We start from the raw sequence: 71830 nt of genomic DNA on the forward strand, positions 1-71830 counted from the left end.
CATTGACTATGTACTTACTGAGACCATTAGAGTATAAGATAGATCTTGTCCCTTGTGTTATCCCTGTGTATATATCTGTCAAGGTGCAGTTGGGGTGAAGGAGTTGCACGATATATATCTGTCCTTGTTTAAAATAAATGTTATATTCACTTGTTAAAAGTTTATTGACAATCTCGTGACACTGTTCAGGAGCCATGGACACAAACCAAAAATAAAAGCTGGGATCTATCCAGCTGGATTCCATCCTGGGATCTGAACTTGTCCAATAGCTGGGCTGGTATAACACCAGCTGGGATCATACCATTTTGCTCCCTCTCACAAAGCCAATTTTGGATCTGTTTCACCACTCTTGGATCCTGAGGGATTATAGCTTTGTGACCAGCCTTGTCTAAAGCCTTGTTGAGATGCCTGGAAACCCCATCCACTGTTACCAAACCCTGGGACCCTCCAGAGCTATGTATCAGCTCAGTTCAGATGGTGCACTCCTGCATCTAAGGTGTATTCACACCTCCAACCAGCTCATTACTTAAGTATCCAGGACTTTTGAACTTGGAACTGTGTCAGCGTTCCTTCGACACCACTGAGTCAAGATCATAGAATCCCTACAGTGCAGAAGAAGACCATTTGGCCCATCAAGTCTGCACCAACTGCAATCCCAACCAGACCCTATCCCCGTAACCCCATGAATTTACCCTAGCTAGACCCCCCGACACTAAGGGGCAATTTAGCACGGCCAATCCATCTAACCAACACATCTTTGGAGTCTGGAAGGTAACCAGAGCACGCTGAAGAAACCCACGCAGACATGGGGAGAATGTGCAAACTCCACACACAGACAGGCAGTGACCCAAGCCGGGAATCGAACGCGGGTCCCTGGCACTGTGAGACAGCAGTGCTAACCACTGTGCCACAGATCCTGGAAGTTCTGCCCTAACAGCCATGTGGGTGCACCTACACTACAGGGACTCCAGTGGTCCGAGATGGCAGCCCACCGCCATCTTGTCAAGGGCAATAACAGATGGGCAATCAATTTACCAGAGGCACAATCCCATGACAGGATAATTTGAAAAACTCCATAAGAACAGATTTCTTGTTAGTTCTATATTTGAAAATCCTAGCTTGGAGAAATGACAGTGATTTGTAAAGGACGTGTACCTTCCTGTTGGTCAATGTGACCCTGGCATTGGACCAATCCATACACAACTGATCAGATGGTAAGTATTTTTATTAGTGACAACGGCAGCAGAAGTTTGGAAACCTTCTGTTGTGCAGTTGGCCTTTGGCAGTCACATTGTGAAATCGACGCAGGACAAACATTCCCTGTAACCCTCCGACCCCGACTATGCTTTGGGAAACCTTGGCCCCCCACCCGGTGAGTTGAACGCAATGTGAGAGGCTCGAGTGCTTGGCAGAACTGGGTCACCACACTCTTGGCAGATGCTAGTAAATGGCATGTCATTGTTTTGCGCAATTCAACCAGGTTATTGCTACATTAAGTGCAAAGGTGCATGCTGAGGGGGAGAAGAAACTGCTTACAATACGTGGCTTGGAAACCATCAATGTTGTTTATAATTAGCCTGTGAAAAGAGACCGAAATTTGAGTCTACAGAGGCCTCCAAAATTGCTGGGTGTGCACTGGCTAATTGACAAGGAGTCCTTTTTGTCTAGTTATCATTCTGCAATTAAATTCAGAGTTCTTCCTCCCGCATTAATTGCCACACTCAAAGTGAATTGTTGGTTTCCCGCGCTGAAGGAGTTGAACATTTTCACCAGTGATTGTCCCCAGGGAAACCCAGCTCACCAGAATGCAGTTCCCAGTTGCCAAGCTCCAGATGAGGCTGTGATGTACCTTAAGGATTCTCCTCAAGCAGATCATAGGATATGTGCCCCCGATGCGGGTATGCCGACTTTCAAAGCACACTCAGTGCCCAGATCAAGGTTCACAACATCGGGCACAGAGAGGCTACTCAGAGTCACCCGTTTCCCTTTCTTCGGGTGGCACAGTGGTGATCACTGCTGCCTCATAGCTCCAGGGAGCCTGGTTCAATTCCGATCTTGGATGACTGTCTGTATGGAGTTTGCACATTCTTCCCATGTCTGCATGGGTTTCCTTGAGTGTTCTGGTTTCTTCCCACAGTCCAAAGATGTGTAGGTTAGGTGGATTGGCCATGCTAAATTGCCCCTTAGTGTCTAAAGATGTGTAGGTTAGGTGGATTGGCCATGCTAAATTGCCCCTTAGTGTCTAAAGATGTGTAGGTTAGGTGGATTGGCCATGCTAAATTGTCCCTTAGTGTCCACTAATGTGCAGGTTAGGTGGATTGGTCATGCTAAATTGCCCCTTAGTGTCCTAAATCTCAGTAAAGACCCAAAGGTAGCCAGTTCAATGCCTGATGGACATTTAATTCCAGGGGCCTACCCCAAAGAAGGTAATGCGTGCCTCCACCAACGGGAAAGACTCACTTCACTATTCCAGAGGAGAGAATAGAAGGACATGCCGATATAGTGAGACAAGGTAGGGTGGGAATACCTTAGAATGGGACTAACGCACTAGTATAGACCTGATGGGGTGGAAGGACTTTTTCTGTGCAAAATTCTACGCAATATTCAACGCAAAATTACAAATCACTTTAAACTTTGTCTATGATATGACCACAAATCAGTTTACATTAACACTGAAATGAAGTTACTGTGAAAATCTCCTAGTCACCACACTCCGGCACCTGTTCAGGTACACTGAGGGAGAATTTAGCATGGCCAACGCACTTAACCAGCACGTCTTTTGGACTGTGGGAGGAAACTGGAGCACCTGGAGGAAACCCACGCAGACATGGGGAGAACATGCAGACTCCGCACTGACAGTGACCCAAGCCAGGAATCGAACCTGGGTCCCTGGCGCTGTGAGGCAGCAGTGCTAACCACTGTGCCACCGTGCCACTATTCCAAACCTGTGACTCTACCATCTAGAAGGACAGCAGGCAGATGGGAACACCACCCCTTGCAAGTTCCCCTCCAAGTCACACACCATCCTGACTTGGAAATATCCTGGCTGTTCCTTCACTGTCACTGGGTCAAAATCCTGGAACTCCCTCCCTAACAGCACTGTGGGTGCACCTACATCACATGGATTGCATGGATTCAAGAAGGCAGCTCACCACCGCTTTCTCAAGGGATAATGAGGGATGGGCAATAAATACTGGGCTGAGCCAGCGACACCCATATCCCATGAAAGAACAAGAAGTTCTGAAGTGCCTCCAGCCACAGGTGGAGATTACCAGCTGGGAATACATCCTGGCTATGTCCATAGCTGTCTCCTCCCCACAGCCCCAGCCCATCGCCCTGGCCTTATGGGGGTCTCCTGTCCTGTAGATGAACCCCCCTCCCCTCCCCGATACTGAGTGAGGTTTGGAGAATCCGGGACTTTCCCAACAAGAAGTGAAAGTTTGGTTTTTGCAGTCCCACCTTACCACACTGGATAATGGGAGATACTGGCTGTACACTAATGATTGGAACCCGTACTCAGATATATATAAATATAAACCCCAACAATCAGATTCCTCATACAATTCATTATTTGAAATGATTCTTCATAAACTCATCTCCTTGTGTTTTGTTGTGTAAAAATGCTGTGTATTTATTATCGAGTCCGTAATTAATCACTGTTCCAGCTCACTTTAATTAAACTTTATCCCTTGATAATATATTTTATCCCTTGTCTGCTTCTCCTGCCTGTCATGCTCTCTCTCTCTCTGAATCCAGCTCTCTTTCCCCTGCCTGTCACGCTCTCTCTCTCCTGCCTGTCACGCTCTCTCTCTCTCTGAATCCAGTTCTCTTTCCCCTGCCTGTCACACTCACTCTCTCTCTCTGAACCCAGCTCTCTTTCCCCGTGAATGAGGTTGTTTCCTGGGGAGGTTGAAAGTGTGACACCAGTCTGCAAGGCAGCTTTTCAGTCTTTGTTCATTTCAGAGGCCAACAGATCAGAGACAGACAGACAGACACACACACACACAGCCAGATAGACACAGAGACACAACCAGACAGACAGACTGGCACACAGCCAGATAGACACATACACAGCCAGCCAGCTATACTGCCACACATACAGAGACACACACACAAACACAAACACAAGGCAGAGGAACAGCCAGACTGGCGCAGAGCCAGACAGAGACACAAACAGACGTGTATCCAGGCAATTAGACAGAGGTAATCATTAGACCTGGACAATTTCATAGACTCACAGATAACACCATTCCCAGACACCCAACAGAGCCACACAGCCTTACAGGCACTGGCATATCCTCACACAACAGGACACACAAACAATAACACAGGACAAACTCACAGTAACACACACACACAGTATCACAGAATCTCTCACACACTGACACAGTAACACACACACAGTATCACAGAATCTCTCACACTCTGACACAGTAACACACACACAGTATCACAGAATCTCTCACACTCTGACACAGTAACACACACATAGTATCTCAGAATCTCTCACACTCTGACACAGTAACACACAGTCACAGACTGTTCAGAGTCAGTGACCTCTCCCGGCCGCCTCTCGTTCAATTACAAAACTTCAGCAAGTCTTACAAGTTCCGGCAAAGTTTCGCAAGTGTTTTTTTTTAAACCCTTCCTTCCCCAGCTCCGCAGACTCGGCACTCCGTGTGCTGTCCCAGCCCCGGGCTGTATCTGCCTCTGTGTCCTACCCCAGCCCCGGGCTGTATCTGCCTGTGTGTCCTACCCCAGCCCCAGGCTGTATCTGCCTCTGTCTTCCTGACTGGAGTCGCCTGTCTGAAACTGACCTGCGGGGAATATGCAATTTCCCATGTGGAAGATGGGGATTCCGGAAGTCTGGGGGATCTGGAAGCTGGTGATCCTCACACTGCTTTGTGCTGAAGGTGAGAGGGGTTTAGACTGAGGGCACAATGCCAGCCAGGCTTTACCCAGGTTTCTGAACTTGCTCATCATCCCCTGAGTGTGGGTAGTATCTAAGCCAGTGGTCCCAGGTTTGAATTCTATTCCATGTGGCCACCACACTGAATATAAACCTGCAAAAGCCCCCCAACAGAGCAGGGGGGAGGGGGGCTTCTGGTCGGATGGAGTGGCACCCCTCTAGCTGTGAGCAATAGGTAAAGATGTTGTTAACACATATATTTGTAGAGCATAGAGAAATAGCTTGAAGTTAAATAGATTGGATATAGTTAGGCATATTGATAACCCACCTTAGGGAAACAACTGTGAGTTTAGTCACAAACATAGGACATAAGGTTCGATGCTGCTAACACAGTAATAATTAGGGATAATAAAAAGACTGCCTGTAATGTAGAGATAACATCAGAGATGTGATGTGCAGTGAAGCATACACCACATCCTGCAGGAATGTAAGAGGCCCACGTTATAAAAAGCAAATGGTCTGCAAGATGTGTTGTTTATACAACTAAGCATAAAAGGGGGGGAAGGGGTCACTGAGATAGTCGGGACAGCAGTGATTAAGTTGGCAAAGGATTGATTACTACCAATCTGAACTGGACATGTAACAGTATTGGATAAGATGGATGAGTTTGCTAATGCACTCCTGTAATAACAGGAGACACTGTTAGATGAGGAGTAGAGGTGATAGGAACTTAAGACACCTTGGGCCAATAGGAAAATGTCAACACATAGATGGGACAGGGACCACCAATTAGGAGAGAACATCACATTGCAAAGCTATCACAATGCTTGTGAAAAGGTATAAAATGTGCTGTAAATCTATGTGAGGTGTGCCTATTTCGCTAGACACCCGGTCTTGCAAGAACGTCAAATAAAATCTTGCTCCTTCAGAACTTGACTTGACTAAATTGTTTAACTGTGAGCTGTGTTTCTCACATAGCTAAAAGTCAAGGGTCGAGGGTCAAAACATTGTCTCTATTCTCTCTCCACAGAGGCTGTCAGACCTGTTGAGATTTTGCAGCATTTTCTTATTCACACTGCCTGGGGGACAGTGATTAACACTGCCACCTCACAGTGCCCGGGACCTGGGTTCGATTCCCACCTGGAGTCACTGTCTGTGTGGAGTCTGCATGTTCTCCCCGTGTCTGCGTGGGTTTCCTCCGGGTGTTCCAGTTTCCCCCCACACTTCAAAGATGTGCAGGTTAGGTAGATTAGCCATGCAAAATTGTCCCTTAGTGTCCAAAGAAGTGCAGGTTAGTTGAATTGGCCATGGTAAGTGTATGGGGTTGTGGGGATAGGTGGGATTTTTGGCAGTGCAGACTTGATGGGCCAAATGGCCTCCTTCTGCTCTGTAGGGATTCTATGATTCAAAGTTATTCCTCCCTGACCTGTGATCTGTACCCAGACAAACTAAAAGGAGTGCAGAGACAGTAGGGTTGTCTCCAGTTGCTGACTAACGCAATTTCCCAGTATTAATAATTTAGAAATAGATGGAGAAATACCATTTTCTGACTGGTAGCGTTTATTCTGTAAAATGCACATGTAAATTAAATGTGTGAAATATTTGCGTGTGTACATATATAGAATCATAGAATTCTACGGTGCAGAAGGAAGCCATTGAGTCTGCACTGACAACAACCCCACCCAGACCCTATCCCCTTAATCCCATGTATTTATCCTGCTAATTCCCCTGATATTAAGGACAGGACTTTCCCCCTCGCTCACACCGAAATCAGAAAATCCCACTGGAGGTCAGCGGACCTTTCCGTGGTCCACCCCTCGCCCACTCTGATTCCCATGGTGGGCAGAACGGTAAATATTGCCCCTTAATGTCCAGAGATGTTAGGTTAGAGGGATTAGCCGTGGTGAATGTAAGGGATTGCGGGGTTTTGGGTTTGTGTGTAAGATACTCAGCCAGAGAGTCAGTGCAGACCCGATGGGCTGAATGGCCTCCTTCTGCACTGTGGGGATTCTATCCTATCACAATGGGGTTTTTTAACAAAATCACAGAAGTACGGTAGGAGGCCATTTGGTCCATCGTGTCTGCACTGGCTCTCTGAGAGAGCTGTATGACTTAGCGCGATATTCTCTTGCCTCTTCCCTAGAGCTTCAAGTTTTTAGGTGTCCAGATCACCAACAACCTGTCCTAGTCCCCCCGTGCCAACACTATAGTTAAAAAAGCCCACCAACCCCGTACTTTCTCAGGAGACTAAGGAAATTTGGCATGTCCGCTACGATTCTCACCAACTTTTACAGATGCACCATGGAAAGTATTCTTTCTGGTTGTTTCACAGCTTGGTATGGCAACAGCTCTGCCCAAGACTGCAAGGAACTACAAAGGTTGTGAATGTAGCCCAGTCCGTCACACAAACCACCTCCCATCCATTGCTCCATCAACACTTTCCACTGCCTCAGAAAAGCAGTCAGCATAATTAAGGCCCCCACACACCCTGGACATTCTCTCTTCCACTTTCTTCCATGGGGAAAAAGATACAAAAGTCTGAGGTCGCATACCAACTGACTCAAGAACAGCTTTTTCCCTGCTACTGTCAGACTTTTGAATGGACTTATCTCACATTAAGTTGATCTTTCTCTACACCCTAGCTATGACTGTAACACTACATTCTGCACTCTCTCCTTTCCTTCTCTAAGAACAGTATGCTTTGTTTGTATACCGCGCAAGAAACGATACTTTTCACTGTATACTAAATACACGTGACAATAATAAATCAAATCAAAATCATAACCCCATGCATTTATCCTGACTAGTACCTCTGACACTAAGGGAGAATTTAGCATGGCCAATCCAACTAACCCACACATGTTTGGGAGGAAACCGGAGTACACGGAGGAAACCCACACAGACACGGAGAGAATGTGCAGACTCCACACAGACAGTGACCCAAGCCAGGAATCGAACCCGGGTCCCTGGCACTGTGAGGCAGCAGTGATAACCACTGTGCCTTAATGATGCCTCTTTGTACCCAGAAAACTGTTGCTGTCCCTCTCAATCTGGTCATTCCTCTGGAATATATTTCCTTTCTCCCACTCCACCAGGCAGGTCCTTGAGCGTAACCGGTGCATGGTTGGCTTATCTGTCCGTTAGTGGTTCTGCCCAGTCTGGGCCAAGTCACTGGGCCTCACTGTCCTTTCCCAAAGCCATCGCTACATCCACATCACCCAAGAGAGCCAATATTCTGCCCTGACATCTTTTCCACACTGCCGAGCCTCTCCTTAACCTCTCACCTTGCCCCCGCCATGGAAATCCTGCCTCCAATAACAAGACATCTCCTTTCCAAACAGTTGTTATCACCTTCTGTCGCATGAACTATCACCTCACCTCCAACCTCCCTTTCCTCTTCAATATCCTCGACCAATGTTGTCTCCTGCAGTGAATTGTTGGAGACTCTTCAGTTAGGATTTCACCAGAATAAAGGGGGTCTAACTAGCCAGAGAAAGGAGATTCTTGACGCTGTAATGTTGCTGTTCACTCTTCATTCTTCCTGACCAGTTTGTAAGTACTGACACCACCTTCTTCTCGTGCCATCCACCCTTGGTCAATTTGCCCTGATTGGGTTTCCACTCTGCTCTATCTAATCACAGCCAGAACATTTCCAAAGATGTGTGGGTTAGGTGGATTGGCCAGACTCAATTTCCCTTCAGAGTCGGGGGGATTAGCAGGGGGAGGTTACGGGGATAGGGCCTGGGTGGAATTGTGGTCAGTGCAGGCTTAATGGGCTGAATGGCCTCCTTTGGAAGTCATAGAGGTTTACAGCATGGAAACAGGCCCTTCGGCCCAACTTGTCCAACCTGCCTTTTTTTAGCCACTAAGCTAGTCCCAATTGCCTGCATTTGGCCCATATCCCTCTTATACCCCTTTAACCCATGTAACTGTCTAAATGCTTTTTAAAAGACAAAATCTTACCCACCTCTACTACTGCCTCTGGCAGCTTGTTCCAGACATTTACTACCCTCTGTGTGCCCCTCTGGACACTTTTGTATCTCTCCCCTCTCACCCTAAACCTATGCCCTCTAGTTTTAGATTCCCCTACCTTTGGGAAAAGATGTTGACTGTCTAACTGATCTATGCCCATCATTATTTTATAGACCTCTATAAGATCACCCCTCAGTCTCCTACGCTCCAGAGAAAAAAATCCCAGTCTATCCAGCCTCTCCTTATAACTCAAACCATCAAGTCCTGGTAGCATCCTGGTAAATCTTTTCTGTACTCTTTCTAGTTTAATAATATCCTTTCTATAATAGGGTAACCAGAACTCCCACACTCTTACCTCTCAAGTCTCTCAGGAATCTAATCTTCCCTCTTTCTGATTTGCAAGGCTTCCACTTGCTGGTGACAGGTGCTTGTGTGATCACTGGACTCGTAATCCAGAGACCCAGGGTAATGCTCTGAGGATCCGGGTTCGAATCCCACCATAGCAGATGGTGAAATTTGAATGAGGTGGATTAGCCATGGTAAATGCATGGGGTTACAGGGGTAGGCAAAGGAGAGGGTGTGAGTGGGATGCTCTTTTGGAGAGTCAGTGCAGACTCGATGGGCCGGATGGCCTTTTTCTGTACTGTAGGGATTCTATGGTTATAAAATTCAATGATTCCACATCAAAGTGCTCCCGGGATGTTGGAGAATGACTGAAGACTTTTATTGCCACTCACCAGAGTGCAACTCAGAAGCATCCCTCACCCACTGGATATAGAAACATAGAAGATGGGAGTGCGAGGAGGCCATTTGGCCCATCGAGCCTGCTCTGCTATTCATCATGATCATGGCTGATCATCCAACTCATTGTTACAATCCTGCTGTTTCCCCATAACTTCCGATCCCATTCATCCCAAATCTATATCCAGCCACCTCTTGAATATATTCAATGTTTTGATGTTCTTGGCCTCAGTTGTAAAGTTGATGCTTTTTAACCCTATAAATCCCCTGTTAGAAGTGTGTACACTCTTTATCCCATGAATGCAAGATGTGGGAGAATTTAGTATGGTTAATGAATCCTAACCAGCACAGCTTTTGGACAGTGGGAGGAAACTGGAGTACCTGGAGGAAACCCACGCAGGTACGGGGAGAATGTGCAGACTCCACACAGGCACTGACCCAAGCCAGGAATCAAACTGTTCGGGTAACACTGAGGGAGAATTTAGCATCTTTCAGACTGTGGGAGGAAACCAGAGCACCCAGAGGAAACCCACGCAGGTACAGGGAGAACGTGCAGACTCCACACAGACAGTGACCCAAGCCGGGAATCGAACCCTGGTCCCTGGTGCTGTGAGGCAGCAGTACTAACCACTGTGCCACCGGGTTGGATCTATTTCTGGGTTCGATTAAGGAAATGTTCTCGCTGAAGTCTAGCAAATCATTTGGATGCCATGCACGGGGCTATGAAGAGAAACCTGGGGGCACTGCCCACTGAGAAATCTTGGAGTCTTTCAGTGAGACTGCAGGGTAATTTGAAACATTAGAGTTGAAGGAATTTAATAGGGGACTTTAGGCCAGAGAACAGGTTCAAATCCAGAACAAGTGTGAAAAGAGAGTGACCTCAATGCAAACTTCAAACAGGTAACACACTTTGTTGAAGAACAGATACTGAAAAATCATCGAAATAAGTAATTATTGCAACAGATACTTACACAGTGATTAGCACTGCTGTCTCACAGCGACAGGGACCTGTGTTCAATTCTGGGCTCAGGTCTCTTTCTGTGTGGAGTTTGCATGTTCCCCCCGTACCTTTGTGGGTTTCCTCTGGGTGCTCCAGTTTCCTCCCACAGTCCAAAGTTGTACAGGTTGGGTGGATTGGCCGTGCTAAATTGAGCCTTAGTGTCCAAAGATTTGCAGGTTCTGTGAACTCTTTGCCACAGAAGGCTGTGGAGGCCAGGTCATTGAGTTCCTTTCTGAGACAGAGATAGATAGATTCTTGATTAATAAGGGGATCAGGGGTTATGGGGAAAAGGCAGGAGAATGGGGACGAGAAAAATATCAGCCATGATTGAATGGCGGAACAGACTTGATGGGCCAAGTGGCCTAATTCTGCTTCTATGTTTTATGGCCTTGGGTTAGGTGGATTAGCCATGCTAAGTTGCCTTTTAGTATCCAAAGGTGTGTAGGTTAGATGGATTGGCTGTGTAGCATTGTCCCTTAGCGTCCCAAGATATGTGGGTGAGGGGGATTAGCAGGGTAAATGTGTGGGGTTATGGGGATAGGGTCTGAGTGGGATGCTGTATTACAGAGTCGGTGTAAACTCGATGGGCCAAATGGCCTCCTGCTGTAGTGTAATTAATCTATGATTCTGAAATATAATGACGGTCCTTTTTGTGCCTCAGGACAGGCCTTAGGCCTCGCATACCAACCCGGTGTGCTGTTTAAATATCAGTACAATGTGGATTTGTTATTGGAGAGTTTGTCCACTCCAGCGGCGTTGCCTGGAGCGGGATTCCAGATCGAAGCTGTCATTCAGCTCCGCGTGGTTTGGGAAAATAACAGCAACCAGCACGAACAGCTTATTCATTTGCAGGTAAGTGCGTTACTTTTTAGTTTTATTTTAACTCCTGCGGGGGTTGGGATCTGGGTGAAGGCAGATTGGGAGGCTGGAGTCTGTAAACCAGTTCGCTGTACGCTCCAAATTTCCCACATTGGCAACCGTGCCTTCAGTTGCCTTGGCCCTAAATTCTGCAATTTGCTCCCTCAGTCTCCCCACCTCACTCTTTTAATCCATCCCTCAAAGCCCACCATTCTGATTTAGCTTGTGGTCACCTGTCCCAATGTCACTGCACGTGGGTTAGTGCCAAACTTTTTTCAATTAATTTTTATAGATTCACAGAATCCCAGCAGAAGGAGGCCATTCGGCCCATTGCTCTCTGACAGAATATCTTAATTAGATCCTCTCCCCCACCCTATCCGTGCAACCTCACAACTTTACCACAGCCAATCTCTCTAACGTACACACCCCTAATATGAAGGGGCAATTTAGCATTTAACCTATACGTCTTTAGATATTAAGGAGCAGTTTAACATGGCCAATTCATCTAACCTATACATCTTTAGACACTAAGGGGCAATTTAGCATGGCCAATCCACCTAACTTATGCATCTTTAGACACTAAGGGGCAATTTAGCATGGCCAATCCACCTAACTTATGCATCTTTAGACACTAAGGGGCAATTTAGCATGGCCAATCCACTTAAGCTACATATCTATGGAGTGTGGGAGGAAACCGGAGGAAACCCACACGGACACAGGGAGGACGTGCAAACTCCAAGCAGACAGTCATCCGAGGTGGGAATCGAACCCAGGACGCTGGTGCTGTGACGGAGCAGTGCTAACCACTGTGCCATCATGCCAGCCCATACACTCCATAAGGCCATAAGATATAGGAGCAGAATTAGACCATTCGGCCCATTGAGTCTGCTCCGCCATTCAATCATGGCTGATATGATTCTCATTCCCATTCTCCTGCTTTCTCTCTGTAACCTTTGGTCCCTCACTCTTTTGCAGTTTTCGTAGACATTTAATAGCCTGATCATGATTTTAGTTACACCTCCTGACTTGAGTATGTTTCTAGCAAGTCCAAAAGCAGCTAAGTTATTCCTTGGGCGGTGTATTCCTTCCCCTCCGTGGTGTGGTGGAGCTGGGAGGCAGTGCGTGGCTCACTCACCGTGGGATCTTTTGGTTCCACGGTTATCAACAGAGCTTCCCGCTCAGAGACCCATGGCAGGGGTGCGCCATTGGCACGACCATGAGACACCCCCCTCTCCCCGGTGTAAACAGCAATAGGAGTTAGTCTTCTTTAGAATTTCCAACATCATAAACAACACAATCACGGTAATCAAAGGTAGTATTTTCTAACTCATTTGTTGACTGGGATAACACCAAGGCCATCATTTATTGCCCATCTCTAATTGCTGTCATGCAGATGGTGGCGAGCCACTTTCTGGAAGGCCGTGTGATGTGGGTAAACAGTGCCAAGTTAGGGAGGGAATTGGCCTAATTCCGCTCCTATATCTTACAGCCATATGGAGTGTGTGGGCTGGCACAGAGGTTAGCACTGCTGCCTCACAGCGCCAGGGACCCGGGTTTGATTCTGGGTCACTGTCTGTGTGGAGTTTGCACATTCTCCCTGTGTCTCTGTGGGTTTCCTCTGATTGCTCTGGTTTTTTTCCACAGTCCAAAGATGTGCAGGTTAGGGAGATTGGCCATGCTAAATTGCCCCTTAGTGTCGAAAGATGTGTAGGTTAGGTGGATTGGCCACGCTAAATTGCCCCTTAGTGTCCAAAGATATACAGGTTAGGTGGATTGGCCATGCTAAATTGTCCCTTAGTGTCCAAAGATGTGCAGGTTAGATGGATTGGCCATGCTAAATATGTGGGGTTGCAGGAATGAGGTGGGCCTGGGCAAGATGCCCTGTTGGAGAGTCAGTACAGACTCGATAGGCTGAATGGCCTCCTTCTGCACTGTAGGGATTCAGTGGTTCTGTGGAGTTCTGATAATTTGGAATGAAAGGGTGTCAGAAACAGATTCAATAATAATTTTCAGAAAGGGTTAGAGTGAGAAATGGAACTAGTTGATGTTACGAAGAGGCAGCAGGGACAAGTGGCCTTATAGGCTGTATAATTCTATGATCCATACCCATTCCGACCCTGTTTCAGAGGTAATTTGTTCTGTAATTTGAGACAAGCCTGAGAAGTACCTCTGGGTCTCTGGACAATTTAGCGAATTTGAGAAAGAACTGTGGGTTCTACCCTTGGATAAATAGTTAAAATGATAACCTAACACTGTGCATGCCTTGATCAACAGATACAAGATATCAAACTGTTGAATGTGTCAGAACGAACAGAGAGCCAAAACATCTTCAAGAACATTCACATTGAGGCTTTGTTGGGGCCTACAACATTGAAAAAGCCTGTGATCTTTCACTGGAATTCTGGAAAGGTAATTTCTTCCTGCTCTTTAGTTTGGAACAAACCTCTTGACAAGTGTCAGCCTGAGGCAGCGCTCAAACCTCCAGAGGTTGTCGAATGAAGGTCTACTCCAGTAAGTGAGCCTCCGATGTAGGCCGACAAATCAACGCAGCACTGGTGTACTATCTGAGGTACCATCTTCCAGCTAAGGCCTTAGGCCAAGGTCTAGCCTGCCGGTTACAGTGGATGTTAAACATTCCCCTGTACCTTCTGAAGTAGGGTTAGGCATTTCCCCTGGTGCTTTGGCCATTGTTGTTTTCTGAGCTAACACCATCATAGGAAGATCAACTTAACATCAAGTAGGTCCTTTCAAAAGTCTGATGGCAGCAGGGAAGAAGCTGTCCTTGAGAGGGTTGGTACGTGACCTCAGACTTTTGTATCTTTTTCCCGGCAGAAGAAAGTAGAAGGGAGAATGTCCGAGAGAAATTATGCCGGCTGCTTTTCCGAGGCAGCGGGAAGTGTAGACAGAGTCAATGGATGGGAGGCTGGTTTGAGTGATGGACTGGGCTTTGTTCATGACCCTTTGTAGTGAATTGTGGTCTTGGGCAGAGCAGGAGCCCATATCAAGCTGTGTTACAACCAGAAAAGATGCTTTCTATGATGCATCTGTAAAAGTTGGTGAGAGTCGTAGCGGACATGCCAAATTTCCTTAATCTCCTGAGAAAGTTGGTGGGCTTTCTTAACTATAGCATCGGCATGGAGGAACCAGGACAAGTTGTTGGTGATCTGAACATCTAAAAACTTGGAGCTCTCAATCATTTCTACTTCATCCCCATTGATGTAGACAGGGGCACGTCCTCCAATACACTTCCTTCAATCGATGATAGCGAATCCAAGATCCATAATCCCCAACCTTGATTTTTTGCCCCATTGCTGGCGGTTTAAAAAGGATCGCCAGTTTACTGTCACGTGTTTTCCACTATTGTTCAAAGCATGTCTGTCAGCTGATTCTTTGCTTAGTAGCAACTGACAGGTTGGATAGCCAGTATTCCCTGGAATTGAGATCAAGAAGGAATTATCATACAGTGGCGTGACGGGATAGACTCTGGGAGGATTTTTTTCTACCCCTGACTGGAGAGTCTGGAAAACCTGAATCACAGGGTGGGATCTTCTGGCCGCCGTCGCTCTAAAACCGGAAAATCCCATTCGAGGTCAATAGACCACAATTCCCGTGGTGGGCGGGACAAGAAAATTTTCCCCACAGTTTCCAAATAAGGTTGGCTGAGAGGCAGAGAAATTTCTTCACTCAAAGGTCGGGGTTTTCCAGTCCCGTCGAAAATCAATGAACGTTTGGCTGGGCTGCTGCAGGTGCCCCTCACCCCCCACCCCTGTCCCGCGGTGGGTTCCGCCCTGGCATGGCCGAAAATCCCGGCCAAAGGGTTGCAAATCTTTGGAATTCTCTAACCCAGGGAGCTAGGGGCAGTGGGCTGCTGTGTATACTCTCAGCTATGGTGGATGGAGTTTTGGATATTAATGGGTTTGGGATAGTTTGAGAGGTGGAGTTGAGATAAAAGATGATCTTATTGAATAAGGGGCGTGGGTTCAAAGGCCAAATTACCTGTTCCTGCTCCTATTTTGTGTTTATAAAAGCTAAACTGACTTAAATTAAGATAATTGTTATATTTGAGCATCTCCCAATTGTTTGGAAGTTGTGGCAGTATCTTATTTAAATTTAAACTGTAATATTATTGATAGTTTTATCCCAGTTTCTCTTCTAGACCTACGATTGTTGATTATTAATGGTGAAAGAGCATCTTTTCCATTGCTCCTGTCTGTTTGCAGTGGGTAAAATCCAGCACTTCTGAAATTCAGGGCCTTTCAGGCCTAACTTACTTCATTTTCTCTCAGATCGAGGCTCTGTACGGCTCCGCTGGAGAAACGGGGTTAATTCTAAACCTAAAACGAGGTCTGGTCAGTCTTTTCCAGCTGCAGGTGGATTCGGGGACCGTGGCTGAGGTAAGCCCAGCCTTTCACTTGAACAGGTTTTGGTCTCCTTCCCCATTCTCTCATCCGATGCCCTCTTCTTGTGAGACCTGGCAGTGCACAAAATGGCCGCCGCAGTCGCTGACATGGCAACGGTGATCGTGCTTTGACGGCTCTTTGCTGTGTGTGCGGCATTTTGAGGAAATCCTAGGGAAGAGCCTAAAGTCACAATGTAAATGTGATTCGCACTTCCAGTTTTCTTTATTTCTTTTGTGCCTCATGTCGACAAAAGGAGGATAATTTGAACCATAAACAGGCCTTCCTGGCCGGGTGGGGGTGGGGTGGGGTGGGGGATGGAGGGAGGGGGTTGGGGGTTTTGGGGGTGGGAAGGGAGGGGGGATTGAGGGTGGGGAGGGAGAGGGGGAGGGAGATGGGGGTTGGAGGGGAGGTTGGGGGTGGGGAGGGAGGGGGGATGGAGGGGTTGAGGGGTTGGAGGGTTGGCGGTGGGGGGAGGGGAATGGGGGGTGAGGGGTTGGGGGGATTGAGGGTGGGGAGGGAGAGGGGGAGGGAGATGGGGGTTGGAGGGGGGGTTGGGGGTGGGGAGGGGGAGGGAGACGAGGGTGGAGGGGGGTAGGGAGTGGGGGGGGGGGGTGTCGGTTACAGACGGGGCAGGCTGCCTTTGCCAGCTTTCTTTTCCCTCTTTTCCCCACTCCAGCCATCCGGATGAGGCACGGCCCATAAACTGATTGACCTCGGTGGCCATGGCAACTGGGTTCAGTGTCAGACAAGCCTGGGCTTCGGCTGCTTCATTTAGAATGTACTAGAACAGTTGGACTGTGTTTATATTAACTGCTGCCTCACAGCGCCAGGGACCCGGGTTAGATTCCGGCCTTGGGTGACTGCCGATGTGGAGTTTGCCCATTTCCCCCCTGTGCCTGTGTGTCTCCTAATTTATTTATTTATTTATTTATTTAGAGGATGTGGGCGTCGCTGACTGGGTCAGTATTTATTGCCCATCCCTAGTTGCCCTTGGAGGGTAGTTGAGAGTCAACCACATTGCTGTAGGCCAGACCGGGTAAGGACGGCAGATTTCCTTCCCTAAAGGGACATTAGTGGGTTTTTCTGACAATGGTCATCAGTAGATTCTTAATTCCAGATATTTTTTATTGAATTCAAATTCCACCATCTGCCGTGGCGGGATTCGAACCCGGGTCCTCCAGAACATTAGCTAAGTTTCTGGGTTAATAGTCCAGCAATAATACCACTAGGCCATCGCCTCCCCATAAATTGTCTAATGCTTGTAATCGAACACTTCCTGGGGGGGGAGATTGCAGGATTTCTGTCAGTGTTCACACTCAGGGGCCGTTCTCAAGTTGTCGGCCTTTTCCCAGGTTGTGAGTCGTTTGGCAGTTTTGCCAATTATCGCAGTTCAGCGTCGAGATGTCATTCTGTGAATGCACTGAGGCTTTGAGAACAGACTGCGAGCAACCTTTAAACTTCAGGTTTTTCTTTCCTGTTCGATTATTAAAAGCGGCTCCCGCTCAGAGCTGCCAGATGTTCTTCTGGGTTGAGTTAGGAGTTGCATATCAAGTAGCGTGTCACAAAGTGACTCCTGGGGTTGGAAATAAGAAAATGCTGGAACCGAGTCGATGTCTCGCAGGTTCAGGTGAAAGGTCATTAACCTGAGGCGGTTTCCCTTTGTGTGTGTCGGGGGAGGTTTGTCTGGAACTTGGGGTCTCCCATTTAAAATGGAGATGGGAAGATTTTTATGTCTCTCACAAGATCATCAGTCCATCCAGATACAGGAAAATGGGAGTTCAGGCCTGATCTTATCGAATGTTGGAGTAGGCCCGAGTGGGCCTCTTTCTGTTCCAGATTCTCGAGCTCTTGCATTAACTTTGGTTCTTTATTTCTTGATTTTGGTATTTTGCCTCTGTGCTGTCAGGGGCCGACCGATCGTTCATCGAATTCACCCTCTTTTTCAGGTTGACGTCTCTGGCAACTGCAGAGTCACCTACGAAACAGGCAATAGCCAGGTGACCAAAATCAAGGACCTCCTCAGCTGTGAGAGACCGGATTTTGGATTTGGCCCACCCAATCAGGTATGTTCATAGTATCGTAGGACAGAGTCATAGAATCCCTACAGTGCAGAAGGAGGCCATTCGGCCCTGCACTGACAACAATCCTACCCAGGGCCCTATCCCCGTAACCCCATGTATATACCCTGCTAATTCCCCTAAGGGACAATTTAGCATGGCTAATCCATTTAACCTGCACGTTTTTAAGTTTACTTATTAGTGTCACAAGGAAGCTTACATTAACACCGCAATGAAGTTGCTGTGAAAATCCCCTAGTCGCCACACTCCGGTGCCTGTTCGGCTACACGGAGGAAGAACTTAGCAAAGGCCAATGCACCCTAACCAGCAAGTCTTTCGGACTGTGGGAGGAAACCTCTGGAGGAAACTCACACAGACACGGAGAGAATATGCAGACTCCACACAGACAGTGACCCAAACTGGGAACCGAACCCTGGTCCCTGGCGCTGTGAGGCAGCAGTGCTAACCACTGGCACGTGGCGTTGGCATCAATGCCAATTTTGCATTGGCGCTAGGCACTGGCATCAGTGGCGCTGAATAAGACTGGGCAGAGACCAAAATGACCCCAGTGTTCACCCTTCTCGCTCTACCCCCTGAGACGCAGTTCGGATGTGTTGGACAGACCTACCCCTCATTTATAAACTCCTGGCGTCACTCCAAAGCAAAAGGTGCCCTCGCCCTTCGAATCTGAGAGCCCACCCCCCCCCGCCCCCGAATCGCATTCTCGATGAGCTGAGCGGGTGAGGCACCGCTGGGTGGCTGGTTCTTGTCCTCTCGCTGCCCCAACATTCGGGGTTCGACAAAGCGAAAAATGCAAGCAGGTTTGAACGTTTCCTGTTGCAGTGGGGGGGTTGGGGGTGGGGGCAGGGAGACCTGGGAAGTGGGACGTTACCGGTGGCTTTTGACGTGATCGGACGGGGTCACAGTTCCGGGAGGAGAATGCATCCCGTTTCCCAAGAGGCTGAGTGGCTTTATCACAAGGCTCCATTCTCAGCTGATACTTCAGAGGGGAAAGGTCATGGCTAAACCTCACCTCACGGTCATCCAGATGCGTAGCGATTATCGTTCTGGCACCGGGGATCGGGATTTAATCTCTGTATATTCCTGCAGTGTGTTGCTACTTATTTGCAACCATGGGGGAGCTTAGTTCCGCACTCTCTGCAGTTTATGTCCCGGATATCCACCACCTCCCCCCCCCCAACTCCGTTTGATTTTGATTTGATTTATTATTGTCACGTGTGTTGTTTAAAGTTTATTTATTTATTTATTAGAGTCGCAAATACATTAACACCGCAATGAAGTTACTGTGAAAATCCCCTAGTCGCCACAGTTGATACAGCGAAAAGTATTATTTCTTGCGCGCTACACAGACAAAGCATACCGTTCATAGAAAAGGAGAGGAGAGGGTGCAGAATGTAGTGTTACAGTTGTAGCTGGGGTGTAGAGAAAGATCAGTTTAATGTGAGGTAGGTCCATTCAAAAGTCTGATGGCAGCAGGTAAGAAGCTGTTCTCGAGTCGGCGACCTCAGACTTTTGTATCTTTTTCCCGAAGGTGGAAGAGAGAATGTGCAGGGTGTGTGGGGGTCCTTAATTATGCCGGTTGCTTTTCCGAGGCAGTGGGAAGTGTAGACGGAGTCAGTGGATGGGAGGCTGGTTTGCCTGATGGATTGGGCTACAGTCATGACCATTTAGTAGTCCCATTACCTCTCCTCTCTCCTCCAGCCGGGTGGGGCTGCTCTCACCTGCTTCCATTTAGTCATTATCCAGCCCATAATGAGGGTACCACCCATGTTGGCATCTCCTTCCCATGCCCACTCAATCCCCTCCCCCACCCCAACAGCTAACCTGGCCCCACCCCCCCCTTCCTATTTCACACTCACCCTCCGTGACATCATTTTCCACACACACACACACACACGCCTCATCACCTATCCCTGCCCCTCCTCCTATCCAGAGTGTTTCTCCGGTACCCCAATGCAGGCGTTTCCTTCACAGAACGCTGGGATGACCCAGCCTCTTTGATCCTTGCCATAACTCCATTCCCTAGCCACCCACTCCATCCCCCGGCACGGTGGCACCCTTGTTAGCACGGCTTCCTCATAGCGTCAGGGACCCGGGTTCGATTCCCGGCTTGGGTCACTGTCTGTGTGGAGTCTGCACGTTCTCCCCGTGTCTGCGTGGGTTTCCTCTGGGTGCTCCGGTTTCCTCCCACGGTCCAAAGACTGGTGGGATTAGGTGCGTTGGCCGTGCCCCTTAGAGTCAGGGGGGCTGGCTAGGGTAAATGCATGGGGTTATGGGGATAGGGCCTGGGTGGGATTGTGGTCGGTGCAGACTCGATGGGCTGAATGGCCTCCTTCTGCACTGTAGGGATTCTATGATTCTCTCTCTCGGAAACTATCCGAATCAGACTGCTCACAACCTCCTGTCTGAGATTGTTACTTCTCCAGCGTCCATCCTCTGCTGCAGGAACAGAACTGACCTGAACTGAGTTCAGGCTGTGGTCAAACCAGTGTATTTTATGGATAAATTTGCATTGACTGAAGTAGGGAGCAGAAGATATTCTGATGATTCCCAACACTTTTACAGTTAAAAGTTTATTTATGAGCGTCGCAAGTAGGCTTACATTAACACTGCAATGAAGTTACTGTGAAAATCCCCTAGTCACCACACTCCTGTTCACGGACACTGAGGGACAATTTCACACAATTAATGCACCTAACCAGCACGTCTTTCGGACTGTGGGAGGAAACCGGGGCACCCGGAGGAAACCCACGCAGACATGGGGAGAATGTGCAGACTCGACACAGACAGTGACCCAAGCCGGGAATTGAACCCGGCTCCCTGGCGCTGTGAGGCGGCAGTGCTAACCCACGGTGCCATACTATTTATTGGAGCACTGGAGTTCAATACAAACACAGGTCTCCGCTTTACCCTTCCACATCCTTTCCCTGTCTGGAAGCAGCTCCAACTCTTTTGAGTGTAACTTTCAATCAGATAAACTGAGGGACAAAGCGAGAAGGGCAGCCCCTTAAAAGGGAACGGCCCAAAGCAAATCTGAAGTGAAACTTAAAACATCAAAGCAGAATGTGATTAAATGGGTCAATAATCCACCCCCACCCCTGCGGTGCCCAACGAGCACGGAAGGCCTGGACTGTGCCCGTGGACACCGCGTGCCCCCTCGCCAAGGTTACCCGGCCGTGAATGTAGCCACGGTAGAGGGGCAGACGGTCAGATCAGATGTGCCCTTCTGTATCCTGCTGGCAAGACCAGTTCCTCAGCCCCAACTGAGGGAAAAAGCTTCAGTGAGGATGACCCGCTCTCAATTCCCTCTAAAAAACGGTTTAGTCTGAACGGGACCGTGCTTTCTAACAGTGTCTGAACGCGTCTGAACCCAGTTCCAGCTCATTGTCTAATGAATGAAGAGATTGTGGATGGGCTGAATGGCCTCCTGCACTGCAGGGATTCTACCATTCTCTCCGCAGACGCTGTCAAATTTTCTGCTCTTTGGTTTCAGAGCATCCGCAGTATTTTGCCTCCGTCTTCATGTTCGTGGCTGAATTGGGAGTCAAGGGTTAAGGCAAGCAGGAACATGGGTGTTGGAGCTAGGTTCAGGTCAGCGTTGATGTTAATATAGGGCGGATATTTAGGCTGGAGAGGTCTACACACCCCCTCCTGTTTCTTGTGTGCCTTAGCCAACTACGGTTGCCCAACGCAACCTAACTGCTCAATCCACAGGATGCCAAATCACCATCCTTAGGTGATGTGCTTTTCAGAAGCTTTTAGAAGTCCTTCAGTTTGCCGTTGGTTCAGCAGATGTTTGATTTTTAAAACAAAAATCTTGGCCTTTCATTCAAGGTTCTGGGAGTTCAGTGGCAGTCCACCTGTAAAGGTCTTTATTCTCTGGAGGATGGTCTTATCAAAGCAGCTGTTACTGAGGAGAGTCACGTGATCCGCCTCAACCTTCAATCAACAATCGGTGCCAAGATCCGTTCAAGGTTTTCCCGAGCGTTGCTTGCTCTCGTGTGTGTGTGTGTGTGTGTGTGTGTGGCTGTGGAACGGAGGGATGAGGTTTATTGTCAAAAAAAAAAGGGTGGGAACTGTGCGTGCTCCATCGTGGAAACGGTCCAGGCCTCATCTGCCCTTTGCGATAACGGCTCCGTTCAAAGATCAAGGGAGTTCTGCCGGCTTCCTGCCCAACGTTTATCCCACAGGACGAGAAAGGAAGGGTATCGAATCCTCTCCTCTGCGAGTGGCACCCGTACTGTGCACAAAATGGCTGCCAGTAACCTTTGAAAGCAGCCCCATTAGGCTGGAAAAGGCTTTTTTGACATGCTGAGGTCGGGATCGGTGCTATGTAAATGCACCTTCTGCCATTTTGCTGGGGTCTGGTTGTTCAGCCGCTTGCTCGTTCTGGGTGGCACAGCGGTTAGCACTGCTGCCTCACAGCGCCAGGGTCCTGGGTTCGATTCTCGGCCTCAGGTCACACTGTGTGGAGTCTGCACGTTCTCCCCGTGTCTGCGTGGGTTTGCTCCGAGTGCTCCAGTTTCCTCCCACAGTCCAAACTTGTGCGAATTAGGTGGATTGGCCATGCTAAATTGTCCCTTAGTGTCCAAAAAAGTGCGGATTAGGTGGATTGGCCATGCTAAATTGCCCTTAGTGTCCAAAGATGTGCGGATTAGGTGGATTGGCCATGCTAAATTGCCCCTTAGCGTCCAAAGATGTGCGGATTAGGTGGATTGGCCATGCTAAATTGCCCTTAGCGTCCAAAGATGTGCGGATTAGGTGGATTGGCCATGCTAAATTGTCCCTTAGTGTCCAAAGATGTGCAGGTTAGGTGGATTGGCCATGCTAAATTGCCCCTTAGTGTCCAAAGATGTATAGGTTAGGTGGATTGGCCATGGTGGGTGTTGGTGGGGGGAGGGGAGGTGTTTACAATGATAGGATGGGGGGGAGGTGGGCTTGAGTAGGATGCTCTTTCGGAGAGTGGGTGCAGAATTGATGGGCCAAATGGTTCTATCTGCGTTGTAGAGATTCTATGATTTTTATTATCTCTGTGCTGCTTGGCCCAATCGGCTGCGTGTATTGAGTGGGCCAAAGTTGCATTTACTGGAGGTCAGTCACCAAAGTGATTCTGTCCACCACAGACAGCATCTTCACCGCCTGTCCTCGGAAAACTGGCCCGCACAACTTTCCGGGAAAACTCTCCAGCAAGTGCTGCGTGACCTCGGGATCTATACACCCTTCCCTCTGACTGGGAGTCTGGTGAAGGAACCCTGCAAAGTGTGTACACCTGTAAGTATCCACACTGTGTTCTAACATCACCAATTTGCTGAGTAGATACAATACCCTGTTTGCTAACCTTCTGTTACAGAATGGGCCTGGATTAGCTGGTGAACCACAGTCTGTGTGAGACACTATTATTATCCACAATATCTGACAACATTGACATCAGCTTGTAAATATTGTTTTTTTTTGACATATTACAAAGGTGGCATAGTGGTTAGCACTGCTGCCTCACAGCGCCTGGGATCTGTGTTCAATTCCCGGCTTGGGTCACCGTCTGTGTGGAGTTTGCACATTCTCCCCGCGTCTGCATGGGTTTCCTCCCACACTCCAAAGATGTGTAGGTTAGGTGGATTGGCCATGCTAAATTGCCCCTTAGTGTCCAAAGATGTGCAGGTTCGGTGGATTGGCCATGCTAAATTGCCCCTTAGTGTCCAAAGATGTGTAGGTTAGGTGGATTGGCCATGCTAAATTGCCCCTTAGTATCCAAAGATGTGTAGGTTAGGTGGATTGGCCATGCTAAATTGCCCCTTAGTGTCCAAAGATGTGCAGGTTAGGTGGATTGGCCATGCTAAATTGCCCCTTAGTGTCCAAAGATGTGCAGGTTCGGTGGATTGGCCATGCTAAATTGCCCCTTAGTATCCAAAGATGTGTAGGTTAGGTGGATTGGCCATGCTAAATTGCCCCTTAGTGTCCAAAGATGTGCAGGTTAGGTGGATTGGCCATGTTAAATTGCCCCTTAGTGTCCAAAGATGTGTAGGTTAGGTGGATTGGCCATGCTAAATTGCCCCTTAGTGTCCAAAGATGTGTAGGTTAGGTGGATTGGCCATGCTAAATTGCCCCTTAGTGTCCAAAGATGTGCAGGTTAGGTGGATTGGCCATGCTAAATTGCCCCTTAGTGTTCAAAGATGTGCAGGTTAGGTGGATTGGCCACGCTAAATTGCCCCTTAGTGTCCAAAGATGCGTAGGTGGGTGGATTGGCCATGCTAAATTGCCTCTTAGTGTCCAAAGATGTGTGGGTTGGAGGATGAGCATGCTAAATAAATAAATGTATCAAATAAAACTTATCCTCCAGAGAAATGAGTAAATAAAAGATAAATTTAAACTCGGCTGGATTGAAATGAATTAGTCATTTATACTGGGATATTGCAGTTGCTGTTATGTTATAAATTGAAGTAGGTTCAGTTATTTGATTTTTCTGTATGCCAGCGAGGCTGCCTGGCAGCATTCTCACTACCTCTCAATGCACCAGAGTGCTCACAGCCAATAAACTCTGTTTTGCCGAGCAAAATAGGGGCAGTGGGCAGGGGGCGGAGGGGAGAGTCGGGGTGGGCAGTGCAGACTCGATGGGCCAAATGGCCCCTTTCCACACTGGAGGGATTCCATTCCGCTGCAGCTGAATGCATCAGGGGAATTAAGATTAAATCCATATATTACATCTCAAGTGATAAGACAATATCATTTGAACACTTAAGTGGAATTATCAGAAAGTTCTCTACTGGTGTGTGGCCAACAGTGCATCAGCTTCCCTTGCTGAGGATGAAGGTTTATGACTTAATAAGGAGTTAGGGTGGAGCAGAGAATGCAAACAGCCTTGGTCTCTCTGCACTCGCTGACCTTGAGGGGTTTTTTTCACCATTGTAATTGTGCCAACTCCCCGCTGTAATGTCAGAGCTAATCTTCGAATGAATTCAAAAGCTTACATCTTGAATTCTTTGCCCTGCTTTTGAGGTGAAGCCTTGATTAGACGTTTCAGTAGCAGTGAAGAAGTGTTGCAATGTCCCAAGCTGAACTAATACGTCGAAACCAGAAGTGGGAGGAAGCCACTCAGCCCTTTGAGTCTGTTCCACCGTTCGTCGTGATCATCAAATTCAATATCCCGATTTCCCCCCCCTTTCCCCTCCCAGATTTTTGATTTGATTTATTATTGTCATGTGTATTAGTACACAGTGAAAAGTATTGTTTCTTGCACGCTATACAGACAAAGCATACTGTTCATAGAGAAGGAAAGGAGAGAGAGCAGAATGTAGTGTCATAGCTAGGGTGCAGAGAAAGATCAACTTTATGCAAAGTAAGTCCATTCAAAAGTTTTGACGGCAGCGGGGAAGAAGCTGTACTTGAGTCGGTTGGTACGTGACCTCAGATTTTTGTATCTTTTTCCTGATGGAAGAAGGTGGAAGAGAGAATGTCCGGGGTACGTGGGGTCCTTAATCATGCCGACTGCTTTGCCAAGGCAGTGGGACATGTGGACAGATTCAATGGGTGGGAGGCTGGTTTGCGTGATGGATTGAGCTACACTCACGATCTTTTATAGTTCTTTGCTTTCTTGGGCAGAGCAGGAGCCCAGACCAAGCTGTGATACAACCAGAAAGAATACTTTCTATGATGCATCTGTAAAAGTTGGTGAGAGTCGTAGCTGACACGCCAAATTTCCTTAGTCTTCTGAGAAAGTAGAGGTGTTGGTGGGTTTTCTTAACTGTAGTGTCGGCATGGGGGGGACCAGGACGGTGGTGACCTGGACACCTAAAAACTTGATGTTCTGAACCCTTTCTACTTCATCCCTGTTGATGTAGACAGGGGTATGTTCTCTACACTTCTTGAAGTCGGTGACAATCTACTTCATTTTGTTGTTGTTGAGGGAGAGATTATTGTTGCCGCACCAGTTCACCAGATTCTCTATCTCATTCCTGTACTCTGTCTCATCACTGTTTGAGATCCGACCCAGTACAGTGGTGTTATCGGCAAACTTGATCAGTGAGTTGGAGGGAAATATGACCACACAGTCATAGGTGTATAAGGAGTATATCCTTTGATCTCTTTAGCAACAAGAGCTAGATTTAATTCCATCTTGGAGTCACATAACGTTTTAGCCTCAACTGTTCTCTTTGGGAGTGAATTCCACACATTTCCCACCCTCTGGGTGAAGAAATTTCTCCTCATCTCAGTTCCAAAAGGTTTACCCCTTATCCTCAAACTATGACTGCTGATTCTGAGTTCCCCTGCCATTGGGAACATTCTTTCTGAATCTACCCTGTCTAATCCTGTTGGAATTTTATAAGTTTCTTTGAGGATCCCCTCTAAATTCCAATGAACATAATCCTAACCAGCTTGGGGATCTTACCAGTGTGACGGAGCTGGTAAGATCCGGTGAGAGGCAAAAAAGCGGGTTCATGCTTGGTTTTTTTTGCCTCTCACAATGTTACTGGCAGCGTGAAGCCAATTTCAATATTCAAAACTTAATTTATACGCAACTAGTGAGCTCTGGGCCTTATCTCACTTGCCCTTCGCTGCTTGATGGATGAGGTTCTCACCGGTGAGGATCATGTATGGCCACCCAGCAATGGGAGACAGACATGACGGCCTTGCCAGTGGGAACAGAATCATGAAGCACCCCCCCCCCCCACCCCCAATGTGTTCGGGGGCAGGGCAGTGCCCCTGGCAGTGCCATGGGGGCAGGGCCTAATGGAGGGGGGAGCTCCATAGAGGGAAGGGGGGAACTCTGCATCATGGGGTTTGAGGGAAAATTGGCCGGGATGGGCAATAGATTGGGAGGGAATCAGGTGGGGCAGCGATCATGGGGGGGAAGGGGGAGGTATATTCCAGACAGCAATTGGCAACAGGTGGAGGGGGAGGGGAGGGAATGTCTAGGGGGTGACGGGCAATCTCCCGTTGCACTAGTGTACACTGCTGTCGACCAGTTGATTGTTCATTGTCTATTCAATGGGACAAAATGGAGCTTCTACAACCAAAAGTCCGGTCTACACGTAAAAAGTGCATGAAGATGGTGGTGTAGTGACTGACCTCATAATCCAGAGGCCCAGGCTAATGCTCCACGGACATGGGTTCAAATCCCACCATGGCAGCTGATGGAACTTGAATTCAGTTAATAAATCAAGCTGGGAATTGAACCCGGGTCCCTGGTGTTGTGAGGCAGCGACGTTAACCACTGTGCCACCGTACTGCCCTAAGGGATAGTATTATATTAGGAGAAGAGACTTGTAATGTTGCAAAAAGAATTGCATGCATGAGAAATATGGAAAAATATAGACTAAGCTACGTACGAATGTAAAGACAAATTGTAAGAGCTTTTAAAAGCATTTTAATAAAAGGAGGAGAGTAGCTAAAGAGAAGATTGGTCACTCAGTGGCAGAGGAAAGTAAAGAAGGTGAAAAGACCGAAATGTTGAACAGATATTTTGGGTCGAACTTCCCTGTCCCCGTCCCACCCACCATGGGAATTGTAACGGGCGGGACAGGACTATGCAAAGGTCCGTTGACCTCGGTGGGGTATTTTCCATTCTTGGGGCGTGCAAGGCCCTTTGTGTCTGAGTAAAATGTAGATTTCATAATAGAAATAAGAGGGGCGACAAAGGGGCTAATGAAGAGTAAAAATAAAAGTAATTAATATCAGCAGGGAAAATATATCGGGGAAGCCATAACGGTCTACGATCTGACAAATTCCTGGACCGTCATTGTCTTATCCTGGGACACTAAAAGAATAGCTGCAGACAGAGTGGATACAATGGAAATTGCCCTTTCTTAAGCTGCTACACACAAGGTAACAACACAAAATGAGGGTGCAGAAAGTTGGGGCTGTTGCCCAGCGATTATTTACTCGATGTAAAATATTGGGAGAGGTTTCAAATCAGCAATCCTATCAAGGACACTCAATGGCATGCAGTGCAAAAGCAAATTTGAAATGTTTTACAATTTTCACCTGAACCTTGTGATTACATCGTAGCCTTGAAGTTTATAATCAGTGCCTCATAGAATCCCTACAGTCCAGAAGGAGGCCATTCGGCCCATTGAGTCTGCACCAAAGGCAATCCCACCCAGTCCCTATCCCCTAATATTTACCCGGCTAATCCCCCTGACATTAATTTAGCACAGCCAATCAACCTAACCCACACATCTCTGGACTCTGGGAGGAAACTGGACCAAACATGTCAAACATGACCTGCCCTTCATGAACGTCTTAACCAATGGGATCATTTATATCCAGATGTCTCGCTATTTGTTCCTTGATGACGGATTCAAGCATTTTCTCAGAAGTTAAACTAACTGATCTATAGTTACTCACGTTTTGCCTACCTCATTTTTAAACAGTGGTGTCACATTTGCTGTTTTCCAACCTGCAGAAACCACCCCAGAGTCCAGCGAATTTTGGTAAATTACCATTAGTCCCTTTGCCATTTCCCCCGCCATCGGGGAGAACCTGCAGACCCGACACAGACAGTGACCCAAGCCGGGAATCGAACCCAGGTCCCTGGCACTGTGAGGCAGCAGTGCTAACCACTGTGCTGCCCCTTCAGTGAATGTGGTTGCCATCATGAATAGCCCTTGAGCCGAGTGTTTCGCTAGGATATTCCAGAGGGCAGTTAGCAATCAACCACATTGCTATGGATCTTGATTCGATTTGATTTGATTTATTATTGTCATGTGTGTCGCATACAGTGAGAAGTATTGTTTCTTGTGCACTATACAGACAAAGCATACTGTTCGTAGAGAAGGAAACGAGAGAGTGCAGAATGTAGTGTTACAGCCAAAGCTAGGGTGTAGACAGAAGGTGGCACGGTAGCACAGTGGTTAGCACTGCTGCTTCACAGTGCCAGTGACCTGGGTTCAATTCCCAGCTTGGGTCACTGTCTGTGTGGAGTTTGCACATTCTCCTCATTTCTGCGTGGGTTTCCTCCGGGTGCTCCGGTTTCCTCCCACAGTCCAAAGATGTGCGGGTTGGTTTGACTGGCCATGCTAAAATTGCCCCTTAGTGTCCTGAGATGCATAGGTTAGAGGGATTATTGGGTAAACGTATGTAGGGATATGGGGGTAGGGCCTGGGTGGGATTGTGGTCAATGCAGACTCAATGGGCCGAAGGGCCTCTTTCTGTACTGTAGGGTTTCTATGATTTCTATTAATGTGAGGTAGGTCCATTCAAAAGCCTGACGGCAGCAGGGAAGAAGCTGTTCTTGAGTCAGTTGGTACATGACCTCAGACTTTTGTATCTTTTTCCTGACGGAAGAAGGTGGAAAAGAGAATGTTCGGGGTGTTTGGGGTCTTTAATTTTGTTGGCTGCTTTTCCGAGGCAGCAGGAGGTGTAGACAGAGTCACTGGGTGGGAGGCTAGTTTGAGTGATGGACTGGGCTACATTCATGACCTTTTGTAGTTTCTTGCGGTCTTGGGCAGAGCAGGAGCCCATACCAAGCTGTGATACAACCAGAAAGAATGCTTTCTATGGTGCACCTGTAAAAGTTGGTGAGAGTCATTGCGGATATGCCGAATTTCCTTAGCTCTCTGAGAAAGTAGAGTAGAATTAAGTAAAGTAGGATCTGGAGTCACATGTAAGCCAGATCAGGTAAGGATGGCAGATTTCCTTAAAGGACATGTGTGAACCAGATGGATTTTTACAACAATGTTTCATGCCCACCATTTAATTCAAATTTCACTATCTGCCTTGGTGGGATTCGAACCCAGGTCCTCTGAGCATTACCCCCGGTCTCTGGATTACGAGTCCAGCGACAACCTCACTACACCACCACCGAGTAACATTCATGTGGGCAGTGAGATGTGGGTTTCTGCACCTGAATTATTGGCAGGTGAAATGCAGAATTGTCTCGGAAATGTACTTAACAAAGATTGATTCACAAATACAGCCAAATATACAAGGCAGCAAAGTGTAGCAGCAAAAGGAAAGAATTGGAGGCATTGTCAAATGGTTCTTTTCAGTTTGTTAAAGAAAGGAAGGCTTGTATTTATATCGTGACTGCTATACTGTGGGGATATTCTAAAGTGTTTAACCTTTACGTGTCGAGTTGTGTTGTATGGCATTTGGCAGCAGCCACTTTGCAAGTTCCCACAATCGCAATGCGATAATGAACAGATGTTGTGCTATTAACTGAAGGATAAATATTGCCCAGGGAAATCTCCCCGTCTCCTTCGAGTAGTGTCATGGGATCTTGTATATTTGCCTGCGATGGTAAACTGGGCTCAAAGTTTGGACTCACATCATAGAATCCCTACAGTGCAGAAGGAGGCCATTTGGCCCATTGAGTCTGTGCTCTGGCTGATTATCTTACCCAGGCCCTCTATCCCGCCTTATTCCTGTAACCCCACACATTTACCGTGGCTAATCCATCTAATCTGCACATCTTTGGACACTAAAGGGCTAGTCCACCTAAATTACACATCTTTGGACACTAAGGGGCAATTTAGCATGGCCAATCCACCAAATCCGCACATCTTTGGGGTGTGGGAGGAAACCGGAGGAAACCCACGCAGACACGGGGGGAGCATGCAAACTCTACACAGTTACCTGAGGCCAGAATTGAACCCGCCTCCCTGGCACTGTGAGGCAGCAGTGCTAACCATGGTGCCACCCCATCAGGAAGAGGGCATCTCCATGGGTGCAACAACGGGGAGTCAGCCTGGATTCGGGGCGTGAGTTCTTGACGGGGGTGGTGTCCTGAACACTCAGACTGGGGCAGGAGTGATGCAGAATGGTGCCTGTGTAACCGTGCCAAGTGCCACCACACAAATCTGACCTGGACGGTGGCGCTATGAGTCATCGAGGTTTACACATGGAAAAGGGCCCTTCGGCCCAACTTGTCCATACTGCCTCTTTCTTTAACCCCTAAGCTAGTCCCAATTGCCCGTGTTTGGCCCCTATCCTTCAGAAATCCAGCACTTTGAAGAGCAGGGAGGAGGTTATTCACACGGCCTTTGTCAAATGAGATAACAGCACTGTGAACAACAAGTGCGGGGGCTATCTTGCAGACTTGCCAAGTGGGAGTGTGGTTTCAGAACCTGGTCAGTTGCCTCTTTGCCCCTCCGTTTGGCTCAAAGCTCTGGGAAGCATTTAAATTCCAGTATTGTTTTGGACGCAGCTAAAGTCTCGATTAATATTTTGGTGAGAGCTTCTTTAACCTTTCACAGCCTTGAGGTGAATGTGGGCGAACGGGGAGAGTTCAAAGGTCAACCCTGGTCCTCACTGAAGGGTCAGACAGGGGTGAGGGGCCTTCTGCGCCCCCCCCCCCCCCCAGCCACGCCCGGTCCCCACGTCCCGAACCGGCCGATCGATGTTTTGCTCTTGGTGGGACCCGATGGCTGCAGGATGGCTGCCATGTTTCATCGCCATGGTGACGACAGCTCCACTTTGACAGTGGCCAAATTTCTGCAAGTGCGCCGTCTGACAAAAACCTTGAAGATTTGGTAAGGAGCATCAAAGTGCGAGGGAAAACAAAGAGCTAGCAGCTTTCGATAAGCAGCTTTCATTCGGAGAGTAGGCCTGAATGCAGGGCTATGAGGCCAAGGTCATTACTTCAACGGAACCGAATATATTAAATTCACCTCCATTGCAGTAGCTTTCAGGATTGCGATGTGTGTCTTGAGGTTCACTGTCAGAGATTAGTTGGTTTTACCCTGAAAACTGAGCCAGAAGCCTCAAATCAACGTGAGGAAAGTAATTAATAAGGGAAGTGTTCACAATGCGCAGCCAATCAGCATTGGGAAGGGGGCAGAGGGCTTCTGACATCCTGGATCTGTATCCTTCCTCATTGAGTGCCACAGAAATACCTTGAAAAATTAGATCGTCCCTTCTCTGAGGCTAATTTATGTTCTAAACGTGTAAAAGCGCTGGGAGTATGGTGTTTAGATAGACGGTTTAATGGCCAACTCATAGATTCATACAGTGCCACCCGGCCCATCGAGTGCACCAAACACAACCACTAAGATCCTATCCCCATAACCCCATGCATTTACCCTAGCTAGTCCCCTCGGCACTAAGCAATAACCCAGCATGGCCAAGCCACCTAACCCACACGTCTTTGGACTGTGGGAGGAAACCAGAGCATCCAAAGGAAACCCACGCAGATACCGGGAGAATGTGCAGACTCCGCACAGTTACCCAAGCCAGGAATCGAACCCGGCTCCCTGGCGCTGTGAGGCAGAAGTGCTAACCACCGTGCCGCCCACTCCCAATCGTATTTTCTATGTCTGAGCTGCTCCAAATCCCCGGCTTCCTCTGTTTTTATTTCCGGTTTCCAGCTTTTGCAGTTCTTGCCTCACGTGTAGTTGTCACAAAGGGAGCAAAGTGGGACATGAGCTAGAGCTACAGCTCTGTCAAATGTGACGTACGGGGTGTTGGGAGGGGGGAAACCTGAGGTGAATTTGTTTGCAGTGGACAGAGTTTGAGATTTCTAAAGGAATGAGTCAGGGGCAAAGACAGAATGGTGATATTGCGAGAGAGGGGCAGGGAGGGGGAACTGTCCGGTTCACCAACCATCTGGTCCCCCCACGCTGACACTATAGTTAAGAAAGCCCACCAACACCTCTACTTTCTCAGAAAACTAAGGAAATTTGGCACATTAGCTACGACTCGCACCAACTTTTACAGATGCACCATAGAAAGCATTCTTTCTGGTTGTATCACAGCTTGGTCTGGGCTCCTGCTCTGCCCAAGACTGCAAGAAACTACAGAAGGGTGGTGAACGTAGCCCCAATCCATCACACAAACCAGCCTCCCATCCATTAACTCTGTCTACACTTCCCGCTGCCTCAGCAAAGCAGCCAGCATAATTAAGGACCCCACGCGCCTTAGACATTCTCTCTTCCACCTTCTTCTGTCGGGAAAAAGGTACAAAAATCTGAGGTCACATATCAACCAACTCAAGAACAGCTTCTTCCCTGCTGCCGTCAGACTCCTAAATGAACCTTCCTCGCATTAAATTGATCTTTCTCTACACCCTAGCTATGACTGTAACACTACATTTTGCACTGTCTCCTTTCCTTCTCTATGACCGGTATGCTTTGTCTGTATAGTGCACAAGAAGCAATATTTTTCACTGTACATGTGACAATAATAAATCAAATCAAAATATAATCAAAAATGAAGATTGCGAATGATGGATGGAGACATAGCCTCTGAACTTCCTACGTTGCGTACATACAAACACTGCACCAAAAGTTATACCAATTTCTACATCAGTCTTGCCAGCGGGGGGCTTGTATCTAAGTTTTCCTACTGTTTAATTAGTGCACCTTGAAGAATACAAAACTGTGTTAAACCAACAGAGACTGGATCCTGCGGGAAGGAAGGAACTAAGAATATCTCTTTAATCCTCTATTATCTTGAAAGTCTTGGCTGAGGTTAAGTTCACAGAGGTTGACTGACATTATTGTTTTGTCCAAACCATTAGGAGAGCATCACTCATTGGAAGAAGGCGATGGCCTAGGGGTATCATCGCTAGACTTTTAATCCAGAAACTCAGCTAAAATTCTGGAGACCTGGGTTCGAATCCTGCCATGGCAAATGGTGGAATTCAAAATCAATTTTAAAAACCCTGGAATTAAGAATCTACTGATGACCGTGGAACCATTGTCGATTGTCGGAAAAACCCATCTGGGTTCACTAATGTCCTTTAGGGAAGGAAATCTGCCATCCTTACCTGATCTACATGTGACTCCAGAGAAATGTGGTTGACTGTGCATGGCACAGTGGTTAGCATCGCTGATTCACAGCGCCAGGGTCCTGAGTTCGATTCCTGGCTCGGGTCATTGTCTGTGTGGAGTTTGCACACTCTCCCTGTGTCTGCGTGGGTTTCCTCCGGGTGCTGCAGTTTCCTCCCAGAGTCCTAAGATGTTTAAGTTAGGTTGATTGGCCGTGCTAAATTGCCCCTTAGTGTCAGAGGGACTGGCTAGGGCAAATGCATGGGGTTATGGTGATAGGGCCTGGATGGGATTGTGGTAGGTGCAGACTGAATGGGCCAAATGGCCTCCTCCTGCTCTGTAGGATTCTACGATCCTATGACTCTCAACTGCTCTCGGGCAACTAGGGACGGGCAATAAATGCTGGCCAGCCAGAGACACCCATGTCCCACAAATGAATTTAAAAACATCTGACATGTTTGTAGCAATTGCCTTTTCCATCTGCGGATTATTCCTTCGTTAAGTTGAATTGTTGTTGGGCTCCGGTCAAAACCTACAATGAAAGCTGACTCTGTTTCTCTTCCAGGCAAGTGACTATTTGAAAAGCCTGACTGAAAAGGTAGACCTACGGGACTTTTCTGAAGTCTCCACCACACGGAGGTTCCTGGAGTTTGTTCAGCTGCTGAGAGAAGCGAAGAAGATCGATGTGCTGCGTTTGCTGGAGAAGTCAGCTAGCGATGAGACGTGAGTCAATGCCCCCCCCCGTGTCCCTTCCGTGATCTTAAATGTGCGCCTTGTCTAGGAATCGCTTTCTCCCTGGCAAGCGCGCACCCATCTCACACTTAGCAGAGCATAGAATTGGAAACCTTTCTTTTGTCAGTGTTTGAGTGTCAGACAGGCTGAACCATGGGGGATAGGCTGCAGTCCCTCCCAATCATTGATGTACGGTGTGCATGGCTGCAACTCAAACACTGATCCTCGTGATATCCGGCTCGTCACAGCCTGCCAACCTGCAAACGGCCCACTGGGGAGGCCATGGCCTAATGGTATTATCACCAGACTATTAACTCAGCTAATATCTGGGGACCCGGGTTCGAATCCCGTCACAGCAGATGGTGGAATTTGAATTCAATAAAAAATATCTGGAATTAAGAATCTACCGATGACCACGAAACCATTGTCGATTGTCAGAAAAACCCATCTGGTTCACTAATGTCCTTTAGGGAAGGAAATCTGCCGTCCTTACCCGGTCTGGCCTACACGTGACTCCAGAGCCACAGCAATGTGGTTGACTCAACTGCCCTCCAAGGGCAACTAGGGGTGGGCAATAAATGCTGGCCACGAGTGTCCCACGAATTTTTTTAAAAAAAGTATTCCTACTCTCTGTCTTTAGCCCCTGAACCAGTTCTCAAGCCATGTCAGTATATTTCCCAACAGAAGAAGGTGGAAGAGAGAATGTCCGGGATGTGTGGGGTCCTTGATTATGCTGGCTGCTTTTCCAAGGCAGTGGGAAGTGTAGACAGAGTCAATGGATGGGGGGCTGGTTTGCGTGATGGACGGGGCTATGTTCACAGCTGGGTGGCACAGTGGTCAGCACTGCTGCCTCATAGTGCCAGGGATCCGGATTCAATTCCTGTCCCGGGTCACTGTCAGTGTGGAGTTTGTACATTCTCCCCATGTCTGCGTGGGCTTCCTCCGCGTCTCCAGTTTCCTCTCACAGTCCAAAGATTTGCGGGCTATGTTGATTGGCTGTGCTAAGTTGCCCCATCGAGTCAGGGAATCAGCAGGGTAAATACGTGGAGTTACAGGGGATGGGGCCTGGGTGGGGTTGTTGCCAGGGCAGACTCGATGGGCCAAATGGCCTCCTTCTGCACTGTAGGGTTTCTATGATTCTGTGGTTTACGAGCCTTTGTAGTTTCTTGCAGTCTTGCTGAGAGCAGGAGCTGTACCGAGCTGTGAGACATCCACAGAGGATGCTACCTTCAGTTATTGATGAATTCAGGGTGAGCAGCTGGCTGTGAGTGGGTCGGTTTGCAAAATGTGATGGTGGAGCGTGGGGGGAAATGGGTGTGAGAAATTACCCCCTCTTCTCCGCCCCCCCCCCCACCCCATTTGACACTTTAAATATGTTGGGTACTATTCATTATTCTCTTTTGGAGATGATTACTTCTCTAATTTGCGATTGAAACCAGTTGCGGCTGCGATGGCGAATGGTTCTTCACTATCTGTGTCCTGTTCTAGCTCCTTCCTCATCGACTCTGCTACAGCTGCGCAGACAGAACCCTCACTGAGAGCTCTCGCTGAGTACCTGGATTTCAACAAGGAAGCCCAGACTCCTGAACTGCGGACATTCCTGTACGCCAGTGCCTTCACTTCCCGCCCGACCAAAGAGCTTTTACACGTGTTGCTGGTACGTCTGAATCACGCCTTACAGGATTAGGAACCCTGGTACAATGCCACCTCTTCACTGGCAATGCGCGCCTGAGCGCCAAAAACTCACCTTGTCTAATTATATCGGGTCAGTTTGTTGAAATTATCTTGCGCCGCTCTTGGCTCAGCAGGGCCCTGGGAACCCAGCACCCAGCAGCTGGTAAAAGGGCTGCTTTCTTGCCAGCAGATTTTCCTGGCTTGAGACACATTGGCTGGAATTTTCCCAGCACGCAGAACGGAATTCTCCGCTGGCTTCAGGCAGGATTTTAGGAGCCTCAGCTGAATGAGGTCATAAGATCCCGGTCACAAAGTTCTGAAAAGTCCAGATAATATTGAGGCACACTTCAGCTCCCGGCTTGGTTACAAAGTGTTCATAACTGGGTACATCACAGCAACACGGCGTTCGGCCTGACAGTTCCATGCCAGTGTTGACACTCCACACCAGTCTCCTCTTTGTCTAATCCTTTCATTCTTTTGGAGTCCAGACCCAACCTGTTTAATCTTTCCTCATATGGTGGTCCCTCCATACCCAGGATCATCCCAGTAAACCTCACATGTACAGCCACCAATGATGATGCATATTTCCCTTTAAATAAGGGGACCAAAACTGTGTACAATATTCTAAATGTGGCCTCACCAATACCTTGGACAGTTGGAGCCGTACCTCTTTACTTTTATACTCCATCCCTCTTTGAAATAAAGGCAGCATTCCATCTACTTTCCCTATTAATCTTCTGGACCTGTGTACCAGCCTTCTGGCTTTCGTGAACAAGGATCCCCCAGGTCCACGAGATGTTGGAAGATCTCAGCAAATTGGGCAGCATGTGTTGGAGAGAGAATACAGAGTTAGGGCTTCAAATCCATTCTGATTCTCTTTTTGGAGCATCAGATTTTCCAGCCCTTTCTGAAGGTGAACCCCTCTCCCCCGCGTGACACCGAGTTTCAGAATGGTGGCCCCCCGCTGCTGGAAATCGCGCCCCAGGGCGCGAGGGGACATCTCGCCCTCAGAGTGTGTAGTTCCCTCAATGAGCCAGGTGTTATTTAAACAGTGCTGGGAACATTAACCTGCTTGGTGTCGCTCCTTTGCAGGCTAAGCTCCGGGGTAAGATCGCAAGCAGAGAAATCCGAGACACCACCATTTCTGTGATCGGAGCAGTCATTGGCAAACTGTGCCAGAGGAACCTGTGTCAACTCCAGGTGAGTGGTTCCAGCGGTATTGGCAAACAATTGGGTGGCACAGTGGTTGGCACTGCTGCCTCACAGTGCCAGGGACCCGGGTTCGATTCCGCCTACGGTCTCAGGACAGGCTGCTAACTCTTCCGTATGTTTGACAGGAAGTCGAGGCTGCAAAGAGAGTGATCCTGTATGGGCTGAACACAGCCACAGAAGAGGCGGATATAAAGATGTACCTCCTCGCCCTAAAGAATGCACTTCTTCCCGAAACCATCCCACTCCTGTTAAAGTATACAGAGGGGCAAACCGACGCCATGGCAACCATCGCCGTGAACGTACTACAGCGATTTCCAAGTGCCCACATCACCCAGGAGGTAAAACCACACACACTGGGATCTTCCTTCACTTTTGAGCAATTAATAGACTCTGATCAGCCACCCGGCCTTCTGTTACCCGAGCCTGACCCTGTCCCTGCCTCCGCTGGACCCCTCGTCTACACCTCCCTAACCTCCAGCCCCAACTATCTGATTCGATTTATTATTGTCACACGTATTGGTACACAGTGAAAAGTATTGTCTCTTGCGCAAAGCATACCATTCATAGAGAAGGAAAGGAGAGAGTGCAGAGTGTGGTGTTACAGTCAAAGCCAGGGGTGTAGAGAAAGATCAACTTAATGCGAGGTAGGTCCATTCAAAAGTCTGATGACAGCAGCAGGGAAGAAGTTGTTCTTGAGTCAGTTGGTACATGACCTCAGACTTTTGTATCTTTTTCCTGAAGGTGGAAGAGAGAATGTCCGGGGTGCGGTGGGGTCCTCGATTATACTGGCTGCTTTTCCCGAGGCAGCGGGAAGTGTAGACAGAGTCAATGGATGGGGGGCTGGTTTGCCTGATGGATTGGGTTACATTCACAGCCTTTTGTAGTTTCCTGCGATCTTGGGCAGAGCAGGAGCCCAGACCAAGCTGTGATACAACCAGAAAGAATGCTTCCTATGGTCCATCTGTAAAAGTTGGTGAGAGTCGTAGCGGACATGCCAAATTTCCTTAGTCTTCTGAGAAAGTAGAGGCTTTGGTGGGGCTTTCCTAACTACAGTGTTGGCGTGGGGGTGGGGGGGGACCAGGACTGGTTGTTGGTGATCTGGACACCTTGGTGATTTCTACTTTGTCCCCATTGATGGGCATGTTCTCCACTACACTTCCTGAGCTCGATGACAATCTCCTTCGACATTGAGGGAGAGATTCTTCTTACCGCACCAGTTCACCAGATTCTCTATCTCGTTCCTGTACTCTGTCACTATTCCAGCCCTCTCGACACTGCCTTTCCTTCTCTACATAAACCTGAATTCACGGAAAACACTGCAGCCCATTCCCCGATTCAGACCAGGGTCTCCTGCGTTGTAACTTGTCTGTGACTTGAGACAGAAGACCAGTGATTCAAGCGTTCACTCCAGACAGTTGAGTGTATGTGAGCCGGGCTGATTGAGTTCCCTGTCTCGGGTAGGTCGGGGAAGAGGGAGAGAGAGAGATGCAGTGATGGAAATGCTGATGTATATCTCATAGCAGAGGCTGCCGAAAGGAGAAATCCTGTTCGCCAGCCCCATCCTGCGACTCCTGCAGGATGATAGGAATAAATAGCACTCCATTAACATGCTGACATCCTCTCAGTCCTGCTTCTCCCGTGATGTGGAGATGCTGGTGTTGGGGTGGGGTGGGCACAGTAAGAAGTCTCACAACACCAGGTTAGAGTCCAGGAGGTTTATTTGGAATCACGAGCTTTCGGAGCGCTGCTCCTTCAGCAGGTGAGATTCCACATAAACCTGTTGGACTTTAACCTGGTGTTGGGAGACTTCTGAGTGGATCTCCCGGGAAGAGTGAAGGTTTAGCGGGTGGGCGAGATACCAGAACTCACTGGGTTGTTCACATCACCCCCGAGCTCGCTGAACCACTCGGGCTCTCAGCTGAGCAAAACGGCTGTGTTAAAATTCCCACCCCTCTTTCCAAGTCTCTCTCTGACCTTGCTTCTCCGTAGGTCCGTAACTTTTCCATTCTGCAATCCGACGGGATTTCCCAACTCTCCCTGATTCCATCCACTAGTCACTGTGCCTCCATAGGATCCATACAGTGCAGAAGGAGGCCACTCAGCCCATCAGGTCTCTGGAATTCATTCCCTAAAGCTCTCCACCTCGCTCCCCTTCTATAAGCTGCCCCTCGAAACCTACCTGTTTTGACTAAGCTCTTGGTTACCTATCCAAGACCCATCCATCTTCAGCTGCTTCATCAATGACCTTCCCTCCATCAGAAGGTCAGAAGTGGAGATGTTCGCTAATAATTACACAATGTTCAGCACCGTTCGCAACTCCTCAGATACTGAAGCAGACCATGTCTATATTCAGAAAGACGTGGACAATATCTGGGCTTGGGCTGGCAAGTAACATTCGTGCCACACAAGTGCCCGGCAATGACCATCACCAACAAGAAGGGATCTAACCATCGCTCCTTGACAGTCAATGGCATTACCATCGCTGAAACCCCCCCCACTATCAACATCCTGGGGGTTACCATTGACCAGAAGCTGAACTGGACCAGCCGTATACAGTGGCTACCAGAGCAGAGACTGGGAACCCTGCAGCGAGTAACTCTCCTCCTGATACCCCAAAGCTTGTACACAAGGCACAGGTCAAGAATGTGACAGAATGCTCTCCAACTTGCCTGGATGGGTGCAGCTCCAACAACACTCCAGAAGCTTGACACCATCCAGAACAAACCACCATGGCTGAAAAATAGGTGACAGCCATTTTGTTTTGACATAAATTGATGAAAGACACTTCATTGTTTTGTAATTAGTTACAGCAAAGGCAACAGGAAGAAAAGAATAAGACATTCCGTGTCAAATCCCGCAGGTTAATTGAATATTTTGTTGCCCGATTGGGGCAGCACGGTGGCACAGTGGTTAGCACGGCTGCCTCACAGCGCCAGGGACCCGGGTTCGATTCCCGGCTTGGGTCACTGTCTGTGCAGAGTCTGTGCATTCTCTCCATGTCTGCATGGGTTTCCTCCGGATGCTCCGGTTTCCTCTCTCAATCCGAAAGACGTGCTGGGTCCATTGGCCGTGCTAAATTCTCCCTCAGTGTACCTGAACAGGTGCCGGAGTGCGGCAACTAGGGGATTTTCACAGTAACTTCATTGCAGTGTTAATGTCAGCCTACTCGTGACACTAATAAATAAACTTTAACTTTAAAATGGTGCAAGTCGAGCCTGTGAGACTAGCTTCTGAGCACCAGGCCAATAAGTTGTCCCCGTTAGAACATTTGCGGGGAATTTTAATATTTTCCAGTTGGTGTTATTTTTAAGTCTCCAGTTTGAAAGAAATCCTTACAGTAAATTCAAGAAGATGATTGTCATTGGAGTAATGATATATTGCGGAAGGAAATCAATAATTGTGCAGTTGGTAGTAGCGTTTGTAATGGGAGAGTCATTGACTCAATGTCGGCTCTGTTTCTCTCTCCACAGATGCCGTCAGACCTCCTGAGCATTTCCAGCATCTTCTGTTTTTATTTCCGATTTGCAGCATTATTTCTTTCCTTTGTGACATTATCTGAATTAATTTCACAAACGCCCCCTCGGTCCCCACACAATCTACTCTGAAACATTACCACGCTCCCTTTAATAATGCTTTGAAAATGTTCTGTGTCTACGCAAGAAAGCCTCGCAAAGGATGAATGGGGCTCAGATAGATCGAAGGCCGTTTGTATTTCGAGGTTCTCGATCTAATCCAGCCAGCTCATGGCAGCAAAGCCAGCAAGAGCCACACAGTAATTGAATGGAAGGGAGATTATATCCATTGTTGGCTGCTGCTTTGATTGAGTGGATTGGGTCTGTACTCACTGGAGTTTAGAAGGATGAGGGGCAATCTTACAGAGACTTACAAGACAATGAAGGGGATGGATAGGGTAGAGGTAGAGAGATTCTTTCCACTTAGAAAGGAAACCAGAACTAGAGGGCACAGCCTCAAGATAAGGCGGGGGGGGGAGGTTTAGAACAGAGTTGAGGAGGAACTTCTTCACTCAAAGGGTGGTGAATCTCTGGAATTCTCTGCCTGTTGAAGTGGTGGAAGCTGCCTCGCTAAATATTTTTAAGACGCGGGTTGATGGGTTTTTGATGAGAGAGGGGATTAAGGGTTATGGGGAGAGGGCGGGAATGTGGAACTGAGCCACGACAGATCAACCATGATCTCATTGAATGGCGGGGCAGGCTCGAAGGGCTAGTTGGCCTACTCCTGCTCCTATTTCTTATGTTCTTATGTAATGTTCTGGGGACCCATAGGGGGCGTCCATCTGTAGGGAAAGTCCACCCACGGGGAGGGTCACCCAAGGGGAGGGTCACCCCACACGAATAAACCATCAAGTAGGAAAAGTGAGGCCAGATGTGGGTGGCACGGTAGCACAGTGGTTAGCACTGCTGCTTCACAGCTCCAGGGACCTGGGTTCGATTCCCAGCTCGGGTCACTGTCTGTGTGGAGTTTGCACATTCTCCCCGTGTCTGTGTGGGTTTCCTCCGGGTGCTCCGGTTTCCTCCCACAGTCCAAAGATGTGCGGGTTAGGTTGATTGGCCGTGCTAAGTTGCCCCGTGTCCTGGGATATGTAGGTTAGAGGGATTAGCGGGTAAATGTGTAGGGATATGGGGATAGGGCCTGGGTGGGATTGTGGTCAGTGCAGACTCGATGGGCCAAATGGCCTCTTTCTGCACTGTTGGGATTCTAAATAGGAGTCGAACGGATTGTGGTGGGGCAGAGAGGGAGGCACATTCGCCAGCAGGATGCTAAACAACCCTCAGGCTAACCAGCGTCAGGACTGGATAATGAGCTGGAAGAGTCGCGGTGACACTGACAATCCCTTGCGTCTATCTCACACTCACTCATTCCAGGTGAAGGAGCAGCTGAATGGGATTTTTCACCAGAGCAGAAACGGTTATGGGGTTGGCGTTCGACTGGCTGCACTCGATGTGATTCTCAACAACCAGCCCTCGGAGATGGAACTGAAAAACATCCTACTGTCTGTCGGGGAAATAGAATCGGAACTGTCCAAGTATATTACGGAAAAGGTGCAGACTATCCTGAACTCGGAACGTCATCCTGCCAGGTAAGACTTAATGATCACTTGAAAATTCTTGTTCCTCCGACAGTCTTGGCATCTTAGAAGCTTTTAGGAAAACATTCCTCCAGTGCCAGCACGGTGGCACAGTGGGTTAGCACTGCTGCTTCACAGCTCCAGGGACCTGGGTTCGATTCCCGGCTCGGGTCACCGTCTGTGTGGAGTTTGCACATTCTCCTCGTGTCTGCGTGGGTTTCCTCCGGGTGCTCCGGTTTCCTCCCACACTCCAAAGATGTGCGGGTTAGGTTGATTGGCCGTGCTAAGAAATTTCCCCTTAGTGTCGGGTAGATTATGTGAGGTCCACCTAACAGTGGTTAAAGTCTGTACGTTACTTCACAGCAACAAGTAGCCACGGACTCAAACATTGAACTAAGACTCCTGAAGCAGTGGGGTGTTTTATTCCCTGCGTTAACAGCTCTCTGAACCCTGTTAGGAAGCTGCCTGCCACATATGCTTTCTGTCGAGTTTTATCCATTAATAGCTGTGCCAAGACTGCCATTTGAGACGAGATAGGGCAATAATTCCATGCCTTTGGTCTGCAGCTAGGAAAATTATAGGTGCAGTGCTATGTCAGCTGGTGTACTAACCTGTTGTTGAGTCAGACGGAATTATGTTCGCAATGGCTACATTTCCACTGATGGCAGCGAATTGCGTCAGTAACATCTTAACACTTCCTTATATCCATTTTACTCACTGTAGGAAAGTTCTTTGCAAAGTCCTGAAAGACCCAATGATATTTAATTACCATCGAATGTCCAGGAACGGGATTTCAGCTTCCTCTTCAGGTTATTTAGCAGGTAAGAAAATAACTGTACCCATTCACTGGACTGCGTGAAATCGAATTTCTGTATTAAGAGATCTGTTTCAATTTGATTTCTTTCTTCCGAAGTGACGGCTGACATGGTGTCGTCGTACAAGATAGATCTACTCTTTGCTGACAGTGGGATTTTACAGCAAAGTTACTCCGATATCTTTGTATCTACGCGGGAAGGTCAGCTCCACGCGAGCCAGGTTAGTTCCTTCTTTAACCTCGGAGTACCCGAGTGTTTGGGACCCTCGCTGAAGGTAGACTCCAGATTCTGAACGATATTACAGACATACAAGTGTGTTTAACATCAACCTCGCTGATGCTCACGTGTCCTGCGTCATGGGACAGAGACCCCGCAGAGCGTGATGCAATCTTTTGGCCTTAATGAAGAACAAGAACAAAGAACAACACAGCACAGGAAACAGGCCCTTCGGCCCCACAAGCCCGCACCGCCCATTTTAACACTCAGTGAGTGCCTCATTCCAATCCTCCTACCTACGACTTTTGTCTACATCTCATGGACTCCACAATAAAGGGGTGCAAATTTAGAGAATTCTTGTTCTTGTTCTTGGTTTACCAAGCCCTGGTGCCTGAACACCCATTGCTTGTGGAAGGGCTGTCCCGCAGGTGGCTAGTCTTTGGATTTGAGTGTAGGGATAGTACAGGGTGTTGGTGAGGTATTTCCTTGGTGAGGGTTCTCTGTCAGAACATTAGCAGTAACTCTTTCTGGGCCGCAGGACTTCCGCTGACCTTCCACAGAAGTTACGGCAGCCAACAGGGGGGGAATGCCAAGGGAACGGCCTATTTCTTTAATGGTACCAGCATCGCAATGAGGCCTGTTCAAAGAGTGGTCGCCGTACGCCAGCTGGCTGCCGACCCTCGGAAGCCCACTCCATTGATTGGCCGCACGCGGGGCCTCCGTCCACCCTTGGAAGGAAATCCCACTCATGAGGGTTCCTCTCCAGCCCCGCCAGGCTCAGTGCTGCGGTGGCCAGAAGCGGTACTGCAGCAGCCTGCCCGGGATTAAGGTCGGAATCTTCCCACCTTCCGTGCCGGGGTTAGGGGGGGGGGGTTTTCCCATCCCGTCGCAGTGTGTGGAGATTTGGCCGGTCAACAAATTCCCCGACTTGGCTGCAGCAGGAGCGTGGTGTGAACGGTAGGTAAGATCGAGCCTTTACCCCGAGACATTTGAAAAGGTGGGTCCCTTGGGTCCCGAGGACGGGATGGTTGGGGGTCCCTGGGGAGGGTGGGACATTGGGGAGGAGTGGTACAATTATTGAGGTGATAGAGCAGGGAGGGAGAGCTGGAATTCCAAGATCCTGGAAGGGGAGGGCACCCCAAACTCTGAAGCAACCTTCAGATTGAGATGCATCCCAACCATTTAACCTCCAACCCCCCCCCAAAACCCCCCCGAGATGGAGGAAAGGTTTTGTCTCAGTTTCCTACCCTATTCACACCCCCTAAAGCTGGTTGGTATAAGGCCTTTACGTAGGGATGTTAATAGTTGAAAGATGGAGGGGGTGGGGGTGGTTCCCATCCGGGAATCTGCCCCAGCAATTGTGAAACTGGGTCTAGATTGGGCTGGACAATGGGGGAAGGAGTCCCGTCCGTTCAGTTTTACAGTCCCTCCCCCAGTGCACCTTGTGAAGAAGCTAAAATTCTGCCCAGTAGGTTTCCACTGTCTAAACTGGAGGGGCAACTCCACGCAGTATACATGTCAGCTTCATATGTGTTTAGCATGTTTTCTTGTGGTGTTTGCTGGTTTTCCTGGAAGCTGACCTTGTTCCAGCTCTGATCCGACACGGTACGCTCGATCCTGTCCGATTCTCTGTTATTTATCACCCCGGTTTCTTCTCTGTATCTGGAACAGGTAATAATCGATGTCCATGGCCTTGACTCATTCTTTGCAGAAAGCTCGGAGGAAGTTGAGCAAGAAGATGTTGAAGCCACAGCTGGAATGTCAATGATCCTGTTTGATGTCCAGCTCCCTCCTGTTGTGTTTTTCCGGGGGTACGGTGACCTAATGGAGAAGGTCTGGTCCCTCACGGAGGAACCCATACCCATAATAAAAGGATCCATCTTATTCATTGACCAGCTCCAGGTAAGGGAGCACAGCGCGAGCTCACTCTCCCAAACCGATTACTGCTGACTACAACAGCTGAGGGTCAGTCCTGCCTCTGATTCAGAAGGTTCCTTGTTCAAGTCTCGTTTTGGACACATGAGCATAAAAAAATTCACCTCCAGACCCCAGTGTAGTGCTGATGGAATGCTGCAATGTTGGAGGTGCCTGTTTGTTAGATGGAAGGAAAAGCAAAAGAGTACTTTCGGTATCCTCCGGACTTTCCCAGTGTCTGAGTGGCTTTCCTCCGGATGCTCTGATTTCCTCCCACACTCCAAAGATGTCTAAGTTAAGTGGATTGGCCATGCTAAATTGCCCCTTAGTGTCCAAAGATGTGTGGGTTTGGTGGATTGACCATGCTAAATTGCCCCTTAGTGTCCAAAGATGTGTGGGTTTGGTGGATTGACCATGCTAAGTTGCCCCTTAGTATCCAAAGATGTGTGGGTTTGGTGGATTGGCCATGCTAAGTTGCCCCTTGGTATCCAAAGATGTGTGGGTTTGGTGGATTGGCCATGCTAAGTTGCCCCTTAGTATCCAAAGATGTGTGGGTTTGGCGGATTGACTATGTTAAGTTACCTCTTATTGTCCAAAGATGTGCAGGTTAGGGGGATTGGCCATGGGAAATGTGTGGGGTTACAAGGATTGGGGTGGGGAGAGGGACTGGGTAAGATGCTTTGTCAGAGAGTTAGTGCTGACTTGATGGGCTGAATGGTCGCTTCTATGATTCCTGGCTAATGTTCATCCCTAAATCAACATTGGGTGGGGGTGGGAAGATTATCTGATCAGTTTCCCGTTGCTGCTTGTGGGAGCTTGCTGTGCACTATTTGGCTGCTGCGTTTTTTGCCGTGTAACCGTGACTAAACAGTGCGTGGATTTACAAGAATGTTGCCAGGGCTTGAAAATTGCAGCAATGAGGGGAGATTGGATGAGGCTGCGGTTGTTCTCCTCAGAACGGAGGGGGCTGAGGGGGACTGTAACGGAGGTGAGGGGCGCAGTCAGGGGAGGCTTGTTTCTGCTGGTGGAGGGGTCAGTTACCAGAGGGTACAGATTTAAGGCCATTGGTGGAATGGGGGTGGGGGGGGGGACATGAGGAAAAACACCTTCACCCAGAGGGTGAGGGGTGTCTGGAATTCGCTGTGTGAGTTGGTGGTTGGGAATGAAATGTTTAACTCATTTAAAAGCTACCTGGATCTGCACCTGAAGCACTGGGAGGCTATGGGATTAAGATGAGCGGTTCATTCCTGTTTATCTCCTCTTGTTTTGGGCTGGCACAAATTTGATGGGCCGAGTGGCCTCGCTTTGCGCCGTATCTTTGATTGTATTCGTTTGTGGGACATGAGCATCACCGGCTGGGCCAGTATTTATTGCCCATCCCCAGTTACCCGAGGGCAGCTGAGAGTCGACCCCATTGCTGTGGGCCTGGAGTCACGTGTAGGTCAGACCAGGTAAGGACGGCAGATTTCCTTCCCTAAAGGGTCATGAGGGAAGCAGATGAGTTTTTCCGACAATGGTTTCATCAGTAGATTCTTAATTCCAGATATTTTTAAAGAATCTACTGATGAAACCATTGCCGGAAAAACCCATCTGGTTCCCTCATGTCCCTTTAGGAAGGGAATAGCTTACTGTGGTTCCATCACTACAAAGTATTAATGATCTAAAACAAGGAGATAAAGGGACAGCAGGGAAGGTTGCTGTAATATATATCAGAATATCAAAAATTAAATCACAACCCTGTGGGTGAAGATGTTTCTCCTTGGGCCCCCTCCAATCATCTGTTGTTGAAAGTATTTAATCGGCTGTGAGGCACTTTGAGATTTCTGGTCATAAAAAGATAAAGGCAAGACTTTATTTTCACACGAGCGCGTATCGTAACAAGCATTCTCATTGATCTGCAGTCGCCGATAGCAACAGTCACATAAGCAACCAGAATTATTAGTTTACCAACCTCTACAATTTGGCATTGATAATGATGAACTTAATGAAGCCAAGATGATAACAAACAATTCTGAGCGCAGGAATTTATATTTACTGCACAGCACGAATGTATGAGATAATTGTTGCGATTTTAATTTGTGATTTTCTGATACACATTACGGTAGCTTTCCTTGGCCCTCTGTTACCCCCTGGTTTTAAATCATTCCTACCTTGCAGTAAGCTATTGGAAAAGAAGGATATTTATTTATGAAGCGCTTTGACAGATTTATATTGGATGTATCTGCGCGCAGCAAGATTTTGTTAACAGGACCCAGGTCTAAGAGACCGAGCTTTCCTTTAGTGAGAGAGTTCATTGACTCGCTGAGTCTCACAGCTCACCTCGCGCTCAACCCAGTGCCCCAGCCATTATCCCTTGTTTGTACGTTTCCGCGTTTTGTGTTGGGTGGAAATGACAGTGGGGGCGTAAGAACATAACATTAGAACATAAAGAAATAGGAGCAGGAGTAGGCCATCTCTCTACCTCTACCCTATCCATCCCTTTCATTATCTTATACGTCTCTATAAGATCCCCCCTCATCCTTCTAAACTCCAACGAGTACAGACCCAGTCTATTTAGTCTCTCTTCATAGTCCAAAAGTTCATAGTCCATAGTTTATAGTCAGCGAGATGGCAGAGTGTTTGGCGCTGCTGCCTTGCCGTGCCGGGGATCCGGGTTCGATTCCCGGCTCGGGTCACTGTGCAGAGTCTGCGCGTTCTCTGTGTGGGTTTCCTCCAGTTTCCTCCCGCAGTCCGAAAGACTTGCCAGTTAGGGTACATTGACCATACTAAATGCTCCCCCAAACAGGCGTCAGAGAGTGGCAACTAGGGGACTTTCACAGTAACTTCATTGCAGTGTTAATGTAAGCCTGCTTGTAACAATAATAAATAAGAACATAAGAAATAGGAGCAGGAGTAGGCCATCTAGCCCTTCGAGCCTGCCCCGCCATTCAATAAGATCACGGCTGATCTGTCGTGGCTCAGTTCCACATTCCCGCCCTCTCCCCATAACCCTTAATCCCCTCTCTTATCAAAAACCCATCAACCCGCGTCTTAAAAATATTTAGCGAGGCAGCCTCCACCACTTCAACGGGCAGAGAATTCCAGAGATTCACCACCCTTTGAGTGAAGAAGTTCCTCCTCAACTCTGATCTAAACTGCACCCCCCTTATCTTGAGGCTGTGCCCCCTAGTCCTACTGTCCTTTCTAAGCGGGACTGTAACTGATGCACACAGAGATTTGGTCGATAGCTAGTGAAGGCTGCTGTTTACAATAGCTCTGTTACTCATACTTTATAGTTGACTACACCTAGCACTCAGAAGTGGTATAAAATCAGAATATGCAGACACACAAACAAACAATATCTCGGACAAACTACAATCCCCGTTGATACTTTGTGAGTCCTGTGACATGGTCTGGCAGCTCCAAGGCAGCAAATGGTGCACTGGACTGAGGAAGGTCAAAGCAGGGGTCTCCATGGGACCCACCAGACCATGGATTGACAGGAATAGAACATTATTCCAGTGGAACTGTTCCTCCCGCTACCTTGAGAGCAGCCTCTCGTTTTTGGAGGCTGTTGGTTTTTACCTCTTGAAGAAGAGACTGCACCAGTTTCTTCTGCACAAGACTGAGACCAGAAATGTGTTGAAAGACAGATAATCTCTATCGCCTGTTTCTCTGTCATTTCAATTACATTGTAAAGGTTATAAACAAACCATAACAATGTATTTGACAGGACATTAAAGAACTCCTAACAATGTACTGACAGGACATTAAAGAACCTTAGCAAAGTAATTGACAGGATATAACAAACCTTAACAATGTAATTGACAGGACATTAATGGACCCTTAACAATGTTAAACCTTATTAACCCTTAACAAACTGTAACAATGTAATTTTTGATTTGATTCATTAATATCACATGTATTAGCAGACAGAGAAAAGTGTTGTTTCTTGCACGCTTTACAGACAAAGCATGCTGTTCATAGAGAAGAAAAGGAGAGAGTGCAGAATGTAGAATTACAGTCATAGCCAGGGGTGTAGTGAAAGATCAAGTTAGTGTGAGGTAGTTCCATTCAAAAGCCTGATGGCAGCAGGGAAGAAGCTGTTCTTGAGTCGGTTGGTACGTGACCTGAGTTTTCTATCTTTTTCTCGATGGAAGAGAGAATGTGCGGGGTGTGTAATAGAATATTAATGAACCCTTAACAATGTAATTGACAGGATATTAACAAACCTTAATAATTTAATTGACAGGACGTTAATGAAAGTTAGCAGTGTACTGACAGGACGTTAATGAACGTCAGCAGTGTATTGACAGGACATTAATGAACATTAGCAGTGTATTGACAGGACGTTAATGAACGTTAGCGTGTATTGACAGGACATTAACGAACGTTAGCAGTGTACTGACAGGGCGTTAATGAACGTTACCAGTGTATTGACAGGATGTTAATGAACATTAGCAGTGTATTGACAGGACATTAATGAACGTTAGCAGTGTATTGACAGGACGTTAATGAACGTTAGCGTGTATTGACAGGACGTTAATGAACATAAGAACATAAGAAATAGGAGCAGGAGTAGGCCATCTAGCCCTTTGAGCCTGCCCCGCCATTCAATAAGATCATGGCTGATCTGTCGCTGCTCAGTTCCACTTTCCCGCCCTCTCCCCATAACCCTTAATCCCCTCTCTTATCAAAAACCCATCAACCCGCGTCTTAAAAATATTTAGCGAGGCAGCCTCCACCACTTCAACGGGCAGAGAATTCCAGAGATTCACCACCCTTTGAGTGAAGAAGTTCCTCCTCAACTCCGTTCTAAACCGCCCCCCTTTTATCTTGAGGCTGTGTCCCCTAGTCCTACTGTCTTTTTTGAGCGGGAAGAGTCTCTCCACCTCTATCCTATCCATCCCATTCATCATCTTACACGTCTCAATGAGATCTCCCCTCATTCTTCTAAACTCTAACGAGTACAAGCCCAGTTTATTCAGCCTCTCCTCATAGCTCAACCCCCTCAACTCCGGTATCAGCCTAGTAAACCTCCTCTGCACTCCCTCCAAGGCCAAAATATCTTTGCGCAGGTGCGGCGCCCAAAACTGCGCACAGTACTCCAGCTGCGGCCTCACCAATGCCCTATACAGCTGCAGCAAGACCTCCCTACTTTTATATTCAATCCCCCTCGCTATGAAGGCCAGCATCCCATTCGCCTTCCTGACCACCTGCTGCACCTGCAAGCTGGGTTTTTGCGACTCATGCACAAGGACCCCGAGGTCCCTCTGCACCGTCGCCTGCTGCAGTTTTTCGCCCCGTAAGTAATAGTCCTTCCTACCATTCTTCCTACCAAAGTGGACCACCTCACACTTGCCAACATTAAATTCCATTTGCCATTTCCTGGCCCATTCGTCCAGCCTATCTAGATCCTTCTGCAGACTCTCCCCACCCTCCGCACAATTTGCCGTTCCCCCAATCTTGGTGTCATCAGCAAATTTCGACACCCTGCACTCGGTTCCCTCCTCCAGATCATTAGAACGTTAGCAGTGTATTGACAGGACGTTAATGAACGTTAGCAGTGTATTGACAGGACGTTAATGAACGTTAGCAATATATTTACAATGCATTAATGAATCTTTAACAACACAGTTGACCAGAGATTAATAAACTTTAACAATGTAATTGACGAGATATTAACAAACCTTAGCGATGTCTTGACAAGACATTAACAAGCTTTAACAATGTGATTGACAAGATATTACCGAAGTTTAACAATGTAATTGACAGAACGTTAATGAACCTTTAACGCTATAATTGACAGGACATTGACAAGTTCCGAATGAACGGTTTCAGTGGCATTGTTTTAGGGAGGAATGTTAGCCACGACACTGGAAGAACTCCTTGCTCCATTTCCAATAGTCTACAGAATCTTTTCCAGTCCGCCTGACCAGACAGACATCACATCTGACAGTGCAGCACTCCCTTATTACCGCAGTGTAATGTCAGCCTGGGTAATGTGTGGAAAGTAACAGCGTTAGAACCTTAGCAATGCATTAACAGAATATTAAATTTGCAATCTATCCTGGGCTATGTAGTCAAGCCTGATTATTTTTTATTGGCGATATAAATGAATGAAATTGAAGTGGGTGGATTGAGAAAATGCTGGAAATGCAGCAGGTTGGCCTGTACACACAGACAAATCTGTGTGTTGGACACAGGAGCGGAGAAGTAAGAGACGGCCAGGAATGTGAATATAATCAGGGAGTGGGAAGCAGCGAGGAACCACAAATTGAATGATATTAAAATCACCTTGTAATGTAATGGGCAACAACGGGTGTGGAAATAGCTAAGGGCCTGGGAGAAAATGCAGAAAGTAGGAAATAAGCAGGCAATGTGTGAAATTAATGTGGTTTTGAAAATAAGAGGATTGCAGTGTCGTTTCGGAGTAATTGGTTTCGATTCAGACAGCCTGGGGAGTTTTTAAACTATCATGCAACTAATAGAGATAACACATTATTCTTCCAAGATTGAAAACACCCACTCTTGCTGCAGTGGTTCAGTGTATTCAATTTCCTCTCTCCTGCAGGCATTCCTACTGCAGTCAGGGCTGCAAGCAAGCGCAGAATTCCAAGGAGGACTAGCAATTGACATCTCTGGCAGCATCGAACTCAGCCTCTGGAGCCAGAAGTCCAAAACCAACATCAGAAACAGGTAAAGGCAAATTCCCGCGGATGCTGGAATCTGAAACCCAAAGAGAAAACGCTGGAAAATCTCGGCGGGTCTGGCAGCATCTTGTAAGGAGAGAAAAGAGCTGACGTGTCGGGTCCAGACGACCCTTTGCCAAAGGCAGAGAAAGTGGGAGATGTTTATACTGCAGGGAGTAAAGGATTAGTCGCAGCCACTAAGACCAGGGGAAAGGCTGCTAATGGCAGCCCATAGAGAGAATAGAGAGTGTGAATGGCCAATCGGCAGAGAAACTAAACTCAGAGGGCAAACTGTGGCAGATGAAGATGTTGGGGGAGGTGGGTGGGAGAGAGATAAAATTGAGAAAAAAGGGGAAAAGAATCATAGAAACCCTACAGCGCAGAAAGAGGCCCTTCGGCCCATCGAGTCTGCACTGAACACAGTCCCACCCCAGGACCTACCCCCATATCCCTACATATTATACCCACTAATCCCTCTAAACCTACACATCTAGGGGAAACAAGAGGGGAAAGAATGGGTGGGGGGGGGGGGGGGAGAAGAAAAATAAAGAAATAAAAGGTGGAGAACAGCTAAAATTAAATGAAAACAAGGAAGTTGAGGTGGGGTAGAGCTAATCACCTGGAGTTGTTGAATTGGGACTGGAAAGCTGTAATGTGCCCGACCGGAAGATCAGACGGTGTTCCTCCAGTTTGCGTTGAGCTTCACTGGGACATTGCAGCAGGCCAAGGACAGGCACGTGGGAATGGGAACAGGATCGTGTGTTAAAATGGAAATAGGTACGCAAGGATTGCCGAGCATCTGATTGTGTTTTTTGATGAAGGAAGTATTAATACAATCGCAACACTCGTAATGTTTACAACATAATCAAATCTTAGCTGAGGTATTAACTTTCATAGTTCACTAAATTCATTAATTTAGTTTATTAGCTATTAATTTCCGTCAAATTAGTCAGTCTTTGACTATATTAGATTCATAGAATCCCTACAGTGTGCAGAAGGCCATTCAGCCCATCGAGCCTGCACTGACACCAATCCCATCCGGGCTCTATCCCTTCCCCCCCCCGCCCCAGAAGTGCTAACCACTGCGCCACCGTGCAGCCCACATCTTTCAGACTGTTAATCCAAAAACTCAGCTCATGTCCTGGGGACCCGGGTTCAAATCCCACTACGGCTAAACGGGATTTGAATTCAATAAAAAAAAACACCTGGAATTAAGAATCTACTAATGAAACCATAGTCGGGAGAACCCATCTGGTTCACTAATGTCCTCTAAGGAAGGAAATGCGGCACGGTGGCACAGTGGGTTAGCACGGCTGCCTCACAGCGCCAGGGATCCGGGTTCAATTCCCGGCTTGGGTCACTGTCTGTGCGGAGTCTGTACATTCTCCCCGTGTCTGCGTGGGTTTCCTCCGGGTGCTCCGGTTTCCTCCCACAATCCAAAGATGTGCGGGTTAGCTGGAATGGCCGTGCTAAATTACCCCTTAGCATTAGGGAGATTAGTGGGGTAAATACATGGAGTTACAGGGTTAGGAGCTGGGGGTGGGGGGGGGATTGTCACCGGTGCCTCCTCCTGCACCACTGGGATTCTGTGAAATCTGCCGTCCTTACCCGGTCTGGCCTACGTGTGACTCCAGAGCCGCAGAAATGTGGTTGACTCTGAACTGCCCTCGGGAAACTAGGGATAGACAATAAATGTCCCAGGAATGCATGTTTAAATACCTGCTGCTGGGTTGCTTGTTAAGTGTGGCAGTACGATTGTGATACTCTCCCTGTTACTCCGCAGAGGCACGCTGGTGATTAATTCTGCAATCAAAGCAGACTCGCCGTTTGCTCAGGCTGGACTGAATATCAGCTCCGAGGCTGCAGCGAGGTTGGATTTTGTCAGCACCGTCAACTTTGAGGATTCCCCAATTCTGATCTGTCTCCAGCTGCTGAAGAAGCCCTTCCCGTTCAGGTAAAACACCCCGAACGTCGACCTCTGCCGTCGCTGGGTTTGAATGCTCCCTCCCACCGCGCGGGAGGATGGGGCACAAGCCCGTGCTAGGAAGGCTTGTGGGCGACCCTCTCGCCCCCCGCTGCCAAAGGAGACCCATGGTTAATGCCCACCTCAGGGACCTCATCTCGCTGCCGCTGGTCTATTGGTCATGTGGAGAACACAGTATGTAAACCCCCAATGGAGGAGGAAGCCATTCGGCCCATTGAGACTGTCTAGCTCCTCATGTTGCTGTCGTTCCTACTCCCTCCCTGATCACCACATTCCAGCAGTCCCTTCAAGCATCCGTCCATTTTGCTTTTGAAATCACTGATTGTGCGGGAACAACGTTCTTCTCCATATTTTTCCTGTAGTTCCTGCCCAAGAACTTTAATCTGTGAATCTAGTCTTGTACCATCAGCTGATGGGGACAGATATTCCCTGCCTACCTTCTCATCTCCACCTCTCTCCAATCTTCCCTCAAGCCGCTTTGCTCCATTGAGAACAATCTCAGCTTCTCCACGATAACTCCTTCTACTCCCCGCCCCACACCCTCGACCCAGGAATTGCACCGGCTGAAGAACCCTCCTAAAGTGTGGTGACCAGAACTGCACGCAATTTCCAACTGGACCAGAAGATTATAATGCGTAGGAGCAGAAATAAGCCGTTCGGCCCATCAGGGCTGCTCTGCCATTCAATGAGATCGTGACTGATCTGATGGGATAATCCTCAACTCCACTTTCCGCCCATAACCCTCAATTCCCTCACTGATGAAAGAATCTGTCTATCTCATCCTTACCCAGTCTCTAAGCCCTCTACGGTAAAGAATTTCACAAATTTTTATTGAATTCATATTTCACCATCTGCTGTGGTGGGATTCGAACCCAGGTCACTGGAATATCACCCTGAGTCTCTGGATTACTAGATTACCAGTTTGAATGTTGGCCAGGAAAACCCCTCTGCCTCTCTTTAATCCTTTAAGCTCAGCTAAGCAGGCAAACTGACTAACATCTCATTCAAAGAACGGCACCTTGGGTAGAGCTGCACTCCCAGGGCACGGTCCATAGATGACACCCAGAATTACGGGTTCATGTCTCTGGAGTTGGACTCGAACCCGTAACCCTGTGACTCAAAGATACAGGCACTCTCATCTCTAATTAGTTAGGGGTGAGAGTAGCATGGTGGCACTGTGGTTGGCACTGCTGCCTCACAGCGCCAAGAACCCGGGCTCAATTCCCAACTTGGTTCACTGTCTGTGTGGAGTTTGCACATTCTCCCCGTGTCTGTGTGGGTTTCCTCTGGGATGCTCTGGTTTTGTCTATCAGTTCAAAGATGTGCAGGTTAGATGGATTGGCCATGCTAAATTGTCTCTTAGTGTCGGGGCACTAGCTAGAATATAAGGGTTCTGGGGATAAGGTCTAGTTGGGATTGTGGTTGGTGCAGATTCAATGGGCTAAATGGCCTCTTTCTGCACTGTAGGGATTTTAGGATTCTAATTGCTCACTAGGGAGGAATTGACGTCAATCTCAGGTTTCCCCTTTTGGGAGATTGGCCTGTTTGGATGTTTTGTGATGAAATATACAGACACGATGGACCAAGTGGCCTCCTTCTGTAACAAGTCTGTGATGCAACCGCCATTTTGAAAGTTGCTCTTCATTGCAGGATTATGAATGTTAAAGTTGGTCTCTTCTTCTCCCTCCCACTTTTTTTTTTCAGAGAGACGGTTACAGTTTACGAGTCTTTGCGAAAAGGAGCCCACTTTACCAGCAGGAGGAAGAGAACGCACAGAGTTCAGGGCGCGGAACTGCCGCTGCATCGGGCCAATTCTGAGATGTGCAAGAGGCTACTCTCGGAGAGGGCGTAGCCTTCGGAGCGAACCCGTTCCACCCCGGTCAAAGTTCAACGTTAGCCTGACCGCCAATTCCCTTTGCTGTAACTTTGCCAGAAGCGCCGCGTTAAGTTTCCCCCCCCACTCCGCCCGCGACTCCCAGCCAGCCTCGGAAATCGGGCTGAATGAGGACGGACCTGCCCTCTACCCCAGATACAATCCTCAGACCAGTGAAGGACTGACGTCAGTGAGAAACTCAGTAAGTGTCACGGGATGGAGTGGCACGTCTCCATCAGAGATCTGTGGTTTCAAAAGGCCTCTTATCGAAACCACAGGTCGTGTAAACCGGGTTACGTGATGGTTTGTGTGTAACTCTGTCTCCCGTTGCCTGCGTTGGTGTTTCAGCCTCACCTTTTACCCAGTTAAAACTGCTCTAATCACCTTTATCAGCTGCACACACTCCCCTGTGTTCACCAATGACAAGGTCAAGACTGCGGGCTTTGACTTTGCCGTCTTATTCCTGACAAACTGTTCTGAGGTCAGGACCGGATGGCACGAGGTGAAAGACTTCTCCGGGAGATAGCTGCTGGGAACATCAAATTGAGATTCTTCAGCCCCCAGTAACAAAAAGAAAATCGCTTGTTGTGGGTCTGATTTGCAAGGTTGACTTTCATGTGTTCAGAATTGACGAGTCAGTCCCTTCTTAACCTGAGAAAGATTTGCTCACTTTTCCATTCGGACGGAGTGTTGAAGTCACTCTGGAAACTATGGGTGTGCTCACCACGGCCGCTGATCACTTCTCCCTGCTTTCTCTTTCTCAGCTTCAGAAGCCTTAACAAAGACTGAGAATTTCGCAATCCCCTCACCCCTTATCACATCCTCCACTCCCTACAGTCCATCATTCACATCCATGCCTCTAACCATCTAGGCCCTAAGTTCTCAAACTTCTTATGTTCTTATAACCCTACCCGCCTCTCTCTCCTCTGTCGAGACAATCTACCCTTTCGTAGAATCCCTACAATGCAGAAGGAGGCCATTCGACCCATCAGGTCTGCACTGACTCTCTGACAGAGCATTTTACCCAGACCCTATCCTCATAACCCCACACATTTAGCATGGCCAATCCCCCCTAACCTACACATCTCTGGACACTAAGGGGCAATTTAGCATGGCTAATCCATCTAACCTGCACATCTTTGGACACTAAGGAGCAATTTAGCATGGCCAATCCACCTAACCTGCACATCTTTGGACACTAAGGGGCAATTTAGCATGGCCAATCACCCCTAACCTACACATCTTTGGACACTAAGGGGCAATTTAGCATGGCCAATCACCCCTAACCTACACATCTTTGGACACTAAGGGGCAATTTAGCATGGCTAATCCATCTAACCTGCACATCTTTGGACACTAAGGGGCAATTTAGCATGGCTAATCCATCTAACCTGCACATCTTTAGACACTAAGGGGCAATTTAGCATGGCCAATCCACCTAACCTACACATCTTTGGACACTAAGGGGCAATTTAGCATGGCCAATCCACCTAACCTACACATCTTTGGACACTAAGGGGCAATTCAGCATGGCCAATCCCCCCAACCTACACATCTTTGGACACTAAGGGGCAATTCAGCATGGCCAATCCCCCCAACCTACACATCTTTGGACACTAAGGGGCAATTTCGCATGGCCAATCCACCTAACCTACACATCTTTGGACTGTAGGAGGAAACTGAAGCACCCAGGGGAAACCCACACAGACACAGGGAGAATGTGCAAACTCCACACGGAATCAAACCCGGGTATCATTTTCTTTATCTGATAACCTTCAAGTGAAGCCCTTGAGATATTTTACTGTGTTTGGGGTGCTTCCTGAGTTGTTTTCTCCTTCCCTGATTTGTCTCTATTTTGTTGACCTCCTGTCAGTGAAGCGGTCTTTCTCAGCACACCAAGGCTGCCGGTGTGAGGAATTTGTTGAATGTTGTAGAGGGAGGGGTGGGGTGGTGGTGGTGACGGTGGGGGGCGGAGAGGCACTGATCCCCATCCGTTATTTCCTCAGGGACGCCGCCGCAATGTTGCAGCACCCGGTCGCTGTAGAGCAGTCGGGAGACAAACCCCTGGCTGATTTACCTGTGCCCTAGCTGGCTGCATTCACAGTGCGCCCAAAGAGTTTGACCTGCCAATCCTCCCAACACACTCGCAGAGGGTAAGGGGCAGGAGCGATACCTGTGGAGGAATGAACATTAAAGCCCCCAACATCACTATTCATACCTTCAAACTGCGACATGCATGTAAAAATGGTCACGTTGTCACGGCAAGGCAGACCCATGCAATCACTGAATTGTTATAGTGCAGGGGGGGGGGGTCATTCAGCCCATCATGTCTGTACTGGCTCTCTGAATGAGCATTTTTCCTCAGTGCCATTCCCCCCACCCCCACGCTCCGAGATTCCTACACATCTTTCCTTTTCGGATAACAGTCTAATTTTCCTTTTGAATGCTTCTATTGGCTCTGCGTCCACCACTCTTGTTGGAGAGACCCTCTCACCGACTGCTCGGTGACAACCGGCCGTTGCTGTGACCCCCGCCTCCCCGCCCCACCCCTTGGGCAATGGCATGTGCAGCTTCTCCCCCGCTCCCCGTGACAGGGAAGCCAGGGCCTGGTTCAAATCATTTTGGTGCAGCAAATGGTTCTGAGCCTAACCACTCGCTGTGTGAATGTTTATCCTCAAGTCGCTTTTGCTTCTTTTGCCGATTATTTTCGATCTGTGCCCTCTCATTCTCCATCCTGTTACACGGGGGAATAATTTCTCCCTGTCTACTTTATTCAACCTCCTCCTGATTTTGAACATCTCTATCAAATCTCTTAGCTTTCTTCTCTCCAAGGAGGACAGTCCCAACCTCTCCAATCCATCCTCATAACTGAACTTTCTCAATCCCTGGAACCTTTCTTGTAAACCTCTTCCACTCTCTCTCCAACACGTTCACACCCTTCCGATAGTGCGGCGCCCAGAACTCTACGTAACATTCCAGCTGAGGTCTAACTTGTGTCTTATACAAGTTCAACACAACCTCTTTGCTCCTGTACTCTGTGCTCCTACTCGTAAACTTTGTAAACCACTTGTGGCACCCTGTCTCTGGACCTGAAGCTCCCGGTTCGAGTCCAAAGCCAGCACTTGTTGCCCAGGTTAGGATTGTACGTAATGTGGTTCATTACATAAGCCTGGCATTTCCTTGCATTGCCTCAGTATTGCCCCTCAAAGGAGAAGAGAATGTGTGTGAAGATACACATAAAAGAAAAATCAACCAATCTCTCAACCTCTCTTGACACAGCGCCAGGGACCCAGGTTCCATTCCTGGTTTGGGTCACTGTCTGTGTGGAGTCTGCATGTTCTCCCCGTGTCTGCATGGGTTTCCTCCAGGTGCCCCGGTTTCCTCCCACAGTCTGACAGACGTGCTACCCATGTGCATTGGCCATGCTCAATTCTCCCTCAGTGTATCCGAACCAGTGCTGGAGTGGATTAAGGGGATTTTCACAGTAACTTCATTGCAGTGTTAATGTAAGCCTAACTTCTGACACTAAGAAATAGACTAAAACCTTCAAGGTCATAGAATCCCAACAGTGCAGAAAGAGGCCATTCAGCCCAATGAGTCTGCACTGACCCAGACCCTATCCCCATAACCTCACACATTTACCCTGCTAATCCCCTGACACTAGGGGCAATTTAGCATGGCCAATCCACCTAGCCTGTACATCTTTGGACTGTGAGAGGAAACCAGAGGAAAACCCATGCAGATACGGGGAGAATGTGCAAACTCCACACAGATGGTGACCCGAGGCCAGAATTGAACCCGGGTCTTAATACACATACACCCAGGTCCCTCGGCGTCTGTTTCCCCTTTAGAGTTGTCCCCTTTCTTTCCGATTCTCTCTCCATTTACTTCCTATCACAATCAATCACTCCCCTCATTTCCCCGCATTGAGCTTCTCCTGCTTCCTGTACGTTCCTTCTGCCCACTGACCTTTGTCCTTTCGAAGTCCTACACTGTCTCCCTCAGGGTTTAGCTACTTCCAGATTTTGTACTGTCCACAGTGAGCTGTTAATGGCCTGTTAAAACCACTGAGAACTGTGGACCCATCAACCCTGGCTGAAATCTATGGACCCAGCCCCAGCCTGCAGAGTGAACCTTGACCCTCAATGACAACCCACCCTGATAGGAATGACAATGGAGTGGAGACGTCCGTACGACAGCTAACTAACTCTCAAACAGCCGAGACCAATTTCACTCCCCGCATTCTTCATGATTTGAGTTGATTTATTACTGTCACGTATTGGGATACAGTGAAAAGTATTGTTTCTTGCGCGCGATACAGACAAAGCATACCATTCATAGAGAAGGAAAGGCGAGAGTGTAGAATGTAGTGTTACAGTCATAGCTAGGGTGTAGAGAAAGATCAGCTTAGTGCGAGGTAGGTCCATTCAAAAGTTAATGGCAGCAGGGAAGAAGCTGTTCTTGAGTCGGTTGGTAAGTGACTTCAGACTTTTGTATCTATTTCCTGATGGAAGAAGGTGGAAGAGAGAATGTCCGGGATGCGTGGAATCCTTAATTATGCTGGCTGCTTTTCCAAGGCAGCGGGAATGTAGACAGAATCAATGGATGGGAGGCTGGTTTGAGTGATGGACTGGGCTACATTCGCGACCCTTTGTAGTTTCTTTGCAGTCTTGGGCAGAGCAGGAGCCCATACCAAGCTGTGATACAACCCAAAAGAATGCTTTCTATGGTGCATCTGTAAAAGTTGGTGAGAGTTGTTGCGGACATGTCAAATTTCCTTAGTCTTCTGAGAAAGTAGAGGCATTGGTGGACTTTCTTAACTATAGTGTCAGCTTGGGGGGACCAGGGCAATAATGATAATGGAACTATTTTGAATAAATTAACAGGTGCCCAGTTTTCTCATGATATATTTGGGGTGGGTCGGATAGATTCAATCACAATGTATAGCCAACAAAAGGAGTACTACGGTAGCTTTGAACTTTGAACTCAACTTGGGGCCTAAATTTCAGGCCCTCTGTGAGACACTTGCAGCATTTTTTTGAATGTAAATTTAATTTTGTAAATCTGGACTTGAACTGATGTTTACAATCATTCTGTTTTGTAATTTGTTAAATTAAAGTCAGCACAGTGTGTGTGAAGTTAACATTTAGCCGCAGTTTTTGAGTTATCTTCTTTATCGGAGTGTCTGGTTTGTCATCTCTGCAGATGTTTCTGGAATTTTTGTCACCTGGTCCCCCAGCTCGCGTGCCCTTCCCCCCACACCTCCTCCATTGTCCATTCTCCTTCCCATTTTTGGGAATTTGTCGCCATTATTTACAGGTCAAACTATTAGCATATTCACGAGCCTGCATGGGGTCAGGGGTCACCAATGGGGAATCTTACATTGTTGAGGCCACATTTGGAGCACTGCGTACAATTCTGGTCACCTGCTCCAGGAAGGATGTTATTAAACTGGAAAGGATGGAAAGAAAGGTTTACTTTTCTCTTGGAGTGTAGGAGGATAAGGAGTGACCTTATAGAGGTTTGCATAATTACTGGAAGGTGTGGCTTTGTGGTGGTGGAGGCAGGCACGCTGGGATCAGTTAAGAATCACCTGGATAGACACATGAGCAGCCTGGGAATGGAGGGATACAAACCAATGGTCTAGTTGGACCAATGAGTGGCGCAGGCTTGGAGGGCCGAAGGGCCTGTTTCCTGTGCTGTACTGTTCTTTGTTCTTTGACTTATAAGGAGAGGCTGGATAGGCTAGGACTTCTTCTCTTGGAGTGTAGGAGGATAAGGGGTGACCTTATAGAGGTTTGCATAATTACGAGGGACATAGATAAGGTGAATAGCCCACGGCCTTTTCCCCCAGGGTTAGGGGAAAAAGTCATGGCTATCTTTGGACGCTAAGGGGCAATTTAACATGGCCAATCCACCTAACCTGCGCATGTTTGGACACTAAGGGGCAATTTAGCATGGCCAATCCACCTAACCTGCACATCTTGGGACGCTAAGGGGCAATTTAACATAATCAATCCACCTAACCTGCACATCTTTGGAGCGTGGAAGGAAACTGGAGCACCCAGAGGAAACCCACGCAGACACGGGGAGAAGGTGCAGACTCTGCACAGACAGTGACCCAAGCCGGGAATCGAACCCAGGTCCCTGATGCTAACCACTGTGCCTCACTGTAATTCTATCCCCATGAAATGTTATTTATTAATCATGTATTTATTGTGTCACAAGTTGGCTTACGTTAAGACAGCAATGGGTTGTAAGACAGTAGGTTTAAAACTGAGATGGGGAGGGATTACTTCTCACAGAGGGTGGTGAATTTGTGGAACTCGCTGCCCCCATAGCGCAGGGGGAGTCTGAATCATTGAATGGTTTCACAAGAGAGATAGATATATTTCTGATTTAAAAAAAAGGATAAGGGGATATGGGAAACAGGTGGGGAGGTGGATTTGAGACCAGGGAGAGAGCAGTCATGATCTGACTGAATGGCGGAGCAGGCTCGAAGGGCTGAATTAGCTATTTCTGCCCCTAATTCCTGTGTTCCTAATGAAGTTACTGTGAAAATTCCTTAGTTGCCACACTCCGGTGCCTGTTCGGGTACACTGAGGGAGAATTTAGCACGGCTGATGCACCCTAACCAGCACGTTTTTTGGACAGTGGGAGGAAACCGGAGCACCCGGAGGAAACCCACACAGACACGGGGGAGATACCCAGCATCTCTTCTCCAGATATTCAATCCAAGTCCCTTGTACCGTCAGCCAATGGGAACGGTCTTTCTCTGTCCACCTTTATCCAAACCTCCCTCGATCACTCTCCCCTCAATCACTCTCCCCTCAATCTTCTCTACTCCAAGGAGAACAACCTCAATGACCCCAACCTCTGGATAAAAACCCATATCCCAGGAACCATTCGAGTCAATCTCCCCTTTCAAGGAGCTTCACATCCTTCCTTACTTCCAACTTTCATTAAATATTTTCATTCAGGACTTCAGCCTAATTCCTGGTCACAGTGGTTAGCACTGCTGCCTCACAGCACCAGGGATCCGGGTTCAATTCCCGACTTGGGTCACTATCTGTGTGGAGTTTGCACATTCTCCCCATGTCTGCATGGGTTTCCTCTGGGTGCTCCAGTTTCCTCCCGTAGTCCAAAGATGTGCAGGTTAGGTGGATTTGCAGTGGTAAATTGCCCCTTAGTGTCAGGGGACTAGCAGGGTAAATACGTGGGATTATGGGGATAGGGCCTGGGGGTGGGATTGTTGTTGGTGCAGGCATAATGGGCTGAATGGCCTCCTTCTGCACTGGAGGGATTCTATGATTCTAAATAAGCCCTTTTAAGTTTTTTTACTCGTTTGCAGGACAGGGGCATCGCTGGCTAGGCCAGCATTTCTTGCCCATCCCTAATCGCTCTCGAGAAGGTGGTGGTGATCTGCCTTCTTGAACCGCTGCAGTCCATTGTGGTGTAGGTACACCCACAGTGCTGTCAGGGAGGGAGTTCCAGGAACGAACGGCTGATATATTTCCAATTCAGGGTGGTGAGTGGGTTGAAGGGGAACTTGCTGGTGGTGGTATCTCCACATATCTGCTGCCCTTGTCCTTCTAGACGGTAGAGGTCATGCATTTGGAAGGTGCTGCCTATGGAGCCTTGGTGAGTTGCTGCAGTGCATCTTGTAGATGGGACACACTGCTGCTACTGAGCGTCGGTGGTGGAGGGAGTGGATGTTTGTAGATGTGAAACAATCAAGTGGGGCTGCATTGCCCTGGATGGTTCTGTTGGAGCTGCACCCATCCAGGCAAGTGGGGAGTATTCCATCACACTCCTGACCCATGTTAAGAATTTACCACATCACTGTGGGTCCGAAGTCACATGTAGGCCAGACCAGGTAAGGAATGGGTTTTTACGACAATCAATGCTAATTGTCGTTCTCACCATCACTGAGATTATTCTGTGTTCCTGATTAATGAATTGAAGTTCCACCAACTGCTCTGGTGGTATTTGAACCCATGTCCCTCACAGCATCAGCCAGAACATCAGACTTCCCGAATCGTGATTTCTTATTATGTGGCCAAGATATTCTAACTGGCCCTTTTTGACCTCACTCAGAAGGTCTTTTTCCTCAGGTTTGACCAGGGCCACTTCACCGCCTGCCCAAGTTGGTTCCACTGGCAGGCATGTCAGAGGGCACAGACTTGAGATAATTTGATGCGAAAATCCAACGAGGTGTTATCAAAACATATGGAAGATAGGAGCAGGAGGAGGCCATTTGGCCCTTCGAGCCTGCTCCGCCATTCATCACAATCATGTCTGATTGTTCAACTCAGTAGCCCAATCCTGCTTTCTCCCTTTGATCCCATTCGCCCCAAATGCTATATCCAGCTGGCTCATGAATATGTTCAATGTTTTGGCATCAACTACTTCCTGAATTCCACAGGCTCACCATTCTTTAGGTGAAGAAATGTCTCTTCATCTCCGTCCTAAATGATCTACCCTGAATCCTGTGACCCCTGGTTCTAGACCCTCCCCCCCTCCATCAGGAACACCCTCCCTGCATCTCCCCTGTCTAGTCCTGTTAGAATTTTGTAAGTCTCTGTGAGAACCCCCTCATTTGTCTGAACTCCAGCGAAAACAATTCTAACCTGGTCAATCTCTCCTCGTACGTCAGCCCCGGGATCAGCCTGGTAAACCTCAGGAGCAAGAACATCCTTCCTCGGAAAAGGAGACCAAAACTGCACGCAATGATCTGGAAGGTACTGCCCAAATGGGCAGGGTCGCAGAGTCAGAGGGTAACTTGCAAAATGGAATTGAAGGGGAGAAATATGCAGGGCTGCTGGAAAAGGGGGTGAGGGTGGCGAGCATTACCCCGACCCCAACACCAACGGACATGGTCACGGTCGGGACTGGAAAATCTTCACGTGCGCTCATGGCCGTTAGGGAAGGCAACCGTGCCCAGTGATTGGATAGTTCTTTCAAAGTACCAGCAGATGGTGTAATAGGCCTGACTACATCCCGTGACGACAGTAAGCGCAGGACACGGAGATTCGCTATCTCTCCACGGCCGATGATCCGAGGTGAAGTTTTAGCTTTTAATCCTGCGGGGAGAGGAGTTCAGTGCGTTCCGAGAGGGAGATCAGTCTAAACAAAAGTTAAACTTAGAAAGAACAAAAGCCAATTTGTAAATTGTAACAAAGATCATTCTGAGACATATTGGGTCAATATCAAGATATCACTTAGAACGCAAGAGAGGCTGATTTTCATTTGCTGTGTTAGTTAGGTGAGAGAGTCAGGAGCTCACTGCAGTGAACTCGGTTCCCAGCTCCAGCCACCTCCCTGGCCACTGACACACAGAATCACACAGGGCAGATGAGGCCCGTTGGCCCCTCGAGTCGACATGTGAGGAACACCTGACCTCCACTAATCCCACAAACCAGTACTTGGCCCAGAGCCCTGAACGTTATGATGTGCCAAGAGTTCATCCAGATACGTTTTAACGGCATCCTGCCTCCACCACCCTCCCAGGAGCACGTTCCAGACCCTCTGGGTAAGAACATAGAAAAACTACAGCACAAACAGGCCCTTCGGCCCACAAGTTGAGCTGATCATATTCCTACCTACCAAACCTATCTATAACCCTCAATCCCATTAAATCCCATGTACTCATCCAGAAATCTCTTAAAAGACCCCAGCGAGTTCGCCTCCTTCACCACCGGCAACTGATTCCACTCACTCACCACCCTCTGAGTGAAAAACTTACCCCTGACATCTCCTCTGTACTTGCTTCCCAGCACCTTAAACCTGTGTCCTCTCATAGTAACCATTTCAGCCTGGGAAATAGCCTCTGAGAATCCACTCTATCTATATCTCTCAACATTTTATAAACCTCTAACAGGTCGTCTCTTAAACTTTGTCTCTCCAGGGAGAAAAGACCGAGCTCCCTCAACCTATCCTCATAAGGCATGCCTCCCAATCCAGGCAACATCCTTGTAAATCTCCTCTGCACCCTCTCACTAGCTTCCACATCCTTCCTGTAGTGAGGCGACCAGAACTGCGCACAGTACTCCAAGTGGGGTCTGACAAGGGTCTTATAAAGCTGCAGCATTACCTCCTGACTCCTAAACTCAATCCCTCGATTAATGAAGGCCAGTACACCATACGCCTTCTTGACCACATCCTCCACCTGCGAGGCCAATTTAAGAGTCCTGTGGACCTGGACCCCAAGGTCCTTCTGCTCCTCTACACAAAAAAAGCTTTCCCTCACATCCACCCCCAACCCCCCCAAACGCTCTACCCCTCACCCTGAACCCATATCCCCTCGTGACTGACCCTTCAACTCAGGGGAACAGCTGCTCCTTATTCACTTTGTTCATGTCTCTCGTAATCTCTTACACCTCGATCAGGTAGCCCCGTGCCACCCCCACCCGACCCCCCAACACACAACCGCCCCTCAGTCTTCTCTGAGAATTTACTATCAGATAAACCTGTTGGACTTTAACCTGGCGCGGTGAGACTTCTTACTGTGTTTACCCCAGTCCAACGCTGGCATCTCCACACCAACGAGAACAACCCAAGCCCATCCAATCTCCCTCTCCATAACTTAAATGTTCCATCCCAGGCAACATCCTGGTAAAGTTTCAGGTGAGGGTCTCATTGGGTTCAGGTGGCACACAGGTAGAGACATGTGCTGGGCACACCCCACTGTTGACCGGTTGACCCTAGGCTACTGGGAAAATGGCACATTTATTGACCTTTGATTGTTGTCGATCGAAAGGAAATCTGTCGTACCCAAGGAACCTCCAGGCCCTCTGTGCTGCTTTCATCCTCCGCCAAAGCCTCCTCCCCTCCCCCACCTGGATCAAATTCCGACAGGGCTCTGTGTCGTAACCTTTGAACTCCAATCCCCACCCTGACTGATCAGGGCCGAGCCTGAGTAACACAGCAGTTCCTCAGGCCCGGCTCTTGGTACAGCTCAGGGTTTGCCTCCATTCTGGGAGGAGGTGATTGTTGTGCCCTGTGGGAAGCAATGGTACTGTCATTGGACTAGTAATCCAGAGAGTAATCCTCTGGGGACCTCTGGGTTCGAATCCCACCATGGCAGATGGTAAAATTTGAATCCAATAAAATTCTGGAATTCACGGCAGTTAGCACTGCTGCCTTACAACACCAGGGACCCAGGTTCGATTCCCGGCTTGGATCACCGTGAGTCAAGTTTGCACATTCCCCCCGTGTCTGCATGGGTTTCCTCCGGGAGCTCCAGTTTCCTGGAGAAAAGACATGCTGGTTAGGTGGATTGGCCATGCTAAATTGCCCTTTGGTGTCAGGGGGACTAGCTAGGGTAAATACATGGGCTTATGGGGATAGGGCCTGGGTGGGATTGTGGTCAGTGCAGACTCAGTGGGCCAAATGGCCGCCTCCACTCTCTGTAGACCCAGGGTTCCAGCTCAGTCTGAGAGAAGGCATGTGAGGGACTGTAATGTTCTCAGAATTGTCCTTGAAGTAATCGTTGTTTGTTTAAGCTGTCTAGTCATTAGGCTGGTTTTAAACGAACACAGTCTACAGCAAGCTCTGCTGCCAGGAGATATTGTTCTCTTCGAACCTGCCTGTCACCTACAAAGCATCAGACCTCCTTTCCATGTCCCCCACGAACCTCGTGCCCTGAAACCTGGGTTTAATACCCACACACACCACAGCAGCAGAACTCTCAAAAATGCATCCCCTACCCCCATCCCACTCCCCAAAGGGGGCAAATTGAAATGGGGCAAAGGGAAGCCAGCAAATCAACGAGTCAAATCTTTCTCAGCAGGGAGGCAAAGAGGCCTCTGGGAAATTGGGCTAGGGGTTGACCAAGATTGAGGTGGTGTGTAGGACCCCTCAACGAGGGACCCTCAACAAGGGATCCCTCAACAAGAGACCCTCAATGAGGGATCCTCAACGAGGGACCCTGAATGAGGGAGCCATTCCTGCTCACAGAATACCAAAGTAAGAAGTCTCACAACACCAGGTTAAAGTCCAACCAGTTTATTTGATAGTAAACCCACAAGCTTTCGGAAATGGTGTTCCTTCATCAAGTGTGTGGGAAGTTCTGATCAGAGAAGGACGTATAGAGGCACACAGAGTTTACAGAATACTGATTAGAATGTGAGTCTTTACAGATAATCTGCTATTCAAGTCTTAAAGATGCAGACAATGTGAGTGGAGATGGCATTAGCATAGGTTAAAGAGATGTGTATTGTCTCCAGACAGGACAGTAAGTGAGATGTTGCAAGTTCAGGCAAGTCATGGGGGTTACAGATAGTGTGACATGAACCCAAGATTGTGTCGCACTATCCGTAACCCCCATGACTTGCCTGAACTTGCAACATCTCACTAACTATCCTGTCTGGAGACAATACACATCTCTTTACCCTATGCTAATGCTATCTCCACTCACATTGTCTGCACCTTTAAGACTTGAATAGCAGATTAGCTGTAAAGACTTGCATTCTAATCAGTATTCTGTAAACTGTGTGTGCCTTTATATGTCCTTCTCTGATCAGAACCTTCCACACACCTGACGAAGGAAAATCGTTTCCGAAAGCTTGTGGGTTTACTATCAAATAAACTGGTTGGACTTTAACCTGGTGTTGTGAGACTTCTTACTGTGTTTACCCCAGTCCAACGCCGCCATCTCCACATCACAGTATACCAACCCAGGACTGGCTGGCTCTATCAGAGGACAATTTAGGCAGAATTCCCAAGGACAGCTGTAAGTGGTTAGCATTGCTGCCTCACAGCACCAGGGACCCGGGTTCGATTCCCAGCTTGGGTCACTGACTGCGTGGACCCTGCACATTCTCCCCGTGTCTGCGTGGGTTTCCTCCGGGTGCTCTGGTTTCCTCCCCCAGTCTGAAAGATGTGCTGATTAGGCCGTGCTAAATTCTCCCTCACTGTACCAGAATAGGCACCAGAGTGTGGTGACTAGGGGATTTTCAGAGTAACTTCATTGCAGTGTTAGTGTAAACCTACTTGTGACACTAAGAAATAAACTTTAAGATTCCCCTCTCCCACACTTTCATAAGCATCGATAATGCGTAAGGAAGAGAACAGCAGTAACATATGTGTATGTAATTCACATAATGAAAAGCTACACGGCATTTCACGGGAACCGGGAGGCAGTGGCGTAGTAGTATTGTCACTGGGCTAAATAATCCAGAGGCCCAGGGGACCCGGGTTCGAATCCCACCACACCAGAAGGTGAAATTAAAAAATCTTATCCATTGCCATAAAAACCCATCCGCTGTCCCTACCTTACCCAGTCCTGTTCTACATGGGCAGCATGGTGGCACAGTGGCTGGCACCGCTGCCTCACAGCACCAAGGACAGACGTGAAGGATAGGGTTGGTTGGCCATGCTGAATTGCCCCTTAGTGTCGGGGGCATTCGCAGGGTAAATACGTGGGGCCCGGGTGGGATTGTGGTCAGTGCAGGCTCGATGGGCTGAATAGCCTCCTTCTGCACTGTAGGGGTTGTATGACTCCAGGCCCACCGCAATGGGCCCTGCCCTAAATGCCACACTCAGTTCAAGGGCAATTAGGGATGAACAATAAGTTATAATAAAACAGAGTATGATGCTGAGATGACCAACAGATGAGTTGAATGGAAGGAGTTTGTGAAAGACGGATAGATGTGATTGAAGCTGCCTCCAACACGGTCTCATGCAGCGCATTCCAGATCCTCACCGCGGAATAACATTGTTCCATTTCCTCCTTCAGCCAATCTCCTGAAATCCGTATCCTCCGGCACTCTGACCAATGGAATCACTGAATTCCAATCTACTCTGTCCAGACCCCTCGTCACTGTCAACACTGCTGTCATATTTCACCTTCTCTTCCTCAAGGGGAATGGGAATCCCTTCCCCATCCCAGTGAATGGGAATTCTTTCCCAGTCCCAGAGAGCGGGAATTCTATACCAATCCCAGAGAATGGGAATTCTCTCCCAATCCCAGAGAGTGGGAATTCTGACCTAGTCCCAGAGAGTGGGAATTCTCTCCCAATCCCAGAGAATGGGAATTCTGACCTAGTCCCAGAGAGCAGGAATTCTATACCAATCCCAGAGAGCGGGAATTCTCTCCCAGTCCTAGGAAGTAGGAATTCTTTCCCTGATCCAGGAGTGGGAATTCTGTCCCAGTCCCAGAGAGTGGGAATTCTCTCCCAGTCCCAGTGAATGGGAATTCTCCCCCAGTCCCTGAAGATGGGAGTTCTCTCCCAGTCCCTGAGGATGGGAGTTCTCTCCCAGTCCAGGAAAAACTAGAATTTCCTCCCAGTCTGCGAGAGCAGGAATTCTGTCTCAGTCCCAGAGAGCTGGAATTCTCTCCCAGCCCTGGATAGGGGAATCCTCTCATAACCCCGGAGAGCTGGAAATCATCCAGGTTCCTGAGAGCAGGAATTGTCTTCCAACTTTTCTCCTAGTTACTGAGAGTGGAGTTCTCTCCCAGTCCCGGAGAGATGGAATTCTCCACAGTCCCGGAGAGGGGGAATTCTCTGCCAAAATTCTCTCATTTTCAGCCATCCTCGCGTTCTGCTCTCTAATAGAGTAAAGCCTGCGAGCACTCCCCATTGAACTAACAGGTCCCTCCCTGCTCCTCCTGCTGTCCTCAGCTGTTCGAAGATTTTTTTATAGCTGCTTCTGGGAACCAAGGTCACTGACAGACCCCTGAACAGAAGCTGGTGCTGGGGGTTGCAATCCAACTGGGCAAATTGAACCCAAGGGCTGTATAACGGGCATCCGATCAGTGCCCGTGCAGTGATGACATCTTCCTCCTACTGAGTTCTGCTTCGGGTAAATCTGGAAATTCTTCCCTCGCTCCCACGTTCCGTTATCTCCTCAGAGCAAACCTCCCTGAGTGAGCCACCTGACTGTCCTAATAATTAATGTGGTTTAGCTTCAAATCCCCTCTGATTTACACAGCTGCAACATTGACCGGGATCCTCCGACCTCCCCCTGGGGGCTGGGATTCTCCGACTTCCCTCCGGGCTGGAATTCTCCGACCTCGCCCGCCACTGAGGTTACATAGAAACAAAGAACGGGACAGCCCAGTACAGGCCCTTCGGCCTGCAGTGTTGTGCTGAGCTAAGTCCAAACCCTCGATCAAGCTATCCCACTCCCTATCATTCTGTGTGTGCTCCGTGTACCTATCCGATAACCGCTTGAAAGTTCCTAAAGTGTCCGATTCCACTATCATTCCACATCCCAACCACTCTCTGAGCGAAGGGATTCTCCGACCTCGCCCGGAATCTCCGAACTTGCCTGTGGCTGGGATTCTCCAGTCCCGCCGCAGCGACTGGAGATTTGGCCGAGTGCCAAATTCTCCGTTCTCGCTAGCAGTGAGAGCGGAAATCTCCAGCCATTGTCTTGCCCTAAAACACTGGTTGTCGTCCAGTGGATCTTCTGAAGTCGGGGGGTTAAGCCCTGAGCGGGAATACAGGGAGTATTTATTCACATCTAACTGTTCTGACCTGGCTTTGGGGTAAGTGTCACTAAATGGGATGATATTCTAGGCCAGTTGTCCCCAGAACCTCAAAATCTCACCCAATATTCCTCCAGACCCCCAGCTGGTTATTTAAAATGATTCTCCTTCCCCCAAAAGTGCCCTTTCTTTTGGGAGTTGAAGACTTGGCTGTGGCTCTGGGTCACACCTCAGCCAGAGCAGATAAGGAAGGCAGATTCCCTTCCCTAAAGGACATTAGTGTGAACCAGACGGGTTTTTACACAGTCAACAATAGTTGTCGTGGTCACTGTTACTGAGATTAGCTTACAATTCCGTGACCCTGGCAGAACCCAAGCCATGGACAGAGAGTAACAAATCAAACCTCTCGCCCAGCAAGCAGGGGGACGTAGCTCAAGCCGCAGAGTGAGACTCCCGATTCAGCTAACGGGGACGGCATGGTGAAACAGTGGACCGGCCAGGGGACCTGGGTTCGATTCCCGGCTCGGTTCACTGTCTGTGCAGAGACTACACGTTCTCCCC

At 48.3% G+C, this 71830-nt stretch overlaps 1 protein-coding gene across 1 annotated transcript; it reads left to right on the top strand.

Annotated features, from left to right (window-relative positions):
* The first annotated feature begins 4692 nt into the window (after window positions 1-4692).
* LOC145360415 (microsomal triglyceride transfer protein large subunit-like) lies at window positions 4693-56581 on the top strand. The gene is made up of 18 exons (XM_080215614.1): window positions 4693-4913; window positions 11284-11474; window positions 13755-13889; window positions 15767-15874; window positions 17827-17943; window positions 21793-21932; window positions 23082-23229; window positions 34225-34382; window positions 35880-36048; window positions 37158-37265; window positions 37403-37615; window positions 42161-42375; window positions 43087-43184; window positions 43277-43398; window positions 45066-45296; window positions 51862-51986; window positions 53763-53933; window positions 55668-56581. The coding sequence occupies exons 1-18, from the start codon at window positions 4829-4831 to the stop codon at window positions 55813-55815; spliced, it is 2682 nt and encodes an 893-aa protein (XP_080071740.1). The 5' UTR covers window positions 4693-4828; the 3' UTR covers window positions 55816-56581.
* The last annotated feature ends 15249 nt before the right edge of the window (window positions 56582-71830 follow it).

The sequence above is a fragment of the Carcharhinus amblyrhynchos genome, chromosome 31 (genome assembly GCF_965287045.1).
Source record: "Carcharhinus amblyrhynchos chromosome 31, sCarAmb.v2.hapA, whole genome shotgun sequence".
Lineage (NCBI taxonomy): Eukaryota > Metazoa > Chordata > Chondrichthyes > Carcharhiniformes > Carcharhinidae > Carcharhinus > Carcharhinus amblyrhynchos.

Bases quoted from the DNA above. Each gene is read 5' to 3' on its own strand.
- LOC145360415 (XM_080215614.1), top strand. From the start codon at position 4,829: ATGCAATTTCCCATGTGGAAGATGGGGATTCCGGAAGTCTGGGGGATC. The intron at 4,914-11,283 runs GTGAGAGGGGTT...TTTGTGCCTCAG, and splicing joins CACACTGCTTTGTGCTGAAG to GACAGGCCTTAGGCCTCGCA. The intron at 43,399-45,065 runs GTTAGTTCCTTC...TATCTGGAACAG, and splicing joins GTCAGCTCCACGCGAGCCAG to GTAATAATCGATGTCCATGG.